Below are 62633 nucleotides of genomic sequence, written 5' to 3'. Positions count from 1 at the left end.
ACGACCGACTGTACACACGGCAGATTTTCGCCCGATAATTGGCCGATACCGATTATCGGGCGAGAAAAATTTGCCGTGTGTACGCAGCTTTACACAGCAGTCGCCAACCTTTCCGACCTCACAGACCACTACATTAATGATTTTAAATCCTGCAGACCATTAATATGAATTTAAAAAAATAAATAAATTTGTAAAATAATGATCTTCCTAATGGTGGTGACGAGGACTGTGGCAGCTCTGATTTATTGATCAGCTCACGGTTAGGTGAAATATTACTATTGTTAAGGTCACAGGTTCACCCATCTCTCCTCTTCCCAGCTATGGATTATCCTAATTGTATGACCATGACACTAAAGAGACGGGGAAGTGCCAAATGTAAATGATCCAAAATACCAATTGCCACTTATGGCACAGACTTACCTGTTTGCAGGTACCATGCAGCAATGACAGGTCCAGGATCTTGTCCAAGCCCTAGGAACCTGCCATCTTTGCTGGAAGCTCCACAGTGGACTTCCAGGTCCTTGGTGATCCTGTTTGGCCCTTGGATGGCCTGCATGTTACATTGTCCCCGGTTGCTGCCTCTGTAGTGATACCAAGCTCTACACTACATGCAAATGGGAAATGATCTGTGCAATGTGGGGCTAACACAAAAGACCACCAGGAGCCAGGGCGTTTTATTTTGACAAAAAGAAAAAACTCTGCACATCTCTTTTGTGAATCATCTCTACCTCCTGGATACTTTGTGTTTGAAGTGTCTGCTTTAAATCTGCAACTTTTAATAAAACTTTACCAGATGGTGATTCTTGTTCAGTCACTTCTTACTTAAGGGTGACAACGCTCTGCAAAATATTCCTGCGTTGTCACCCTGTCACAAGGCCTTTCAGTAGAGACGGTAAATGTTTTTATAAATCAACCAGAAAAAGTCCATTGTTGTCAGAAACCCGGCCTGAGAAATGCCAAGCAACCATCGCTGGAGTGCACATACACCGAAAGCCTGCAAAGGATCATCAGCTTTAAAGTGCAACTAACAAGAATTTTACTTAAAAAGAAAAAATAATTGTTAATGATGCATGGATCTAAAGCAAATTAAATGTCATTCATCTAGGGTTTACCTTTGCTATAAACTGTGCTGAATCAGATCTAATGGAGGCAGATACGGTGAGATTCCTCCGCAGCTGTTTGTGCAGCCGCTCCCCTTAATAATAGGACTGTAATGGTGGTGTCACTCTCTCATACATGAATTATGTGTTTATTCTACATTATGGATAATCCGCCCGAGTAATAGGACACGGCCTTTTGGCTTTGTCATGGCTGTTTCATTGGAGCGGAACTAGGAATTATGGTGAATGTGACAAAGGACTGAAAGAGAGATACAGGAAAGAAGCGGCCAATTCTGGAGGCAGCCATGTAAAACTTTCACCAAATTCATATCTTAGGTATAAGGAGAGACAGAACCTGGCTTCTTATATATCATAGATACTCCAATGGTGACATTATTTCTGGCTTTGTTCATGTCTACATGGATTTTAGGTGTCCCCCACCCACCTTTGTGTTTTTTGGCTCCTCTTGTTAAATTATCCATGATATAGGATATATAATCCAGTAGGGATGGTGGGAGCCCCCTATAAAGAGTACAGCTGGTGTGCAGACCCAGAAACTCAGCAAAGGAATGGTGGCAGCCCCTCATAATGGGTACAGCTGGTGGGCAGACCACAGGAACTTAGTGTAAGGATCAAAGAAACACCCATAATGGGTACAGCTTGTATGAACTGAGCACACGGGTGGCAGAATCTATTCATAATGTTCACAACTGTTGTGCAGACCCTGGAACTCAGCACAAAGGTAGTAAGAGCTCCTCATAATAGGCACAGAAGGTGTATGGATCCTGGAAACTTGGTGCAATAATGGTGGGGGGTCATCAAAATGGGCACAGCTGGTCCATACCCAGGATCTTGGCACAGAGTGGTGGTAACAACTCATAATGGGCACAGCAGGGGTAGGGACCCAGGCAACATAGTGCAAGAATGGCAGGGGACCTTTATCATGTGCGCAGACCCTGGAACTCAGTGCACAGATGGTCGGGACCCCTTTAATGGGCACAGCTGGTGTTCAGACTTAGGTACTTGGCACAGGGGTAGGGAACCCCCTCATATTGGGCACAGTAAATATACAGTCCCCAGGAACTTATTGCAAGTATGGTGAGAGTCGCTCATATTAGGGCCAACAGGTGTATGGACCCCTGGGAACTTGGTGTAAGGAGGGAGAGGGCCTCTCACAATGGGCGCTACTGGTGTGCAGACCCAGGAACTCCGTACAGGGATGGTGGAGGCTCCTCATATTAGGCACAGCAGGTGCGTGGACCTGGGAACTCTTTATAGAAATCCTCCCAATAGATCCTAAGAGAAACAGAAAGAATTGTTTCAGCCACCATTCAAAATCAACATTTTATTTTGAGTGTACTGACCCATGAAATCCTCTTTGTTTTCCTTGAAACACTAAACCAGTTGCTTTTGTGTGTTCTCTGGAACAGCATTCACACCAACATAGTCAGAGCCAAGAGAAGGGTGAATGAGGTTGCACGCTCATTCATTCTGGAGGTAAGCACTTGCTTCTAGGGCTATGGTGGCTATTAATTGAGCGTTTCAACCCCCAGCCAAGTGAACAAAGCTCCATCTCTTCAGCAGCTTCCAAACACTGAAATATAATTTTGGTTGGACTGGACCTGAAATGGTCAGCACTGTGTGCTTTGTTCATAATAAAATGTTAACATAATAAAAATCTACATACATAAGTCAATGGACTTGGTTTGCAAGGATTTGCTTCTGAAATGACTCTGCAAACAAAGCCAAGCATAAGTTACGTTTTCTTCTTGCAGACAAATCTAATATTACCCCTGGTGGTAAGTCTGGCACATTTTGCCTTTGCAAAGCTAAATACAGGGAGTGCATCATATGTAAATGATGCAATAATTAGCCTTGTGTTGCATTGTCTGAACTTGCAAAAAGTCTGCTATGACAGCCTAAAAACACAAGTAAACTCCAAGGGAATTACATCTTGTTTTGGTAACACATTGTCTGCCTTAAACTTCAATATTTTCATAAATAAATAATTTTACCCTTCCCGTTCTTTGTGGCATTTCTGTACTGCTGATGTCCTGCAGCTTATAGTTGCATTTCTCGGGATGTGTTTACTGATGGTGACAACCTTGAACCATATTTGTGTAATGTCCATCAGCACAACCAATGGCAGTCTGCATTAGGAGCCCATGTTACTTGGCGACATAGCAGGAGAACATTTGGGAAACCGGACTCAAGCGTTGTCTCAATTGTATGGCAGTGGCACTGAAGAGACGGGGTAAGGGCAAAATGTAAATGATCCAGTAGAATTATTGCCAACTTTGGCACTGACTTAAGCTACGTACACAAGTCTGATGATTCTCATCTAATATTTGGCTCAGGGCTGATACCGGATTGGAGTCTGGCGTGTGTACAGCGCTCATCGTCCAAACGATCATTCTGGCGGATCCACGGATAAGGAATTATAATGAAAATGAAGGGAAGAGTGCACAGCGGGGTGCCACTACGTTGTTCTCCCCCTCCCCTCTACATAGAGCAGAAGGGTGCTGTTCATTCACTCATTCATGCATCGTGCAGTTGTTTGTCATTGGAAAGGATTGTGAAAGATCCTTTCCAATGGAAATGATTGCACATGTGTACTCAGCCAGGCACCCTGCAGCAATGATAGATCCAAGATCTTGCCCATGCCCTAGAAAGCTGCTATCTTTGCTGGGAACTCCACAGTGGACTTGGGCCATCCCCTTCGGCCCTTGGATGGCCACTGATAATGCATCTCCTGCATGGTACATTGTTCCAGTAACTGGCTCTGTATGTGGTGGTGCCAAACTCTACACTACATGGTGAATGATCTGTGCAACGTGGGGCAAATGCAAAAGGCCACCAGGTGCCAGGGCTTTTTTTGACAAAAGAGATTTTGCACATCTCTTTCGTGAATTACCTTTACCTCCTGAAAACTTTTTGTGTTTGCAGTGTCCGCTTTAAATCTGCAACTTTTGATGAAACAATAGCAGATGGTGGTAATTCAGCAATGCTATACAAAATATATCTGCATTGTCACACTCTCACAAGATCTTCTAGTGCAGGCTACAGGTGGCTGTTTTCATACGCATCAACCAGAAAAAGTCCACTTTGTCAGAAACTCAGCTTGAGAAATGCCAAATAGCCACCACTGGAATACACAGGAATTTGCCACCAAAAGCCTGCAAAGGATCATTACTGATGGTGAGAAAATTGAACCATATTTGTGTAATGTCCATCAGCACAACCAATGGCAATCTGCATTAGGAGCCCATGTTACTGGGAGAACAATTGGCAGACAGAACTAAAGCGTTGTCACCCTATAACAAGAAGAAAAAGCATCTTCATGGCCAAATCACCGGATGTTTTTATTATGCAAACTGCTGATTTAAAAATACTGAAAATATATTTAATATTACATGAACATGTAAAAGCTTATATGAGATTCTTGTGTATGGTTTACTGTATAGTATGCTGTACGCTGCCTCTGCAGAATGTATGATGATATAACCCAGAATAGATCTGAAAATGTGAACATTTCTTCTTGCATGAGCCGTGCACATGTGATTGCTGTCTATGTGAACATTGTGTGAGAAATAATGGAGAACATACAGGTAACTGTACAGCTAGGGACAGAGGACTGCTCAGGTGCCGGTGCATTTGTAAACGTGCACAATGACAGCACAGATAGAACTGAAATGTTTGGATGAGGGATACAGATATCATAAATGCAGCACAAGGCTAGGCTGCTGCCTTTAAAGCAGAATTAAACTTTAAAAACAAAAATTTGCTACCAAGTAAGGTTTTGCAATTTATCTGTATATTACAGTGCCCCATCATCTTAAAGCCAAGACCTAAATGCAGTTCAAATGAGTTCCATTTTCACTGCTTGCTCAATGAACGAACCCAGAAGAAGAAGAAAACATGGCAGAGTATGTGTGTGTGTGTGTGTGGTGAGGGGAGTGATGAAGTGGATGTGGATAGCTCAAATCTAACACTACAGGAAGAGAGGACACTCAGGAAAGTATGCCCTAGTAGGCTATAATTGTGCAAACTGGCACATTATTTTATTAATATTATTAAACAGGATTTATATAGCGCCAACATATTACACAGCGCTGTACATTATTAGGGGTTGCAAATGACAGACTAATACAGACAGTGATACAGGAGGAAAGGACCCTGCCCAAAGAGCTTTTAATCTAGTAGGCACATTATGGCAAATGCCAGCCTTGCCAAATGGGGGGATCAAACCCAACACTGTAGGAGGGGAGCGCACCCAGGAAAATGTTCCCTAATAGGCCTCTATTGTGCAAACTGGCACATTATAGCAAATGCCAGGCTTGCAAAATGCCAAATAGGGAGCTCAAACCTAACACTGCAGGAAGAGAGTATGCCCAGTAAAGTGCACCATAATAGCCATTATTGCACAAATTGGCACATTACGGCAAATGCCAGCCTTGCCAAATGAGGAGCTCAAACCTAAAACTGCAGGAAGGGGTCAAGCTTATAAAAGTATGCCCTAATAATCTAATATTGTGCAAAACAGCACATTATGGTTAATTCCAGTCTTTCACACTGACGTTTAATTCCATTCTAAAGGGTCTAAATCCTAAAGATCAGTTTTCCCCATTTGGCCCATTTTTGTTCTGCTAAATATAAATAGGCATTTTGTTATATTTGTTCTGTAAGTACAACAATTACCTTTTGATACCATCAACAGAAATATTGTAAGCTAACAGTGTTCTGTGCTCTCTTCTTGTGTTGATGGATATCATTTTGTCTCCAATATTTCAGTTTATTTTTTCTGCTACTGCTAAACTACCCTGGTAATGTTATATTGAAGGAGAAGAGGGTCTAAGGTTCCAACCAAACCCCTTGTACACGCTCTTATCTCTTGTCTGGACTACTGTAACCTCCTCCTCTCTAGTATTCCACTAACCGGACTCTCTCCTCTACAATCTAATATGAATGCTGCAGCCAGACTCATCCATCCTTCCCACCACTAAAAAATAAAGCCAGTGCAGCCACCGCATACAAAACATGCAATATATAAAATGTTTGTTCTTTAGATGCATTAAAACATGTTTAAACTCACAAGCCAAAGTTTCAATTTGGGCAGATCCAAGCTGTGACATTGATCAATACTTTCTATGCAGAAGGAGGTGAACATTAACCATGCTCATGGCTTCCAATTGGCAGACTTGTGAATGATCATTTATGCACAAAATACACATCAACTCTTTTATCTTCTAAACAAAAATTCCAAAATTAGATGGTGATGATATTTTTTGATGGGAAATGATCATGAGATCAGATTGTGCTCCTAAAAGAACTATAAAAATTGTATTCTACAAATGTAATTTTCTGGTGATCTTTTTTTGGATGATTTAATGTTTGCTACAAATTCTGACCTTTTTTGAGCACTGTTTTTTGGGTGTTAGATATTATAGATACTTGAGCCATTTGTATAACAGGAAAATTATCATATCATAAGATTTATTATCATTTTCTGTGCATAGGAATAACTAAGAGCAGAGACCAGAATATAGATATCCATTTCCTATTAACGTTTTATGAGCCATGATGGGTATATCGATGACATACATTGGACACTAGATATGATAGATGAGGAAGATTGTCTTCATGTGATTGTGTCCCTTTCTTTGGACAAGGTTACATTTTTCGAAAAGACTTTAATAAGTACAAAAGCCTGTCCTTGCTATAGTTGACAACATCCAATGCACAGTTTTGTATGCAGTGTACGTTTTGTATGTTATCAGTGTTCTAGCATAGAAAAAAACTTCATGATATATAAGGGTATGGAAAGGTGCTTGGACTATTCTATTGCATTTGTATTTGGATGCATTAGACTTAAGTAGAATTAGAGATATACCATAGATCATAAGATTTATAGACACCTGGCCAGCACTCCTATTAAATGGTTGCCCCATAACTTGAGGGTGAGCAGCCTCTCGTACTGTTCCAGTCCAAACAACCCAGGTATGAGGGTAGAGAGTGCAGAGACAAAGAAATGGCATTATAATGACACTGAGACTAATCAGGTGAACCATTGTCAGGTGACTGAATTGACTTTAAGTCCAGATAACTGGTGAGAAAGAGTCAGGAACATGCAAAGGTCCACAACAGCTGGCCAAGGCAGTGCCAATACAGCAGGCAAAGATGTAGTTGGGTACAGACCAGGCCAGCAACTTGAGGGCAGTGCAGTACCAGAGCAGCAGAAATGAACTATAGTCAGGGAACACATTGAGGTCAACACAGGAACGGATGAGCAGATAAAGAAGAAGCCATAGAGGAGTCAGGCCAAGCCGGGCCGGTAATGTGAGTGAGGATCAGGTGCAGAATCAAGGTTACCAGGAGTACAGCTGAAGATAAGCTCAGGTACACGTGAGAATCCAAATTTCTGAGCTGGCATTTTCCTCTTGACAACAGCTAAAAGTATGTGGGCTCCTTCTGATGATCAGTTGTCCTGCATTGTGATAAACAGTACATTGCCATACCTTACATCAGGGAAGTCCATTTATTTGAGTGTGCTGCCCAATGCACAACATATCATATGAGCATAGTACTTGCTGCAACGTAAGTGTAACTCAAGGCTATGCATTGTGTTTTTGTGCATTAGTAGGGTGCATGTGGAATGCTAATAACAATAAATGGCAGCCCAGTGCATCAACGCATGTTCTGTGTGTGACGGCATCTTCTATCAATGCATGAGTTTCCACATGGAATGCAATACACTAGTGTGAAGGGGCCCTACAAGCAGAAGTCATGCTGAAAGAAGAAAAAGGTGATAACCCATAGTCCAAACTATTAATTTCACTTATACACTCTAAATTAAAGAAACCTCCAATATTATTGAGCAAGAAGAGAACACATGTGACCCCATTTCGAGGGTACCCCGTTTCTCAAACTATTTGTGCCTCTTTCTAACACTTTAAAGCATTTTGTTCTGTTGCTGTGTTGGTGATTTGCTGTCTATGAGCTGTATTAAAAACAGGGAATCTGACATTCCCTGGTGGGAATCAGTTACTGCTATTGAAACACATGGACCTGGAAGATTCTTAAAAGGGAATGTTTGAGGGAATGTCTGATTCCCTGGTTTATAAATGGAGCCCTATACTTGTATGATGCAGATATGTATAATCTTTATTATATTTGTATTGCATATTGTAAATGCCATGTAAAGTACTGATTCTTACATAAAAAAATAATGCAGCAGCAATCTTGATATTTACACAGTCTGTCTACTTTTGGCTTGTTCTATAGACTCCATAAGAAGTACAGGAAAATCTCCCTAAATCAAGGGAAACCCCTTCTTATGTATCACCGGAAGAATTTTGCCTCTGTCCCGGTAACAACAAACTTTAGATTTTCCCTCATTTTGAATCCCAATGACAATGGGTACCAAGACAAAGGGAGAGTAAATCCCCCAACAGGAGACAAAGACAGCAATAAAGTCCTGACAATGGTTGTGGCCCTTCTCTATGCTATGCAAAACCTAAAAGAAAATTATGTCCAATGTTTAATTATGCTTGTCACATATTATCCACAAAGGGAAATCCCAACTGATGTATTCAATGCATCACATACAAATACTGTATTAAATAATGTGTATTACTTGTAACAGACATTTAGTATATTATATGTGTATATATTGTCCTCTCCTCCTGTGTCACTGTCTGTATCTGTCTGTCATTTGCTACCCCTATTTAATGTACAGCGCTGCAAAATATGTTGGTGCTATAAAGTTACAGTTTATTAATAATAAATCAATTGCATATTGAAATTTAAAATACTTGTAAATGAAACTTGTAAGATATTTTTCATCCAATTGATCTCCTGCAGCCTCTTCTGCAGCCTCTTACAATCGTAAATATATTGAAACAGATCCATCAGAAGCCCATGTGACAGGGTGACCATACAGTAGCACAAATGGAGGACAGGGACAGAATGTTGTCACCCTAAAACAGGAAAAGCCTACACAAGGATCTCAGTGGCAGGAGTATTGTTTTGAATGATGCATTTGTAATACAAAAGAATACAATTTTGAAACTATAATCCTAAACCAAAAGTTTTATTTTGCTTTAGCAAGATTGGAAAATGTAGGATCCCTGTATTTTTCCTGTTATCTAAGGCTCCATTAAAAAAAATAATGCATTTATTGTCACATTAACCATGTAAATGAAAACTGGGCATCAGTATCTGATTAGGGGTTCTAATGTTCTCGTTTTGCTAAGAATAACATTTTAATTGTTGTCCGTGTGGCAATTGGAAATTTGATTTTGGTTCCTTTCTAGTGCAGCCATTGTCATGGAGGAACTTAAGGAAGAGAGGGTCCATCTGTCTAAGAAGACCCCAGATAGCAGTAAAACACAACAGAGATTCTGATCCTTTCCAGGAGTAGGTTAAACATACCCCATAAAGAGGACCTCTCACCTAAACCTTGATTTTTTAAAACACTTTTTACTTTGAAAAAGTCTTTTTACAATTTACTTACCTTTTAATCTTCTTCCGCATACTTCCAGGCAAAGATGAACAGCCGGTGAATCCCACAAGCTCCTGCAACACACACATCATACATGCCAATTGTCTGCAGGATTCAATGTTATTATCATAATAATAAACAGGATTTATATAACGCCAACATATTACGCAGCGCTGTACATTAAATAAGGGTTGCAAATGACAGAGAGATACAGACAGTGACACAGGAGGAGGAGAGGACCCTGCCCCAAAGAGCTTACAATCTAGGAGGTGTGTCATCAATTCCCATCTAACTCTGCTCATCCATGAGATTGGACTCATCATCAGTGGACCTTTCATACAATGAAATGAACTTCAGCATACATAGAACAATATCTGTCATGAGTTATTTCATGGTGGCCCTTGTAATGATTGGGCTTGTGATATTACAAATGCACAAAGCCAGATCAGGGCCTGGCAACATGGAGGAACCTTGGAAGGGTAACCTTGGCTTTTGAATGGATGGGGAGCAAAAGAAGAAGACAGAAAAAGCAAAAGAATGGGGAGCAAAAGAAGAAGATTTGCAGAAATCGTTGAGATATAAATAACAATATGGGATACTTTGTATCAGAAAATCAGTAAATCAGTAAATCCTTAAGAATGGAGGGAGGAACAGCCATATCTATGAAGCTCTTGTTGTCAGCCACCTTGACTCACTGTTTGAATGCATTTACTGAACAGCTCAGTTACACCTCCTACTTATTCTCCATGGGCAGCCACAGTGAGGCGCAATATACAGCTTCCACATGTCAGTTCAGGATTATGAAAGACAGTAACTGCACCTATAAATAATACCTTATGGATGCACCTTTTGATTTAATTCCAGCATTCAGTCTTCTTGGGTCAGAGTCTATCAGCATGGCACATCTTGATTTGGCAGTATTTGCCCCACTCTTCCTTGCAAAAGCTCCAAAATCATTAGATTGCAAGACATTTCTTGTCCACAGCCCCCTTTAGGTCACCCCTGAATAGATTTTCTATTCTTTTTAGGTCTGGGCTTTGGCTGGGTCATTCCAAAACTTTAACTTTCCTCCAGTGAAGCCATCCTTTTGATGATTGGGATGTATACTTTGGGATGGTGTACATCTGTGTACCAAACATGTAACAATGTGTCTACAAGGTTTACTATATATATATATATATATATATATATATATATATATATATATATATAATACTGTTATCTGCTACACAATATGACTGCTGTGCTGTGTAGACTGTCTATCATTTACTGCAGGGCTGTGTACATTTGGGCTGGATTTACGTTGCAGTAACATACTGTTGCATTGCTGCCGTTTGGCATTGCATGAGACTATAGTTACAGCACAACACACAAACATACAGCCATGTGTTGCTAATAAGGATGCATTGACCTTTTTGTGTGTTTTGCTGCATTGAGCAGCCATAGTTCAATGCCCAGATATAATGCAAGTTAGGGTCAATAGGTTTGGAAAAGTCAATCTTTAAATGGATAGAGAACTGGCTTAAAGACTGCATCCAGAGAGTTGTAATTAATAATTCATACTCTGAATGGTCTAAGGTTATTAGTGGTGTACCCCAGGGTTCAGTGTTGGGGCCTTTACTGTTTAACATCTTTATAAATGATATAGAGTTTGGGAATAAAAGTACAATTTATCTGTTTGCAGATGACACCAAACTATGTAAATCCATACAGGATGTCTATAATCTACAAGCAGACCTGGATGTACTGTTTGATTGGGCAGCCAAGTGGCAAATGACATTTAATATAGATAAATGTAAAGTTATGCACTTGAGAGTAACAACATGCATGCTTCATACTGTCTAGGGGGAATACATTTGGGGACTCAGAAATGGAAAAGGATCTGGGGGTTCTGGTAGATCATAGACTTAAAAACAGCATGCAATGCCAAGCTGCAATATCGAAAGTTTTTTAAAGTACTTTCTTGTATTAAAAGAGGAATAGACTGCAGAGATGGAGACATAATCCTGCCCCTGTACAAAGCATTGGTCAGACCGCATCTGGAATATGCAGTCCAGTTTTGGGCGCCAGTTCACAAAAGGGACATTGTGGAATTGGAGAGATTGCAGGACAACTAAACTAATAAAAGGAATGGAGGAGCTCAGCTATGAGGAGAGATTAGCTGAACTGAATCTATTCTCCCTTGAGAAGAGACATATAAGGGGGGATATGATCACCCGGTATAAATATATAAATGGTCCATATAGAGAACTCTCTTCCCCATTATTCACTTTGAGATCATTACAAAGCACAAGAGGGTGCTCTTTGTGTCTGGAGGAAAAGAAAGTTAATCTCCGGATAAGGAAGGGATTCTTCACTGTAAGGTCTGTGAAAAAGTGGAATTGGTTCCCTCAGGAAGTAATTTCAGCAACTACTATAGATTGCTTTAAGAAAAAGCTGGATGATTTCTAGAAGCACAGAATATAACTGGGTATTAAGGATTTAAAGTAAAAATAACAGTGACTTCTGATCCAGGGAACACCCGATTGCCTCATGGGATCAGGAAGGAATTTCTTTCCCCTGTTAAAGCAATTTGTACTAGGGGATTTTTCCCTTCCTCTGGACCAACTATGTCCATAGGGTTTTATATCTGGGATATGTTTACTTCCCTAGTGGTTGAACTTGATGGACTTATTCAACCTGACTTACTATGTAACTATGTAAGTCCGCCCTGATTTGCTCATTTCTTGCATTTGCAGGCTTCTCTTTACACTGCCATACTCTTCAGGCCTGCACCAGACCAGAATGGCAGCAGCGTAAGGTTGTCACCCTTTCTGAGAAGAAATGCCGGCCGTATGATCTGTTTCCTATTAATAACATTGGCAACAGGCCTAAATTTACTGGTCATGCCTGTAACATACAGGACAGGTGACGGCCCTTCACATGTGCCAGAAAGGTCTAAAATAAACCTTTCTGAGGAGAATCTGCTCTGTGTGGGCACTTTCAGTGTTGTGCACAGGGGGAATTGTGTTTTGCTGTTGGCATGTTGGCATGAGCTCTGCCATTTTGACCTTGTCCCACCTCCACTTGTGCTTGTCACATAATGTCATGAACAGAGGTAAATCTATTTATTGGTGAGGAAGGGGAGGGGGTTGTTGCTGCTGCCTGGCTTCCCCCCACCCCCATGTGTTTCCTTCTGCTCTCTCTCATGTCACTGACAAGCAGCACAACATACACAGCACAATGCGGCCGCGGTGCACGCCGGGAATTGTAGTTCGGCGCGACTTCTGCAGCTGCTGCGCTTTCCTAGTCTCCTCCTACAACTCCCATCGCCCCCTGCGCGCCTATGTCCCGGATGTCCCTCGCGCCGGAAGAGAAGGCAACCTCTTTCCCGGCCATCTTTCAAGCGAGCTGCGCGCTCCGGGCCCTCGTTGAATCCGAGGACATCCTCCAGGACAGGGGCCACAATGCCCGGGCATCTGCAAGAAGGCTTCGGCTGTGTCGTCACCAATCGTTTCGACCAGCTATTCGATGATGAGTCGGACCCGTTCGAGGTGCTGAAGGCAGCCGAGAACAAGAAGAAGGAGGCGGGGGGAGCTCAGGCCAAGACCGCCGCCCAGGCCGCCAAGCAGCCTAAGAAGGAGTCTCAGAAGGACCGCAGGAACCCCCTGCCGGAGAAGAAGGAGGAGGCCGCGCCGCCTGTGGCCCTCAAGAAGGAAGGTGAGGAAGGGAATTGGTTGCCGGGGGCAACACGCGACGGGAATGGGCCTATCAGAGGCCGCGGGTGCAGGGCTGCATGCTCACTTACACCCTGCCATGGCAGGGGCCCTATCGCTGTCTGGGGCACCTTTCTCTGTAGCATGTGTGACCTCTCAGCTAGAAGCACCCCAGTGCCCTGACTCCATGCTGAGGGCCACCACGTGCATTCTGCCCGTGTTTGGGGCCCTTGTAGTGGCTCCTAGAGGATGCCATAGCTGCAGCCCTGCTGATTGGTAAATCCCCTGGAGCAAAGTTGACCACATAGGTCCAGGGCCTGGCCCTGCAGATACTCAATAGCTTCCTAGGTTAGAGATCACCCAATGCTGGGGCTCCTTGTTGCCCCTTGAAATATCTGCACCTCTATTGCAGGGCCTCTGGTGGGCGCTCCCTAGATTGGAGATCACGTTACCAGCGGGCACGTCTATGGTGGGGGTCCCTTGTAAGCTTAGCACATGTCCTGTGGCCCCTGGTAATCTCGGATCCAGTGCCAGTGTGCCCCTTGAGATAGCTGCACCTCTGGGTGCTTGCTAGCTTGTACCCAGATTGGTTACATTCTACTGTGGGCCCGCATGCTCCACTCTGGTGCTTTCCTGATCTCCTGGTACCAAGGTGCCACCTAAAATAACTGCACCCCAGGCTGCTATTGAAGAGATTGGAGATCACATGGTACCAGCGTGCAGCTCTATGGTCGGGCCCTTGTACGTTCAGCACATGTCCTGTGGTGATTTCAGATCTAGTGCCAGTGTACCTGGTTCTTTGCCAGGGTGAACCTTGCTTGGTATCATTGTACATTCTACAGTGGGCCCGCATGCTCCACGTTTTGATGCTTCCTAGATCTCCAGGTACCAATGTGCCACCTGAAATAGCTGCACCCCTGGGTACTCTCCATGCTGGGGTTCCCTCTGAACATAACTGCAAGGACATGTGCCATCTTCACATTGGAGGGCACTGAGTGCTGGCTACATGGTGGCAGATCGGTGCCAGTGTGCCCCTATACTGGCACTTCACTCCATGTAATAGGTGCTATGGTGAGCTTGTGGGTGAGGGTGGGCATTGGCTTTCTTTCAGGGATGGGTGCCCTGTGTTTGTATATTTTAGGTTAAGGGTGCAACATTCATACAAGTCATGTTTATGGTTCCTTTATTGTGCTCATACATTTGTATAGGGGTGCAGAATGCTTGGGGCCCCACCACCTGTTGTCTACTATGGGGGAGGGGTGTTGTATGTGTGCAGCACTTTTTGGGTGCACAGTCATATGGGTGTAGTTACCATGGGTCCTTGATGTCTGTGTTTGGGATGGGGGAGGGGAGCTGAATAAGTGTTCCAGTCTTAGTGTTGTCATTGAGGTCTTTGTCAGCTGTTTATGGGAGTGGGGGAGGGGTAGGCCTATAATGGCCTCAGTGCTTGAGCCCCATCCCAATACAAGTCCCATGTTAGAACTCCTTGGTATCACAAATCATCACAACACCCAAGCTGCTCTAAAATTTTGGGGTGTTTCCTTAAGTTGTTGGAGCTCATTCATTGCAACGCTGCAGGGTCCATCTTAAAGGTCCCTTCCCCCAAACCATGGCGACAGCAGGGGATACAATACAGAAACCACCATATCCTGAGAGTAGGAAGCCTGCCCTGCTGGAAATGTGAGAACTTTTAGGCCTCACCATGCAGATCCACAAGTCTAGCTAGTCTGAGAGTTGCTGACCCAGAAGTGCAACTCCAAACTTTTTACAGGTCAGCAACTTTCTGATTGGTGAAGCAGTAGTCAGGAAAGGTGGTCTATAGGGACAGGTGCACTTTAATGGGGGTCCCAGGCTGGAAGTGGCCCCTTCTATTAACCATTGGAACATTCCATACCATAAATACCCCAATAAGGTGCCACCTGTCCCATGTTGTCCTCTTGGTGTGCCAGAACGTCAGGCCTGGTGCCAACTCTACCTTCAGGGCCCAAAACAGAGAACTGCTTGTTTTGGGGCCCACTGTGTGCGCATCCAATAGGGAAGAGGGGGCCGAGCATTGTATGTACAGCAGCGGCTGAGACTTTTGGGTTTCCATTGGTCACTCCAGGTTGTGTCTGTGCAGTTTTATTGATTTTGGTGCATTCATAACATTGGTAACAGCTGCACTTTGCCAAATAAAAAGTTTGGCTAAACATGATTGAAATACTTTTTGAAATGCAGAATTATTAGGGGAGTTTTAAGGAAACACCAATGGGGGGGTTCAATATATAGCCAGGAAAAGGGCAACTCCAGATTTATGGCCATCAATGTTCAGAATGGCATTGCTGGAATGGTGTAAGTTTGCGCTAGAAGTAGTAGAGAACATTTTTTAGGACTTGGGATGAATTAATGATTTTATGTCATAAAACCTGATCTCCTCCTCTCATCAGGATACAGCAGGCTGCCATGTGCTCATGTTGTGGGTTGGATGCCAGGTCAGGTGACATTTGAACCCACCAGTAATCCAATAGGATACTTCCTAATGCTCATGGGAAGGATATACATGCGGACTGAAGCTTACTAAGTATGAGCATAATGTTACCCTCCATTCATACACACAATACCTGCATGGGAAGGAATGCTTCATTATATAGTTGGGGACACAAATGCAGAATTAGAGGGGGGGGGTACATGAAGACATGGCCACACCAATGTGTTCTGATTTTTATTGCTGAGATTTAACCCTTAGCTTGACAATTTACATACAAAGAAAACAAAGGGACATCATCCGATGTAGATATAGTTGTATGGTGACCCCCAACACTTCCTGTTGTGTCTATAGGGTAGGGGAATTCGCTGTAAGGGGACACAGCAGCAAAACATCGAGCGCTGTATAAGGAAATTAAAGCATTTCCGGCGTTGGATACATTATCCGGTCCCCTCGCCATGATCTAGACCCCGCTTTTCCCTTCCCCCGCACTATGGCCGCCACTCCGGTGCATTGTGCAGCCGCCTGTCCCCAGCACGTGTTCCCTGCAGATCGCCCTGCGCACCACGCCTAAACCTCGCTGCGCTTCCGGTGTTCTGATAGGGGAGGGCGGAGTGACGCGGGTCCATGCACGTGGTGCTGTCACCGGGAGGGCGGGGAGACGCTTGTGGCGGGAGATCGACCACGTGGTGATGGCGAATAGAGCGCGGCCCGGTTGTCATTGCGTTCCGTGCGCAGAGGGGAGGGGCTTGTTTATGTCGCCCACGTGACTCGTGCAAATGTGCTTCCCCGTCTTGCATCTGATCACGTGACTACGAGCACATTGCTGGCGGTCTATATTAGGTTGTTACTGTATGTGGGGTTTAGCATTGCTGGTAATTGTAGTTCCCAAGAGCATAGCTGTGTACAGAGTGTCAGAGGAGCAGGCAGAGTTAATAATAATAATAAAATGCTGGATGCTCAGTGTGCATTGCTCTATGTTTCAGGAGGAAGTGAGATCTGTTTATAGAAAAGCTGATGCTTCAGATTTGTCACACACTGACCTCCTATAATCATGTTCCTTTTATATTCAAAAACATTGTTATAAAGCACCAACATATTATGTTGTGCTGGACAATAAAAAAAAGTCTGCAAAGGTCAGACAGGAATGACACTGGAGGTGGAGACCCTGGGGGGAGGGGGATCTGCCCCAAGAGCTTACATTCTAAGAGAAAAGATGTAAACCCGAACTAAGCAAGTTTTGGTTTTCTGAAGCATTGCTCTTTAGGTACATAAAAGAAAAATAGAATTATGAATAATTTATTTATAACAAATAGATAGCTTTTCTATTGTATCTTTTTGTATTGCTGATCTGCAGCTTTTTTGCAGTCGCTGTGACCCCAATGCACTCAGTAGCTGCTGCATGTCATTTACATGGCAGCTTTTCTGACAGTGACAATGGTGGAAGGTGCCAGAGCAATGTATCCTTATGGGGGGTTTGTTTCCATCAGAAGCCGGCGTAACAAGGTGACAACAGAGAACAATATGGAGGCAGCAATAGATTGTTGTCACTTTATAAAAGGGAGTGATTACATTGGGTTTTCAATGGCAGGATTAAAATTTCTGGAATTAATGTTTAAATCCTAGGTGCTTTTAGTGATTCAATGTAGATAAAATTTTTATCTAATAGCACAAACCTTTTTGTTTGAGTGGTGAGGGGTTAGAGGGTTTTATTGCTGTGTCCCCAGTAGACGGATTCACACTCTGATTATCAGTGTCACCAGTTGAGTTGCAAGTTAAACTAAAAATAGGGTGGAAATCTTATATTAGGGACCATTATTTTTAGTGCTGAACCTAGAATTGTTTTTTAAACTAGGTGAGAAGAAATTAAAGACGAGTGGTGGCCCCTGTATTGTGGACCAACTCATCAGTAACCACACAGAAACAACCTGGTGATTGCTGGAAAGTGCTTGGCGGTGCGTCCTGCTATAAGGGCCTAGAGGGGAATCAATTGTTTACACGACAGGGATGATGATTAATATTATTAAACAGTATTTATATAACACCAAAATTGCTAGTTTATATATTTTATTTAATGCAAAAATGTCAGGAGAAGGAAAATGTTAGGGGACCGCTTTACACATATTGCTAGGAACAAGCGTGGCATTTCGTCACCTGACATGTAGCTTTGATCTGTTATCTTGTGCTTTTTAATATTACACTTTCATTTCTATAGTGCCAACATATTACGCAGCGCTGTACAAAGTCCATAGTCATGTCACTAGTTGTCCCTCCAAGGGGCTCACAATCTAACGTCCCTACCACTGTCATATGTCATTAACACAGTCTAAGGTTAATTTTGAGGGGAAGCCATTTAACCTAACTGCATGTTTTTGGGAATGTGGGAGGAAACCGGAGTACTCGGAGGAAACCCAAACAAACACGGGAGAACCTGCAGACTCCATGCAGATAGTGTCCTGGCTGAGATTTGAATCTGGGACCTAGCACTGCAAAGGCCAGAGTGCTATCCACTGAGCCGCTGTGTTGCTCGATAGAATGCTTTCTAAGAATGTTGCGCTGTAAGTATAGCCGGTGACGTGTGACTATTTCCTCATGGCAGTAGAAGTTGTGATGGATTTACTATGCAGCTTGTTGGGCTGTCCCGGCGTCTGAAGAAGCCCCTGTCACTGCTCCCATGGGTGTGGTAGCCATTGTTCCCCGGATAGCAAGCCTGATGATTGCCAGCTATTTCACAGGGCCGCACCCAGATATATAAAAAAAAAAAGTGTAAGGTGCTAATTGTGAGCCGAAAAGGATAACGCCTATTAAAGTTTAATTTCTTGTTCACATTAGAGTTTTAAGGCTGTGGATGGAAGTGGTCATTTGAGCTACACTTGGCATGCCCGAGCTAATCTGCGTTTGCCCCACTTTATGGCTCCCAACAGCTGTCGTGGGAGCCAGTTCAGCAGTAGTGGTACCGAGTGTCTATTCTTGGGCTGCTGTGGAAGCCCAGGGTGTGCCGTCAATCACCCTGCACGCTTTTCACTCTTGCAAGATATCGGTGACCTTACTCTGACCAAATGCCGCAGGCGTATCTATAGTAGGTATAGTAGCAATCATTTTCATGGCAGAGAGCTCGGGAAAACCAGCAATTATATTGTTTGGATTGTTGTGTAATTATTATGGGATAAAAACAGATTTATTAATATAAGAAACTAGTTGTGTAACTCCAGTTCTAAAAGTGGAACTAAAGTAAAAATAAAAAAAGCACACTTCCCTTTAGTCCCCCAGATCCCTCGATGGCACTGGACTTTGCCTTGATCCGGTCCCGCGTTGTCCTAGAATTCTTTGAGAGAGCATCGGGTGCATGCTATCTTCAGTCCTTTCTCTTTTTTATTCTGCTTCATACTCTTAGGCTGGTTACACATGTGCAATAATTGTCATTGAAAAGGTTCTGCCACAATACTTTCCAATGTCAAGACTGCACAATGCATGAACAAGCGCTGTACATACAGAGCTTTTCTGCTCTATGGAGGGGGGAGAAAGACAGAGCGGCACCCCGAGGTGCTCTCTCCCCTTCATTTAATTATGATCGTTCCTAGTCTGTGGATTGTTGTTCAGACGATGAGTTCTGTACACACGCAGGGTTCTTGTCCGATATTCGCCCTCAGCCAATTACCAGATGAGAACCATTGCACGTGGTACTGAAGCCATTGGTTGAGTCTGACAGCCAGAAAGGGGTTGTGATGATTTTGTGATTTGCATCCTTTCCCTGTTCCTTATTGATTGAGGTTTGGGACAACATATCAAAGCCCCAGGTGGTGTTGTATTGATAGCTTTTTTAGTTCTATTTTTATACCTATTTGCCCATTTGTAATGCAGCAGCCACTATTACTACTACAGGGCTGTTTTCAGAAGTGTTCCGATGTTTGGTATTTATGGGCAGCGATGTTCCATTATGTCAGCACGTTGCACTTCGTTGATATGTCTGGGCCCCGGCTGCTTGTCGCCATCAGCTTGTTGAGAAGCTCAATGTTTTTTCTCTGTGTGAGTTGGCTGCAGCTTTCTCTTTTTACTGACACGTGCTGTTTTTTTGTGTATGACAGGAATCAGGAGAGTTGGTAGAAGACCCGACCAGCAGCAACAACAACCACCACAACAGCAGCCTTCACAGGCACCCCAGGGTGAGGGGAAGCCCATCGACAGAAGGCAAACAGACAGGCGGCCACCTCGTGAACGTCGTTTCGAGAAGCCAGCAGAAGAGAAGGGTGAAGGAGGAGAATTCTCTGTGGACAGGTAAACATTGTGCTCTCGGACAAATGTCTCAACGTGGTTTCCCCTTAAAATATGCAATACAAATTTTCCAAATCACTATATGTGCCCACCAATCCTTGCTTTTTGATTTGGGTGGCAGGGCTATGGATTTGAACTCCTAGCAATGTGTTCTCCCCAGCCCCTATTAGCTGGGCGCACCACCAGCACTTTTCAGTAACCACCCCACTGTTTTGGGTTGGTTACTGAGAAGTTAGTTCCTAAATTATTGGATGTAAATGATATCCTAAGCAATCAGTCAGGTGCTCTTTTTTTCCTTTTCACACTTGTTACACACATGTAAAACAGATACAAGCTAGTTTACAAAGGGCAATCGTTTTTGTAGCCAGTCCCCAGGCTATGTGTAGAGTTACAGTAGAGAGACCACCACCTATCAACAGATTCTTCCTAGCCGAGTTAAATTTCTGGGGAGGATAATGGTAAATAAAGTAACAACAATTTATTGCAAGAAAATAATTACTGGGGAATAGGGCTGGCGGTTGGGGTAAAGATTAAATAAATAAATTTGGTCGCACAGATTTCAGTTGCATTTGGACCTGCTAAAAGTTTTTGTTTTCTTAAAGATGACAGAGTAGGTTAAACACTTTTATTTTTCCCTTCTCCAGGCCTGCTGGTGAAAGGCCAGCCCGTGGTCGTGGTGGCCCCGGTGGAAGGGGACGCGGCGGCCGTGGACGTGGCATCGGAAGAGGTGATGGCTTTGACTCCCGCGGCAAACGTGAATTTGACAGGCATAGTGGAAGCGACCGAGCGTAAGTGGATTTTTTTTTTTTTTTTTTTTTTTTTTTTTTTTTTTTTTTTTTTTTTTGTAATTTTCCCGATCCTGTTACGCAGACACTGACAATTTAACTCATTTTCGTTAGTTCTTCTTTCAGTGGCCCGAAGCACGAGGACAAGAGGGGAGGCAGTGGATCTCACAACTGGGGCAGTGTTAAGGATGAATTGAGGTTGGTTGGCGCAGCTTGCGGTTGGTTTCCTGTTAGTCATTCTGCTTGTGTGCTCTGTTTTGGTTTAAAAGACACTTTGCAGGTTTGCAGAGGTATAAAACGTTTCACTTTGGGAAATATATTTGAAAAATTCCTGTAGTCTGATAGATTGAATACTTTTTTTTTTAAGTAGATTAGTTATTACTATTAAACAGGATTTATATAGCGCCAACATATTACGTAGCGCTGTACATTAAATAGGGTTTGCAATAGGGGGACAGACAGATGCAGACAGTGACACAGGAGGAGGAGGGGACCCTGCCCATGAAAGCAATCTAGGAGGTGGGGGAAGTATCACACATTCAAAATCTGTTTTAATGATGATGGGGATGTCACTAAAATCTGCAATTTAATTACCAAAAATGAATTTATGAAACGGTTTAGTGTGACCAAACGATCAGTTCTGGTTGGCTAATAACCACCTATTTACTTGAAGCCATAGAGCGGTGGAATGGGTGAAGTGAACCTAGAGCTGAAACCATGTGATGACTCGCCTATCCCTGTTCCATCTCAGGACACCGCTATCTTACTTCTTTTCTACTTCCACCATACAATCTTTGGCCATCCTAATTGGTTGTGCCAATTACAGTGACACAAGAGTTTATTCATTCCAAGAATGCAAGAGAAGCTGGGATTGCTGCATTTTGGTGACAGATTATTGCAGAAAGGACATCACATGTCCCTTTCTGCAATATTATTATCAACTTGTATTTATATAGTGCTGATATATTATGCAGTGATTCTGCAATAACCACATGCTTGTATTTTGCAAAGTGGGAATTGTTTGAAGGATAAGCTTGCCCTAGTCTGATCATCTCCAGACTGACCTGAGAGAGACCCAATATCTGGGACCACATGAGATGAACCACTTCATAAGGGAGGAAGCAATTGGTCTTCTAGAGATTGTCCAGCACATGTGCAAATATTGCTGTGTGATGTGACTGCAAGTTAGCTACTTAACGGGCTCCTTCTTGCATTTGACGTTCTAATATTTTGCAGCACTTGTGTATCACTACCCTGATGTGAATGTGGGGTCTGTATTCCACAGGGTTATATAGAAACGGTTCTATTGTGTTTCAAATTATCCACCATGTAGCTTTTTGTTCTGCCACAGGACAGCAGTCGGATATCGGTGCAAGGCTACGTACACACGTCAGATGATTCTTGTCTGATAATCACCTCAGGGCTAATATCGGACGAGAATCTGGTGTGTGTACAGCGCTTGTCATTCCGTCGTCCTTCCTGGCGAATGAAAGTAAAGGGGAGAGGGCACAGCGGGGTCGTTCTCCCCCCTATAAAGCAGAATGGTGCTGCATGTACAGCACTCCTTCATGCATTGTTCTGTCTTTTATTGTTTGAAAGGAATCTGAAAGATCCTTTCCAATGACAATTATTGGACATGTATACTCCATATTGGGGCCTGCAAAGGCATGGCTAAAAACACAGGATAGAGATAGAAAGTAACAGCACCATGTAATAAATTAAACATAAGCCTTCCATTGCTAATATAGAAGCTATTCTATTAGGTCAATACAGCTGAAGCTTCAGGACTACTTAAAATAGTTTGCTGTGATAACATTTTTTTTTTGTACTTGGTAGTATCCAGTGATTAAATATTTGCATGCTGAGCACAGAATCCTGCTCTCTGTCTGAGCATTGCAATTGGCCAAGTATATTTCAGAGTGGCCATGCTTTTTGTCTGCCCATGCCCTGTATCTGTGTGGTTGTAGTGCCTGCAGTGTGGGACTGATAAGCACTGGGTGTGTGGCATGTGTGCGATAAGCTCAATATTAAGCCTGTTTAAGGGAATCTGTTGTCAGCAACTGTATACAAGTTATCTAATATGAAAATGATGGTGTCATTCTCCTAGTTAAGCATCCATAGGGAAAAGGCTCTGTTAAGTTTAGTGTTCACTATCTGCACAAAATCTACAATTTGCAGTGTGATAGTGCTGACTACATAGCCCTCCACTACCTGTTCTGCATATCGTGCATTTTCCAGCTGTAGCCTTTTGTGCCGCATAAGCACAATTTATGAATTGCGCTGTAATATGCTGCACTTACACCACACCCAGTGTGTCATTCAGAGATAATTTCATGTAAAGCTGTTTAGTGGCTACTTTTGTAGTGTGTTTGCCTAGGTGTGGCCATAAAACTGGTAGTAGGACGTTAAACTTTGTTGGGGTTACCACTTTTTGATATGCCAGATGAGTTATGCTACTAGTACCAGTGTTCAACCAAAAAAATTTATGAAGCCGATTAGGAAGAAATTGTAAGCGGGTGGCAGCCCTTGTACTGTGATCCAACTCATCAGTGACCACCCAACAACAGCCGAGCGGTTACTGAAAAGTGCCGGGTGGTGCACCCAGCTAAGAGGCTGGGGAGAACACTTGTTCTCTTTAGGGTCCATTCACATTTTTTGTAAAAGCACATTCTTTATGGTAGCCATTTATTTTAGGCGGGCTTTTGTAAAATGCGTGCAGATCATTATATTATTGTAGTTTTCTAATTCTAATATATTATACCACAGATGTGATGTGTGGAGTGTTTTCAGTTCATTTTTGCAACTGCAACACAGGTCTGGATATAGATTTATGGAAATATGTAGACTGCCATTGGCAGTGTCCTGAAAAAGCTGGTTGCCTGCCTGATACAGATCCAAAGGCATTAAAAATGTAAGTCTCAGTTAATGAAGGTAGAGAGCCAATCACCCATCATTTTTAAAGGGCTTTAATTACCTTTTTCGCAAAGGTTTGTGTGGTTAGCTATATTTGGTATCTTCAGAGACCTAATACTACAAATCACAAATTTCAGTTTGTTTATTGCAGATGTGAAAACAAAAAATCTAAATTATTTTACTTAATTTTTAGCGAATTGGACCAGTCAGCCGTCACTGAGGAAACACCTGAGACAGAAGATCAGCCCGCCGTCGACTCTGAGAACAAGTAAGTCTTTTCAAGTGATTGTGCAGCTATAATATAAAAAAAAAAATCTGACGACAGGGATGCTAAAGATTTGGTCACATTTCAGTACCTATTTAGAGCCTGTGCAGCATATCCTGCCATTTATTTATTAGATTTTCAAGTCTGGTTGTCTTTTACACAGGCAATGGTATGTTGCCACACTGCCTACATATAATCTGTAGTCTGCAATAAGAAGGTGAAGTGGGGTCAGGTTTTTTTTTTACTATCTAGTACAGGGGTTTTTACCCTTTTGATAACTCCAGACCCCCAATGAATTGTCCAATATGGTCCCATACCCCCTTTACTTGACTGTCGAAATAATGATCACCATTCCTTATCTTAGCTGCCAGTATGACTTCCAAATATGTCAACAGCTTAAATTTACTGTACTTCAGATATGGATAGCTAGGAAGAAAACAAACAGCTACAACTATGTTACGATATAACTTTGATTTACTTGTTACAGATTATAAACCAATAATTTTACTTCTTACAGTTGAGTATTACACAAAAGAAAACAAGTTTTTTTTTTCAATCTCTCCACTACATAAAACAGACTTCATCCTAATCTAGTTAGATATTTGCTGTTGTTTTTTGTGCAATCAAAGCATGGAAGCACGGACAAAGCTACTTGCATGTCATCTGAGACATCAAATTGATTTCTCCACTTTGATTTCGGGTTTAATAATGTACCCAAGTATAAATTAATACATTAAATAAAATACCAGTGCCCAGAGTCCCATACCCCCAGCATTTGGTTCCCGTACCCCCAAGGGGTATGGATACCCCCGGTTAAAAACCCCTGGTCTAGATCAACAGTCAGCATTCTTTACTATGTGAGAAATTAGTATTTGCTTTGAATGCTGTGGTTTTTTGCTGCCAATTTAGTATTCCACCGACATTGTAATTGTAGGTGAAAAATTATCCTCCTGGCTTGTCCTGTAATGGAGTCTGCAGTATAAATTTTGCAATTGCAGTTTCCTGTAGTGCAAGATGCATAAACTTGACTCCCTTCAAAACTAAAACTTCATATCCCAGGAGCCTTTAGCTCATTCATTATGGACGGGTGTTTGGGAATGTAGGAAGAGCTACAGACTCCTTGGGAGAGCTACAACCTCCTTGCATTCAGTGCTCCTCGCATGTCATGCGCTGCCCCATTAGACCCACTGGCGGTGACCAGTCAACACAGGAAACTGTATTGTGAAGATGACCCAAATATCTGTACAGGCGCTCCTTACAGCACCCATGATATGAGGAGATGCATTATCAGCATTTGGGTTGACTGTGCTCTAATTTTTACATTGTTATGTTCCAGGGAAAATGAGGTGGAAGAAGTTAAGGAGGAAGGGCCCAAGGAAATGACCCTTGATGAATGGAAGGCAATGCAAGACAAAGCACGCTCCAAAGTTGAATTCAACATTCGAAAACCAAACGAAGGTGCTGACGGCCAGTGGAAGAAAGGCTTTGTTCTTCACAAGTCCAAGAGCGAGGAGGTAACGAGTTCTGTTCCAGATGTGGAGGTATTTCTTGCTTTGTAACTTACTATTTAGACTCTCTGAAGGCACTGACATTCTTATTGCTTACCACAGTGCTGTAATATGATGCTAAATGAGATTCTAGATAGAGATATCTTGTATCTGGAGGACACAGTAGATTGTGTAAGAGAAGGAGCGAGTCTCCTATTCTCCTATTGATTGGGTTATTGGCCTGTAACTGTTCATATGGTTGCAGAGTCCTAAATGTAGAGTACGTGCAGCCCTTCCTCCTCTTAATTATTAAGGAGACACGAGAGAGAAAAGGTGCTCTGGTGCCAACCTGTTAGGTAGTTCAGCGGCCAAGTGAAGATTTGCACGTGGCAGGTTGACAACATTTGAGGTTGGCAAGTTTATGTAGATGCACAGTTGTGCTTAAAAAAAAAAACTACATGCCATGAAACACATTGCCAAACTTATTAAAAAAATTTTTTTTAGATTTGCTAAAAAAATGTTTTCCTCCACACAGATGGGCAGCATCTGTGTATCAGTGGTTAGCAATCTGCCCTTTGCAGCGCTGGGTCCCAGGTTTGAGTATTGGCCAGGACACTATCTGCATGGAGTTTGCAAGTTTTCCCCTAGTTTCTGTGGGTTTCTTCTAGGTACTCCGGTTTCCTCCTACATTCCAAAAACATGCAGTTAGGTTAATTGGCTTCCCCCTTAAATTGACCTTAGACTGTATTAAGACATATAATTATGATGGGGACATTAGATTGTGAGCACCTATGAGGGACAGCTAGTGACATGACTATGAACTATGCGCTGCATAATAGTGTTGGCACTATATAAATACTGTATAATAATAGATGTGCTGTTGAAATAATTTTGTATTATTTATGGTTGTTTGTCATGAGTCACTGCATGCATAGTCTATGAATATGAACAAAAGATGCTGCTGTTACTGGTGGTGGTTTTATTTGTGAGCAGTGAATGTTTTCTGTAAAAACTGTTGGGTAAAAAAGTGAATTGCCAATGTCTTACAATAATGTCATCTCCAGCTTAGATTCAGTGCGGTGCAGATGAAAATCTTACAGCAAGGATAGGAATGTGGGTAGTTTAATGTCCTGTGCTGTGTCTGTGTTGCTGACCTTACATCCTAAAGCAATGCATATGGAGTAAACATGAAGCCAGTGATTAACATATTTGTTCCAGGCAGTAAAGCTGAGACCAGGCTTCCATTCCCCGGAGGAAAGCCAACAGTAACATAAACAGCCTTGCTTAAACATTGGGCTGCTTTGTTTGCATGAAGTTTGAACTCTTGACAGGACAAATAGACAGATTGAACATCCCTAGCAGGGATTCAGCTGGCAATACAAATCTAACAGGTCTGAATTCTTGCACATTGTATACAGAAACAACACTAAAGAAGCTTTGGCTTGCCTGCCACCATCTAAAAGCTTTTTTAGATTTGTGGGGTGTTAGGAAGTTACTTTGTGTATTTGGCAATCAGAATTTGTGCCCAGTCAGGGTACTAAAATCTTCTGGTAGGTATTGTGCCCTAAATGCATACTTTAAGCTTCATATAGAGCAACTTGTCCAATGCCAGTGATGGGTATTTTGGGTTCTCCTAGTATGCATAGGTTAGTTCACTAAATGGATTTGCTACCAATCTGATCTGAATCAGCAGTGATCATCTTCTGACATCTGTATTGACATAAAAAGTACAATAATCATAATATTAATGCAAATTCTCTTTTCCTTTATTCCAGGTCCATGCAGAATCTGAAGGTTTGGATCACCACTTCCGCAAGCCTGCAAATGACATCACTTCCCAACTTGAGATTAACTTCGGAGATCTTGGCCGCCCTGGCCGTGGACGCGGAGGTGGAAGAGGTGGCCGCGGACGCGGAAGTGCAAGCGGAGGCGGAAGTGGAACTGGTGGTGGAACTGGTGGTGGAAGTGGAAGGCCAAGCCGTGGTGGTAGATCTGACAAGGTAATAGTCTGTTTGTTTGCACATTGACATAAATTTCCCAGTTTTTTGCATTATTTTGAAAGACAAAACTTGGGCAATGTGTGTGTATATGTATGCATATTTTAAAAAGGACCTAATGTTTTTATTTTCTCATCAACCTGGGTCTTTCTGAGGTTCGGAACACATCTGCTTGTTAGAAGCAGGCACATGACGCTCCAACTGTGGTGCCATTGCTGGAGTAATAGTAGATGAGCTTATGAACAACTGCTAACTATGGGATAGAGCTTCAGTGCTAACAAATACTGGTTTGTAAAAATGAATACTATCCTAGCCTTAGTGGCATCCAGCTTTCACTGCTAGAATCATTCACATCCAGCTTCTCCTGCCCTTTGTCCTTTCCAATAACAAGTGCTATGTGCGAGCCTCTGAACGGTTAAATTTATTTTATGAGGGGCATTACCTTGGATTGTGAGATGCTGGAGGTTCTTGCAGCTTTAGTGTTTTCCCCAGCCTCTTTTAGCTGGGTGCACCACTCGGCACTTCTCAGTAATCACCCGGCTGTTTTTGGGTGGTTACTGAAGAGTTGGGACACAATACAGGGGCTGCCACCCGCTTACAGCCTTATCCCACCCAGCTTAGGATCATTTCTGGGGTGAACACTGCAGCTTTGCAAGTGAACACCAGAGGGTTCATATACATGTATTTTACAAGGCAGTAATAGGAAATTGCACATATCATTGTGCAGGTGGTTGGTTGTTGATGGAGGTTATAGATGAAGTCACAGAAACTAATAAGGTTGTTGTCAGTTGATTTAAAGACAGTGACATTCCATATGCTTGAGGTATCGTTCCAGGGGATGGACGGCATACATTCCTGTGTCTAAAATTGGCATTACTGGTTCCTACAAAACCCTGATATGTAATGCAAATGCTGAGTTTTGTCACTGTGTCTGCCATTTGCAATCTCTAATTATTGTACAGCACTACGTAATATGTTAGCATGTTATGAATCCTGTTTACTAGTAATATTAAAAATAATTCTCATTTCTTTTTGTCCCTGCAGTCAAGCGCCTCTGCTCCTGACGTAGACGACCCCGAGGCTTTCCCAGCCCTGTCGTAAACTGGATGGCTAAAAGTCCACCCCTGGTGCCCTCGAGGCCCCCCTTTCTACGAGGCTTGCATGCTTATGGATCCTAAACAACTACAAATTAAAAAAAAAAAAAAAATAAGACTGTCGATCATACCATTCACACCTATGGACTGAATTTTATCTGTTTTAAACAATGGACTTCTCTCGCTACACAGGAGCAACCATACGGTAGTTGAGTTTTGTATTTAGATACGTACTGGTAGCAGGGACGTTTTCATAATTTTTTCCAGAGATTCAGCATTCTTCATGGATACTTTTTTTTGTATGGCTGCTTGAAAATATGCGTTTTCCGAACTTGAAATATAGGTGTGGACAGTGTGTACCAGTTAAAAGTTTTCACTTCATCTGTGTTTTTATTCTTAAACTTTTATTTTTTTTCCCAGGCTTTAGTTTCTTGCTAACATTAGAAATTTGATTTAATTTTTTTTTTTTTTAATTGGTTTCGTTTTGAAGTCTTGTCACCTGCCCTGCTTATTTTATTACCAACCAAAAACAAGTTACTGGCATTGTTAACTGATATACCTAATTTCAATTTGGAAAGGTCATTTCTTAGCATTTAGCGGTGGTACTGGGTTTCCTTTAATATCCCTTTAAACCAGGGGTGGACAGAATCCCGTAGCATACTAAAGCACCAACCATTACCGGGTTTTCACCGTCACCAACGGAAGGCCCCCCGGTTGTAATCTGTAGGCGTTTCGGCGGCTTGGCTTTCCTAGGATTTGTCCAGCTCTGCTCTGAGGTACACAAGAACTGCTGGCTTCTGTGCTTGTTTTCGTGTTATGCAGTCCTGCAGCTTGTTTTTTTATTACTTATTTCAGCCGCCAATAGCTGTAAAAATACAAATCGTAACAATATTGAGCAGGACATTTTAAATTTTTGCAAACAACGATTCATAACTTTGGCAGCCTGCAGGCAATTTTTGCTGTTTATATAAAAAAAAATGCTGCAGCCCTTGTGTTAGGATTTGGGTTGTATGAGGAGCACTGGGGTGGGACATTATTGGCAGATACGGGGCGACACCTTACTACAAATTCCAGCATGCCCTGGTAGGATGTGCGGTTCCTTCTTAAGAGCCTGAAGGGGGGGACACACTATTGCCCGGAGTGCTTGAAAGCCCTCTTGTGAAATGGAATAACTTATATCATGTTGTTTGAGGGGAGGGGGGGATTGTTTTTTGACTAAAACACCTCTCCTCTACTTCATTTTCAAATAAAACAATCTGATTTTCAGTTTTTTTTTTTTTTTTTTTTTCGGTTTCACTGGTTGACAACTGAATGTTCCCTTTTTGCAAGGGGGATATTACACAAGTCTCGCTCCCCTTGGGGTTTATTTTTTTATAGATTATTTAAATTACGATTTAAACAGGTAAAAAAAAAAGTGACCACTTTAAAAGGAAAAACAAAAACCGCGTCAGGAATATCTTAAAGTTAAAAAAAAAAAAAGAATAAAAAGGAAAAGCATAAAAAAAAGTTGTCTACAGTGTTTGTTAGGATAAGATTTGTCATTTTATTTAAGATTCTTTTTACACTTTTTAGCAGGACATTTGTAGGTTCTTATCTAAGTAGGTGAATTGAAAAAAAATATTATCGCCCTATTTTTATAAACATTGTACAGTTGACGAAGTATCAAACTGGCATGTTCCGAGAATAGGATTTGGGGAGGGGGGGGGGGGGGGGGGCGCTCTCGGTGTACCTGCGGCCGGGGTCGGTGGGCTATCTCTGCTAGTTGTACATGGTCTTTCCAGCTTTGGCTTGTCGGTAGCAATCTGTTTTATTAGACAGACCAGCTGCGTTGAAATTATTTTGTATCAGATATAATTTACTTTGAATCTACAAACCAGATGTATTATAAACCTCTGCACATTAACCTTACAGATGAAATAAGCCTTCACGTAAAGGGAGGCAAGTTTCCAGAAGTGTATGTCTTGTTTAAGGTTGGGTATGTTTGATTCCCCTCGGGACAATCAGGTGCCCTCCTTAGTAAGAAATTCCAAAAATTGTAACCAATGCAACTGCTCACTTTACTTCTTTATTCAATAGACCAGATTTATTTAAGCCCCCAAAGACTGGAGAAGATGGACTATCATGGGACAACCTAGGGGATCCTGCAAACCTGAGGAATCAAATCCATTTCAGGTTTGCTTTATAACCCAGGTTCTCCCATGATAGTCTATCGTCTCTAGAGCTTTAACAAATAAAGCCCATTGTGTGTACTGGGTGAAATGACCAAGAGAAGGCAAAAATTAATAAGGAGATTGTAATATCCAAATACATGTTAGAATTTCTGTAGAGGGTAAAATTTGGGAGGTTTAAATTTGCCAGGAAATATTTGAGCAGCTTATTTTAGGCTACGACAGGGCCACAGATATTTGTAATGTCCTTGGCCATTGTGTTTGGTGTATGTAATTTCCCCCCAAGTTTCTGTCCTGGAGATCCTGTCAGTAGTTGCAGATTCTGTTGTTGATTTTGCTTTAATTGGAGCACACAGGGGTGGCGGACCATGTTGCCGTTTTCAGTAGGGATCTGTTAGACCTAATTGGCATTCCATTGGTCAAGTGAAGGAGTGCACATGGCAGGTAACACTACTGGTATAGCAGTGGCTTGGTGTTCCTACAACAGGAAATGTGATTACCAGCAGAATGATGGGAAACCCAGCAACAGATTTAAAAAACTATTTTGCTTACAAAAAGAAGATTTTTGGCTTCCATTCAGTTTAACAGAAGGGTAGCAGCAGCTCAGTTGGATAGCAGTGTTTAAGCATTTTTTTAAGCCGAGTTGGGAGAAACTGTAGGCGGCTGGTGGCCCCTATATTGTGACCCAACTCTGCAGTAACCACCCAAAAACAGCCGGGAGTTTCGGCTAAAAGAAGCCAGGGAGATAATGAATAGGAATTGAGTGGATCGTCTTGGGGAAGGGAGCCTTTGACACTTTGAGTTAATAAACCTAAAGAAGATTATGGATTGTACAGTCAACTGAATGGCAAAACTTTAGGGTGGCTATACAGAGCTGAGACTTTAAGGATTCACCTTGGTGGGTGGTTTAAGATTCACAATCAGACACACAAGTTTGCTGTCTCGACGGAAAAAGTTTGCCTCTTTGAGTCAGGCAGAACAAGCGAGAAGTGTCACCTCTCCAGTTGTAATTTTTGATGACGGCTGTGTATGGCCACCCTGAAGAAGTTTCCTAAAATCCAATCATAGGACTGGAAGATAATTGTGTGCAGGAAGAGATTGTATCCCTCTTTTTATTAGATTCTTCTGAGCAGCTGAAACTTGTGTGTATTTGTTTTCGTTTAGTTTTATGGCCCTATTGTAAAGCACTGATGTCCCTGGGTCTTGGCCAAAAGCTACAACAAATCCACGTGTAAAATTTTTTTTCCCCCCTCCTACCATTCTAAACCTGACAGCCCTTGTGATGAAAAGGGAAGCCCGCTCTGCAAATTTATCTGGAATTGTGGGCTGAACACAAACCCATCCGGCTCAGTCTGTGTTTCATAGTTGTAAATTTGCCTCTAGTCCATTATATGTGTGAACTGAAACTGTGAAGCCAATCTGTCTTTGGTGGATGCTTATTGAATTAAAGGTTAATTTTCATGCTCTCACCGGTTTCCTGAGAGATCCTGTGGCAGCTTTTATTTTTATTTTCTTATCGCTCCAAACAAAAACAAAAAATCACAACTTCAAGAAATGCTAAAAAAAAAAAAGATAAAATGGAAGGAAAAATGCTCAGGTGTTGCAGATTAACCATAGAGGTTCTAGTATATCCCTGCACATGTTTGAGCCCTGTAATTGTAGCCTGGCTGCTGTGCTAAGGAATGTTCCAAGGGCCATGTCACACCGGCAACTCATCTTTTAGGATTACATCACCAAGTGCAGACATGTAGGACAACGGCCTCCAGGTTCTGTATCCTCTCATTTCATTCAGCCTATCACATAAGCTGGCTTCTCTGTTCTGTCATTTCATTCAGCCAATCACACAAGCTGGATTACGTGATCAGCTGATTAAAATGATAGGTCAGAGTGGCACAGCCTATGGTGGGGTGATTGGGGACCGCTGTTGTAGGAGAGTGCTGCTGCACGCTGCAAAATTTCCTTGCCAGTAAGGGATCAATGCTAGGATCAAGCAACCTTTCTCAAACACCAGAGGAATAATAAAATAATGTTCAGGTCTTGGGGAACCTCTACTAAAATGAATTTGTTGGTAACACACCCAAACATTGGTGGTGTGAAGAATGGTACTCTTACCATGACAATCTAAATTCTATCTCGATAGAAAGGTAAAAGAACTTGTCACCCTTCGAAATGGTGTTAGACCCCAACCTATGGCGCCACTATCAGATAGGAACACGGCAGGCCATGGTCAAGCAATTTGGCAAACTTTGGAGGAGCCCCTGGTTGAGTATGGCTGCCAAAGAGAGTAGCAGGAAGCCCCTTCTCTATCCGGAATCCCCAGTGTCAGGATCACCCGTGTGACATGGGCATAAAGGTACAGAAAGCTGTGTTGTCCTGCACATTCCCAGACATATATGCAGCTACCTGCAGCAGCTTTATGTTTGTAGTTTTTTTTTTAAATCTCTTTGACAATCTTTTCAATGATCAGGGCTGTAACTTATTGGTTATCTCTTCTCTCTTTTGAGACATCACAGAAACTATTTGAATTTCAAAGAAGAGGATCGTAAAGTATGTGATTTACTATTCAGACTGGACTGAAATTTATAAAACATTAAAAAAAAAAAAGTTACCTATGTTGTTCAGAAATTGGAAATATATCCACAAGCCCTCATGCCATTATAATGCAAATTATGAAGACTTAAACCTTAAAAAATATCAGCCCAGGATATGCATCTAAATTTTAATTCAGGCCCGTTCTGATCCTTATAGCTGTATGAAAAGCTTTTGCTAAATATAAAAATACATTTTGTGATTGTTCCTAAATCTATTTTTGATTTTTGAACCACATAAAGCAACTTTTTACAGGAAGCTCTGGGACCCATTGGACCTGTGCATAAGTGATTTCTGGCCACAGATTTATTTCCTTCCCATAAGTATGAACGCCACATGCTTTTCCACGGGCTTGTAATTTAGGTTGATTTTTCTTTTTGTCCTTATATATAACACCTAGCTTAAAAAGCATTGATTTCTGCAGAACGAATATTTCATCACACAAATGTGGAGGTGATCTACTTCTGAACATTACACACTATGTGTTTTCTAGAATGGATTTATTACCCAAAACCTGCACAATTCAGCGATAGAAACCGCCATCAATATTTTATAATTAAAAAACCATGGACTTTTTACTTCCTGCAGAACAATGATGCACTATATATATATATATATATTTGAAATCGCATGGAGACATTTCAACCAAAATTGCCATACATATGACAGAGACTCATGTGAGGGCACCTGTCATCGTTTGTACGGCACTGTGCTTTATGTGAGAGCTATATTTGGATTAAACGCCTGGAGACATTTCAACCCAACTTGCTATGTTGCACCATCACTAAGAAACGCATCACCAAACTTGCTAGACATATGACTGAGACTCGTGAGTGCACCGCTGCTCTTTGTACAGCACTGTGCTATATGTCGGAGCTATATTTGGATGTGTGTATGTCGTCACTGTCAAACACATGGAGACATTTTAACCAAACTTGCTAGACATATGACTGAGACTCATATAAGTGTACCTGTCATCTTTGTACGGCACTGTGCTATATTTGGATGAAACGCATGGAGACATTTCAACCAAACTTGCCCTACATATGACTGAGACTCATGTGAGTATACCTGTCATCTCTGTACAACGCTGTGCTATATGTCAGCTATATTTGGATTAAATGCATGGAGACATTTCAACCCAACTTGCAATGTTGAACCATCAATAGGAAACGCATCACCAAACTTGCTAGACATATGACTGGAGACTCGTGAGTGCACCGCTAATCTTCGTACAGCGTTGCGGTATATGTCAGAGGTATATATTTGCATGTATGTATATATATATATACGATTCAACCAAACGTACTAGACATATGACTGTGACTCGTGAGTGCACCAATCATCTTTGTACAGCGCTTGGCTATATGTCAGAGCTATATTTGGATGTAGATGTTCCACCATCACTCAAACGCATGGAGACATTTAAACGAAACTTTCTATACATATGACTGAGACTCATGTGAGTGCACCAGCTGATCTTTGTACAGCGCTGTGGTATATGTCAGGTATATTTGCATCTATGTATGTATGTGTGTATTTATTGCTCAGCACAGTGTGCCTTTTGCTTATATTTTTACATACTTTTTTTTGACTAATATAAGATTGCATTAAATGAATACCTGGGCAATGCCGGGTAATCAGCTAGTACATATATATATATATGTAATTCTTCATTTACCCACTTGTCCAGTTTAGCTTGGTGTCCTCAAGGAAGCTGGACCTTTTTTGAAGGCCAAATTTGTAATCCTGGAAGTCTTACCAGTCAGCCATTGCTTGTGGATTTTCCTAAGTGTATGGAATATTGACGTGTGATTTCGCTTTACCAGCCCTTCTGTTAGCCCTTTAACATACCCCTATCTGAGCATTTACTACAGAGCTTTTTCCAGGTCCAGGGGTTTGGCTTCCAACACCTTTATTTCTGAAAATTCATTATGCTTCCTGTGTCAGGAACTTTTAAGGCCAAGGGTCAGTAACAGGCCAAGAACTCAGAATCCTTTCTCAGTATGAAGGTTTGCACCCCTGCAATCCAGCACAACGTTCAGCCCTTTATGGTTGTGGAAAAAATTACCTTTGAGCAGAAATAGGGGTCATGCTCCTTGATAACTCATCTCTCCCATCCTTCTTTATTCCCTGCGGTGTTTGATAGACTTTGATTGGTCTATATATGACCGATTTTTTTCCTGGTTGCCTCTGGTTTGATTCCAGAGGGCTTCAATCTTTTTGCAGTTCCTAAAAACTGTTACCTAAAAGTATTAATCATTTTATGATATTCAAAATGGTTAAAGTGGAACTTTGTTGACAAGTGGATGGTGGTCATGATGGATGCAAACATATTGGGGTAAGGTTAAATACTGGGTGCTTTGTTGTTTGTGTGTTGGTCAGTGGAGAAGGCAAACCAATTTATCAATGTTTTGGAGTTATTTACTAACAGCCTCCAACCACACTAGATCTGCTATCTTAGGGTCCAATCCGGCTCCCTATTTCTCTGTTGCAGGCTTTAATGGCTTGGTTGCTGAAGCCCAAGTGCTAAAGTTAGGAGGATCTTAGATTTTGTTATCCAGACCACCACAAATGCCTGGTGGTGTGAGTGTTCGGGTTTAACTCTTCTTAGGTTAGCATGGACCAGATGATGGCTCTGAGCCAGGTACAGGTCAACTGTTCAGTATTGTTGTTCTTTTCCCAACACCATTAGCTGCCTATTTGTTGATTAAGATCTTTGTCCCAGAGTCCTCTTTTATAAAGTCAAAATCTTTATTCTAAAGGCTTCTCTGGCCTTTAGCTTTTCAATATGAATTTTATTGTTTGGGCAATTAAAGAATAAGGTTCTTTTTATGGGCAACATGGTGGCTCAATGGTTAGCACTCTGGCAGCACTAGGTCCCAGGTTCGAATCTCAGGCAAGACTCTATCTGCATGGAGTTTGGAGGTTCTTCCCATGTTTGTGTGGGTTTCCTCTGGGTACAACGGTTTCCTCCCACATTCGAAAAGCATGCAGTTAGGTTAATTGGCTTCCCCACCAATTTGTCCTTAGACTGTATTAAAGCCATATAACTGATGTAGGGACATTAGATTGTGAGCCCCTTTGAGGGACATTTAGTGAAATGACTGGACTATGACTATGGACATGACTATGTACAGCGCTGCGTAATATGTTGGCGCTATATAAATACTTTGTAATAATAATAATATAAGGAGTGAAGGCTCATATGAGTATAATAAGGGCTTCTTGGCCCTTTTGGTACCTGGCCTCTATGACTCAGGTCTGCAAAGCTGCAACTTGGACATCTACTCACACTGTTCACGTTTTATGTAGATATAATAGATGCATCGGATGATGCTGGATTCAGTCTCAAGGTTTTGCCAGCAGCTTTGTTTGCTCCCAGTTCTTCTCCGGCGCTCCGCTGTCCTGATAACTCTTGGGATGTGTCCGCTGTGCACTGTTTTAGTACAGATCATGAATTATGAATAATAATAACAAAAAGAACCAATTTTTACTCATTCTAAAATGCCATTCAGGGACATCTCTCTATTGTCACACCAGAGCAAAATGTAAAGACTACAGAAACCCCTTACCACCACCTCCATAAAATGATAACATTCTTGAGGCGATAATTATTTTTGCACTTATTGAACCTATATAACAAAATACTCTCCATCGTGCATACAGCAGACCGAATGAGAGCAAACAGGAAACATTTACTGTTTGAATTTGCACTTATTTTAAGGATTTTGTAGATGCTTATGAGGTAATCAATAAATAGGAACTGAAAAAATTTTATTGTTCATAGTCAGGAAAAGTCAATCTTTACAGTGTCCAATTTAATTGTCTGAGAAGGCATAACCCATGATGGTAGAAGGAACTGTGGGTGAAAAAGTTCCTCTTCACTCTTATCCTTGTACTCTGTTAGAATGTTTTTTGGCAAATAGTCCATGGTAATGACATGATTGACCAAGTAGTCCGACGTCTGCACCTTTATACCTTCTGTAAGTTTAAAGTCTATTGACCTGTATGGGCTGTGTTCTGCTTGCTGCAGGCTGGGTTGTAGGATCTCTGCATCTTCCTGAAAGCATGAATCTTTCTCCTGTGGACTGACAATCTGTAACGGATTAATGGTGTATGTTGGGCAATAGTGAAACTCCTCTTCGCTGCTGAGCACCTCAATTTCCAGGGTCTCTGCTTCATCGCAGTCAGAGGTGCTGGAGGCACAGCTGGGAAAGCTCTTTATTTTATCCTGAAAGGTGGAAAATACAAATTTTGAGTGCTGGAAGTTTACTTTACTATGTACAGAAATTGTAATACAGCTAGAAGACTAGTGTGGGGTTATATTTGAATCATTCAGAAAAAAAAAAAATCACACCTCGCTGATTCTTCGATCGCATTGGAGCTGTCCTCGATCGAGTCCCGCCTCGTCCTGGAATTCTCCTTCCACTGAGCAGGTATGAGATCCGGTGACGTAGCAGCTGTAAAGGGGGAAGAGAAGAGTGCCGATCTCACTGCCCATGCGTGAGATCGCCATCTCTTTCCCCTCGGTGTAGGAAAATGCCCCTTCTGCCCAATTTTTGGCATGCACAAAAGGAACAGCCAGGAGCCTTCCGGGATGCATAATGAAGCTCTGCGCTCCTATTCAGTTTTGATCGCCGCAGCAATCAAGACAAAAAGAGGAGGGGCTTCACTTAAAAAAAAAACAAAAGGTGTTGCAGTTATAGAGTTATATAAAGAATATTCTACTTTATATAAAAAGGTTGTCTACCCTACCTTTTGAGTTTAGATGCGCTTTAATACTTGCTTTCTGTTCTAGATTAGAATATTTAATTATTTTCAGAGTGTTCCATCTACAGGTCTTGTTAACATCAGATTTAGATCCTGCGCTTGGAGCAGCCTTTCCTGACCTTTTTAACATGGCAGAACCATTGAACTAACTTTCAGGTCTTCAAGGAACACCTTCTATAATTACTACATTCACAGCTCACAGTACAATTGCATGGAAGTCATTGGAAAGAATGCCACTTACATTGCTGGCCAGTGGAACACAGTGAGGCACGTAATGCTCATAGAATCCCCAGTAACCTCTGTATGAACCCCAGGCTTTCACAGAACCTTGGCTGAGAAGCATTGGCTTAGTTCATATAATTTCAACATCTAACTTTGCTGAGTGGGGTTGGAAATACTTTTTCATTATGAAAAGGTTTGCAAAGAGGGCTCCTAGGTCATTAGACCACTGACAAAGGGACCAGGTGGGTGGACTGGTGCACTACAGCAATGTCCAAACTTTCTTCATACTACAGTAAGAATAAAAACCAGCACCAAAAATAACATTAATGGCAGTTCTGTACTGTAGAAGAGATATCATACCATATTCTTGTATTATACTAAATTCCTCCCCTTCTTGGATGCTTGTGTCCCCTGCTACATGCTATGGTTCCATCATCCAATCACTACAAAGCACAGCTCCTATTATTAGGATTTTTGGGGGTGGCTAATGGGGCTGCATTGTTATACAGCCTGGTTACCTACCTATTTCAAATTATGTGCTCGCTAAAACACTACTATACAGTTATAGGGGCTTTTATTCTAAAAAAAAACTAAGGACTCCTTGACAAGAAGAGTGCCAGTTGCTTTAAAACCTGCCAATGTTCTGGGAAATGTGTGGAAAATCCCATGCGAGTAAACAAGCATGTTCTCTGTACTCACCTTATCGGAGATACACTCCTTTGCCCACTCACAATTGGCCGGATCGGGGACCGCCTTCATACGGATTTTTGGTAATATTTTCAACAGAAACCTGTCAAGGAAGAGCATATCATTAACAAACAAACTAGTTGTTTTAGATGTAATAATCTGCGAAAGCAAAAGACCAGATCCTAGCAAACAAAATCCATTCCAACCATTTCACAATAAAGCTGCCATATACACATTTTGTGGAGGAATAGTTAAAGAATAGAAATGTGACCCCCACTTGTAAGGCCAGAATGAAAAAGCCCTAAAGCAGGAGGATCCACACAACCCCTGAAACGTGTTGGCTTTTTTCAGTTGATCACACATACATTTAATTTCGGACTTTTAACAAGTGGAGTGGAGCTTCTGCTTTGTACCTTTCCATAACATCCCTTGGATTAGTAGAGCTGCCTGCTAACCTTCATATAACGTGATAAAATAGACGATTGCACAGTTCTGCACTTCTAACTCTTGAAACAATATATAAAAAAATTTGAAATTAAGCTAAAGTCATTCAGGATTTGATATGGCTTCTTATGTGTAATTGTCCCTGGTGCCATGAGATCAGGTGACCCAAATATAAAAGCTGCTATACAATTATGAAAAATGGAAATTACTTTTTAGCATATTTGACAAAACAAGCATTAGATCTGTGCTTAAATAAAGTTGATTTACCTGAGCATGACATCAAAAATAACATTGTGTAATAACTCTTATAATGTAAATTACAGAAATGCCTGAATCTCCTGAGCCATATCAAAAGGAAGAGACTACCAACATGATTCATGTGAGAGGTCATTAATGTGTGCAAAGAAAGAAGACCAAGGATGCTTTACAAATGTACACAAGTTTCTTCATTCCTTTCCTCACTTCCTATAGTCATAATCTTCTTTACTCTTTTTTTTTTTACTCTCTTCCACTGTACATACTACCCCTGACATGCTTCACTTGCACATATTGTCTACTTGTATAGTCCCTGCACATAATGGTCTGTAATATACTCTCCTCATTCTTCTGCATATACTACCCTGCAGATCAGCCTTTCAGAACCTTTTGCTTTACATGGGTAAACCCTTGAAATGTCTTTCAGGTCTTAGGGAACTCCGGTTATAATTAGTATTTCCACAGCTCTGATGTGGTGTTCAGTAGGAAGAGTTCCTCTTACATTGCTTGTTCATTGGGAAGAATGTCACCCTTAGCCAAAAAAGATCATTGGTGTCACTTAGTCTGACCTGAGAGGCACAAATTCCTCAAGGAACCTCTAGCAACCCCTGGATGAACCCTAGTTGAGAAACTCCTTTTTACCACTCCAATTACCCCCATACTCCTCTTCTGCCCACCCTTATTACCTTTAAATTCTTCTGCTGTACACATCTCATTAGCATACCCTCTCTGCTTCTCTCCTGTACATCCTGCTCACCTTCATACCATGACACTCTTCTTCTTCTCATCACCATACCCTCCACGCTTCTCCCCTGTATTTAATGCTATCTAATATATCCTGCATAATCCTCTTCTGCATTTTCTGTCTACTCTTAAAACCCCCACACCTGTACTTGCTGCTCACTTTTGTACCCTCCACAAATCTCTTACATATACTGCTCACCATCATTACCTCCACACTTCTCACCATTATAACCTACATTCTCATCTCCTCTACTTGCCAACCATTATTATACTTTCTACACATTTAGCTATCTCTCATATCCACACACTCCTTTCCTTGTATGTACTGCCTGCTCACAGTGATACCATGAACACTCAGTATTTATATAACGCCAACATATTATGCAGCGCTGTACAAAGTCCATAGTCATGTCACTAGCTGTCCCTCACAATCTAATGTCTCTACCATAGTCATATGTCATTAATACAGTCTAAGGTCATATTTGGGGGGGAAACCCACATAAATATGGGGAGAATCTGCAAACTCCATGCAGATAGTGTCCTGGCTGAGACCCAGAGCTGCAAAGGCCAGAGTGCTAAGCCACCATGCTGTCTGTGTAAAGGGTTCAAAACACTCACAATTCCTTGATGTATGTGGACCGCTGCTAAGGATCACTGGAAGCTTATTGTGGATTTTTTTGTTGCATTTGTCCAGTACATCTCCCTTACATACTCATATCTGTTGTTGAGAACAGCTTTGGTTTAAAAAAAAAAGCCCTTTTTTTAAAGGTGACTTGAAAGGTGTGCCGACTAAAAATCATCATATCATTATCATTTATTTTCATTTATATTTTTTAAGGGAATACATTTTTTTTCTAGCCAATATTTTTGCACATGATGTAAAACTACCTGTTTGCTGGTAATCTGTTTGTCTTCTTGCATTTTAGGTAATTACTTGGCCCCACAATGACTCACCCAGAACCCAGTACACCCTCTGATTTATTATGAAACTGATTTTACAGGAAACATGTTTTTAGTGAGTGTAAATGTTGCACTATCCCTGTAATGTTTACTTAAAGGTCATCTCTGAGCATTTAACAAATTTCCCTCCCTCCCCCCTCATATCTATCGCTGTCATTTCTGGGTGCAGGGTGCTGCAGATGTCTGCGCTGGATGGTTCCCATCAGGTAAAGAGCAAAAACTCAGGAGCATCACATGACCATGGCTTTAGGTGAGTAAAAAGGCATTAAGGTTTATTTGTAAGGTTTGGGGTGTTTGGAAGAGGCTCAGAGATTAGCTTTAAATTGCATGTATAGCCAATAAACCTTTACTTTTTGTATTAGATAGAGTAGGAAGGATAAAAAGCTTTAGGATTTTTTTTTGGTCCTGTTGGTGATTTTTCTGTTCCTAAAACACGCCAGGAAATGAGACAAAATCACTTCTAAGTGAACAAGATATCCTATCTTAAAGAGTTATCACAGGAACGGGTGTCCCCTCTTAAAGTGTAACTAGTTTTGAAAAAAAAAAATGTGAACAATCAGGTATTATTATTAACTTTGTATTTATAAAGCGACATATTACACTTTACATAGTCCATAGTAATATCACTAACTTTCTTCAAATGGGCTCACAATCTAATATCCCTACCATAGTCATATATTATTAACAGACCAATTTTGAGGGGAACCTGAATAACCTAACTGCATGTTTTTGGAATGTGGGAGGAAAACGGAGTACCTGGAGGAAACCCTCGGAGAACCTACAAACTCCATGCAGATAGTGTCCTGGAGGAGATATAAACCGCGACCCAGCACTGCAAAGGTCAGAGTGCTAACCACTGAGCCACTGTGCTGCCCAGGTGGTTTATAAAATTTACTTACCTTCCTGTTTAAAACTTATTCTGTAAATGGCTGCGTATATGGAGCTCACTACGATGGCAGGTACCCCTGGCATGCCCCAGATGCTACAAATTAATATTATATTGAGTTATGTCATTCCAGCCTGGCCAATGAAGATGGCCAAAAACCTAAACCTGGAAATGGACTCGGTGAAGATGGCAGCTTTGGAGACGGAGCAAGTAGAGGTGAGTGTACCTAATATTTTAGTTTATGTCATTGCGGAAGGTGCATCGCCTGTCCCTTCTGTAATAAAGCTTGCCTCCAATTTTATACTTTTATATTTTAGCTTTTTATACTTTTCTTCTTTAAGGGTTTTAGGTTTTGATCTGACGACTCTTTTTTAATTTCCCATCACTTTCTTGCTAGTGAGAGACAATTCTTTGCGTGGACATACATAAATCTGATAAATGAGTTTGCCTTTCCCTACAAAACTACTACAAAAAATTAAATTAGAATATTTACATTTGCTGTAAAACATTTTCATTTTTGTATTTTAAATATAGGATTTGAAGGCTTTTGCTCCCTCGGTATGTTGCTAAAGCAGCTCAACTAGCCAGGCTTTATTTATAAAACAGGGGATCAGATATTCCCTCGTGGGAATCTTCCAGGTCTATTTGTTTCGATGGCAGTAACTGATTCCCACCAGGGATTGTCAGATTCCCTGTTTTATAAATAGAGAATATAAATGAAAAAGAACTGCACTGTGGGTGAATGGCTGATATGAGGTTCTGTGTACATATGTATAATGAGGATGGAACAAATCCCAACCTAGAGTTTCCCCAAAAGAAGAAGAAAAATACAAAAGAAAAACATTAAAATGCAATTCTTACTGTTGCTTTGCGATTACGATAAAAAACAGAAGAAGCGCTGATACAAGTATAGGAATAATCATGTAAACAATCACATATTCATCTTGTGACCCTGAAAAACAAAATGCAGAAAGCAGAATGTAATCCCTGATACCAGCACAGATACTGAAGATATCATGGTGACAGATTTGGGATGACGAGCCTCATACTTTGGGCCTGTTTTATTAAAGCTCTCCAAGGCTGGGAGGATACACTTTCTTCAGTGAAGCTGGGTGATCCAGCAAACCTGGAATGGATCTGGTCCAGGATTGAAAACACTTGCTAAAAAAAGCAAATTACTTTTGGGAAACCCATTCCAGGTTTGTTGGATCACCCAGGTTCACTGATGGAAAGTGTATCCTCTCCAGCTTTAAGAGAGCTTTAATAAATCAGCCGCTTTATTTCAGGTCTGTTGCAAAAAGGTAGTAAAGTCAATGGATGAGCATGACAGACAGTAATGGGCAAGGAAAATTAGACATTTGACAATGACAACTAGTGCATTTGTATATGAAGTCAGGCAACTATGAAGTTGTCCTTGGAAACTCAGAATAATTTGCAATTTGGTCTTATTTGTGACTGGCTACAATGTTACAATTTTGCAGTCTCTGGACTGAATCCTAAAGCATATTTTTAATAATAAAAGGTGGCAACTAAACTGTTGCTGTATATAATATATAATATATTGTTGCTGTATATTATAGATCTTTCTATCAGCAAGGATGTCAGCTCAACCATCTGCTGAAGCAATCACCACTAGAGGGAACACAAAATTCAAAGGAATTACCGGTAAATTACTTTTCAGTTAACATTTCAATACCGGTAACTGCTTGGAATGGTTACTTGCTGAAAATAGGATAGACATGCTCTTTGAAAAGAAGGCTAGAGTGTAATTTTGGAACATATATTTATTATTTTTACCTGCTTGCTGTTTCATATTTCATTACATTTGTATAATGGAGTGCAGAAATATTTTATTTTAAAGTTTTCTTACCATCCACTGTAAAGTATACTTCCTGTCTGGTGGTAGTCTCTCCTGCTCCATTGGAATAAGTCATCCCCAGCATGTATTTCCCGTTCATATCTCTTGTGTCGATCGCATATTGGTAAGTCTGCGATGGGTTGTACAAAACTGTTAAAATGTTAATAAAGATTTCTTTTTAGTCTTGTTGTCAGTACACCTTTCTAAAAATGTGAAATGTAAAATTCCATCCAATCATCTAATGGTCAAAGATAGAGATTTCTGCAGAGATATTCATGACTAATATGTAATACGGTCACATGACACTGGGTAGAAACATGGGATAGGTTCTCCCAACAGGAACCCTACACCAGTTGATACTTGTGTTTCCAGCAATCCTTTACTGCTTTGCAAAGCTTTTATTCCACAGTAATTGCAAATGCATGTATATGAATCTATAGCTTGACCACAGTTCTACTTTTGTAGGGTTTATTTCCAATGCTTGAAGTTCTCAAGCAATTAGGTTGTTTTCAAATTCCAAACAAATGCAAATTGCTGTGTGTTCTTGTTGGAGAGATTGGCTTAATATTTTGCCTGGAGATCATCATCACTGGATCAGAAAGTTACATGGTTAGATTGAAAAAAGACATAAGTCCATCAAGTTAAACTACTAGGGAAATAAACTTATGTTAGATGAAACCCCATAGACATAGTTGATCCAGAGGAAGGCAAAAAAAACCTTATGAAGCCAGGTTCAATTTGCTCCAACGGGAAACATTCTTTCCTGATCCTGTGAGGCAATCAGATGTTCCAGTCTCTGTTGTCTTTACCTAAAAACTTTAATTCCCAGTTATATTCTGTGCTTCTAGAAAGTATCCAGCTTTTCCTTAAAGCAATCTATAAAAATTCTTCCTGAGGGAGTTTATTCAACATGTTCACAGACCTTTCTGCGAATGTTCCCTTTCAAATGTGGTGATTAATTTTCTTTTCTTCCAGTTGTCAATACAATAGGAGAAATAAATACACAAAGCAACAAAGAACAGCTTTCACCTCTCCATGAAAATTTGCTTTGTAGGTCATAGCCAAGGGGTTATTTAGCCAAACCCTGGCCTGTACTTACGTTTATCCTTTTTGGTCACACTTGTCCTTAGATCTGTCAGGTAGATGTTGTAGTGAAGGATACATCCCATTTGCTTTTGTGGTGGGATCCCCCTCCAGGTAACCAGTACAGAGCTAACTTTCTTATGGATTTTAATATCTAGAGCAGTCTCAGGAGCTGGGGACAGACAGAAGGTGACAGAAGATAAGAGACCACAAAATAAAAGGACATGTATGACAACACAGAATCAGAATAGGAACTTTGTACAAGAGCAAAAGTAAAGTGAGTCTGCAAAACTGAAATATTAGGACAGACTATTTAGTGAGACTGGAATAATTTTAGGCTAGGTTTTGAATTGTATTAAAATCTGTGTGTGTAGCATAACATATAGAAGACAGAATGAGTTGTATCACCTTTCTCTTGTGTTGAGGCCCTTGTCATTCCAGGAACTCCTGCTCTTCCATCCTTCAGGAAGTAGACTCGGAACTGATAACATATGTAAGGCTTATAGTGTTCTGCATAAAGAAAAACACTTGGTAAACAACAGCCTATGCAATTGCTCTATGTTACAATGTGGCATTTATATAACATTTTAGGCTTAAAGTTTCTGTCCACCAAAAGCCAGCCCCCCATTACTCATACTCCGGGGGGCAAATGTCAGAGGCTTACTGAATTCCAATAATCTCAGCCAGGACACGAATAAATTTGTATGTTCACTTTGTGTTTGCATGGGTTTCCTCCAAGCAATCTGTTTTCCTCCCACATCCCAAAAACATGTAGGTAGGTTAAGTGACATCCCCCCAAATTGGTCTTTGACTGTGTTCTTGACTATGGTAGGGGTGTTAGTTGGGAGCCCCTTTGAGGGACAGTTAGTGATATGACTTTGGCCTTTGTGAAGTGCTGGGTAATATGTTGGTGCTATATAAATACTGTGTAAAAATAATATAAGGGATTATATGAATTTTTGATTAAATCAAGACTGAATGAGCTTCCTGAACTATCTGTATGTGTCCTCAATAGGGAGATTGCTCTTGGGGTTGCTCTTTCAGAAGGACCTTACCATTGCAGGTCTGCTACTGTAGACTGAATACTGATGAGCATAATAGAGTTAACTGCACTGTGAATTTACCTATAACACAGCGGAAGTGATGCCTATCTTGTCCCCGTGAGCGGTGATAGGATTCAGGTAGTAAAAGTAAACTTCAGTTCAATTCCTTCTAAGAATGCCAGTTGCCTGGCATCCATCCCGAGTTAGTGTTTTCATTGTAAATATTTTCAATGTAAAAATACACACGGACCTGGAAGATTTTCCACCAGAGATATCAGCTGAATGTTAGATTCACTACTTTATCAATAGATGCCTTTGAGCACTGGTACTTGGAGGTGAACCATTTGTCATTCACCCCCATTTACTGCAAATCTGAACACACTGGACCTGATTTTTAAAGCTTTCCAAGATTGGAGATGATTTACTTTCATCAGTAAGGCTGGGTGATCCAACAAACCTGGAATAGATCTTGTCCAGGACTGAAAACATTTGCTAACAAATAGCAAATTACTTTTTAGAAATCCATTTCAGGTTTGCTGTGTCACCCAGCTTCACAAATAAAAGTGTATCCTCTTCAGTGTTGGATTTTGAAAAGATTTTGAGCTTTGAAAATTCAGGGCCATTATATTGAGATCTCCTGTTTATGTTATGAAAATGGTTAAACCTAATGGGGATAAATAAAATAAATTTACCTGATAATGTAACAGTTCGCTCAAACTTGGGAACCTTCACCCAGTTTGTACGGCTAATCTTGTCTTCTGTAGGATCCTCCCATTCTACAATCTGATCCCAACCCAGATCTTCATATTCTGCAGGCAGATCCCAGGAAAGGGTTATACTGTTACTGGAACCATTAGTTGTGGCAATGACATTTGAAGGCGGTGGTAAACCTTCAGCTAAAAAGAAATAAAGAAAAAGTCAGGTGTTGCTTTTATTACAATTAAAATCAATTATGCTGTCCAAAGAAAGTTATCGGTAACATCAGTGACAACATGTCACATATGTCACAACCTGGGGGTTTGGTTAATAAAGAAATTAAAGGGAACATTGTAAGAAAGTTTCCTTACTTTTTTTTTTGAATTTTGAATTTCCTACCTGCTAATTTGGGGTCACGGCCCTGTGTTCTTTATCATAGCTTCATATTGAAAATACTGACCCTCTGTACTTTGTTTATTAATTGGTTTTCCTCCAAACGGGGCTTACACCATATAAATGTCATATGACTATGGAAGACACATTAGATTGTGAGCTTCTCGGAGGGACAGTTAGTGACATCCCTAATGTATTTACAGGTTTTATTAGTGTTCCCAGACTGGTTTTAGTTTAGGGCAAGGGACCTGGAATGTGGTGCGTTTGGGACCCCAATTTGCAGAGGGTTCCATTTTGTCCAAAACCTCCCTTGTATGTTCCCATCCCAACAATAAACTTTTAACAGTTATTTTTGCACTTATCAATGAGATACACAAACTATTCCAAAAGTATAATAAACAGACCAAATAGCACCAAACAGGAGTAATGTATTTGTAGTATCTTCATACACTTTCAGCCATGCTCCTGCAGGCCAAAGAGGGAATAGCAGAGGTTGCTGGGTCCACACAATGCTGGGAACAGCACTTACCTGAAAGCTCCTGTCGGGTGACTTTTCTATGTGTGGGAGTCGAGTTTCCTTTTGAGTTGTGAACTGACACATCAATGTCGTATTCGTCTGCCTCAATGTCTTTGCTGAACCATGTGTCTGCGGTGTAGTTTATGGATACCTGACTCAGTCGCTTAGTTGTCACTTGATAAAACCAACTGTGACCTCTGACCTCAGATGCATTCATGCTCTGCAATAAAAAAAGGAGCTGTCACATTTTGATGGACTCTATTTAAAGGATGCAACTTCCAATTAGTCACCTACATCCTAATCAGTGTTTTATTATAGGTTTCTATATTATATATTAACCAGCAAAACACTATTTTACAAAATATAATATATCACAGTTTCCTAAGATGTGGCAGCTGCACTAGTTTTGTTTTTTTAAGGGATGGCATTCCATAGATCTATTGCATTGCAGAGAACAATGTTTATAGATGTCTGAAAAAAACGAATGCATCCACCTCATCCAAGAACTGAAAAGCTACAATAGATTTTTTTTTTTTTTACTAGGAGGAATATATTGTAATGGGCCCTACAGACAAGGCTCTCGGCTAAAAGTCCAACTTTTTCTGTTGATAAAAGGAATCTCTAAAGCTGCGTACACACTTCCAATTTTTATCGTTCAAAATGAACGACGAACGAACGATCGATTGGGCAAAAATCGTTCATAAAAAAAGTAACCAACGACGCCGACGAACGAGGAAAGTCGTTGGAAATGAACGACCGGACCGGCGGATCGGATTGGACGACGATCGTTGACCATCGTTCGTGTGTACGATCGTTCGTTGATCGTCCATGGTCTGAGCATGCGTGACGAACGAACGTTCGTTCACTTCCTGTCGTACACGTCACTCCCTCTATCGCTCAAACGATCGTATCTATTGTGTGTACAATATCTACGAACGATCGTGTCGTTATCTGTATGTGCAGGATCGGTGCTATACGATCGTTCGTAGATATCATGCAGGATCGTTCGTCGTTCGTTTAACAACGATAATAATTGGAAGTGTGTACGTAGCTTAACTATAGCCATTCTTGACCAATAAAATAAATACTACCTAACAAGTTCCAGAATAGAAAATTATTTTACTAGCACTTGAGAACTAGTAAAAAGGAAAACAATGCACTTATCAAGTGTCAGCACTGTGTAGTGTGTACAATGGACCAATGATCCTCTTTACCTTCCAGTAAAGTGTGATAGTCCATTTGTTGTCAGGGATGCTGCTCAGTTTGTACCATACATCAAGCTTTCCACGTGGCCCTAGTTTAAAAAAGGAAATTAAAGGGAGAAAATGAAAGATGTCCATGCAGCAGTTTTTGAATAACCTTAGCTTACTTTCATCAGAGTGGACTGTTTCTAAATGAGTTTACCTAAAAGTCACCTAACTTTCACCCAAAGTTTACACATTTTTTACATTCAATTTAATTAGAAAAATGTATGATTCATTAGTAAAAGTTGGGTTACCCCCTACAAGCTCCTATACCAGTATTTACAAAGAACATAGGCCTGGAACATTTCAAAAATGGGCTTTTACACCTGTGAAACGGCTGCACCAAACTTACATGTTTTCTGAGGAACGATGAATAAGAGAGCATGTTGTGATGGTTCAGCTGTAAAAATAGCAAGCATGCATGTACTTTACACCTCGAGAATCTTGCGGTGAGGGATATATGTAAGTGTTGACACACTGTAGCCTCATCCTCTTGTTGTATTCCTATGACAACTGCTCTCTAACAAACAGGTCCACCAAATGAAGCAGCCACTGAATATATATTAAGGTGAGGTCATTTTTGTATCAATATTAATACTGAGTGAAAGCATATTTATAATGATGCACTTACTGCCTTCTGGTGTCTCCCAGGTCACAAGCTGGCTCCAGTCGCTCCATTGTCCCTGATCATACCGGTATTTGTAAGCAGCTTGGAAGTCATATGTGGTAACTGGGTGAAGATGATTAAGGGTGAAGCTTCCATTAATTGAATTTTCTGCCTGGAAGAAAATTTTGGCATGTTATCAGTGGTAACATTCTATTCATGTTCTTTGTTCACCATGGTGGCATTAAAATGTTTCTTGGTAGAATTTGGGCAGGCAGAACCTACTACAAGCAGATCCACAACAAAAATGGCAATTCACCTATTGAGTGCTTAGTTGGACCATGGAATATTAATCAACCATAGCAGGGTCATATCATTATATCAACACTTATACTCAGTTAGTATAACTTCATAGTACTATCATTTCTTAAGGGAATAAATATTCCAATGTATCCTATAAATCTGAGTAAAAATCAAAGAGACAGTATATCTGTTAATTAGTGTTCATACAAGTTGAATTAGTGTGCCATCTAACTATTAGCATTTCCCAAAAATGTATATGCATTGTATCATATAGGTATAGAAAGGACCAAAAAGAAATGGTTGCTAGTTTAAACAGCAAGTATATATCAATGCTTACCAATTGATTCAAGATTCACTCATTAGGTGAATTGCCATTTAAGGAAACATTTCTCAGTATCTATTTATCTATCTATAGGCTCCTCCTTAATTACACCAGTGGCTTCTGCCCTTTTGCTTTTATCATCACTCTCCATTCTTTGTTGTGGGTCCGCTTGTACAACTGGAAAAGTACTCTATTGCATTTTGGCTATCGGTGTTATTCACAGTAGTGAGTATAATGTTAAAATTATTTGTAAAATTGATATTTTATACATTGTCAACAATTAGAAGTATTGTATATTTGTAGGTTCCTATATTTGATTTACCCTGAAGAAGCAACTTCATAGTCGTGAAATGCGTCAATTGTGCAAACTTTTATTGTGGTTTTAAAGTGATTTACTATTAAAGTATTTATTGTTTAGTTTTACTTTATGCCTAAAAAGTCCCAATTTTCACAAATATGAATATTGATTCAATCAATTGGGATGTGGCATTGCATCTTCTAGATGTCAATCTGTTCTGACCAGCTAATCTTTATTGAATTATAAATATACAGTATATACATAAACATGCTTGTCAGTACTAGAGGGGTGCTTCTCAGTTTTAGTGCATTAAAATTAGGGGTCCTCCATTAATCACCCATCTGATGCTATAAGATATGTAGGGGGCTACACATTTGTAGTGATAAAGGAAGGGCAGCCCTAGTAACCAATTAAATCTAACCAAAAATTCTGACAAGGAACATACAAATATGAGAGTGGTCTGATGAGACCATCAGTCTTCTACTGAACTTTAGGATTGAAGGCAGCAGAGAAAAATTGGATTACCAGGTTAGCTAACAGAGAGAAATAGAAATAATAAAAAAATGCATCTATATATGAGTTTTACTATGGACCTTGATGTGTGCCCAGAGTTCCATCTAAAAAACTAATCTATGGTTACAGTCTTGCTATTGTATGTACTGTACAGATGGGATAGAGACTTTCCATATTTAAATACTGATTGATAATTTTTTTTTTTTTTTGGAAACCCCCTAAAAATAAAAAATACCTTTTGCCAGTCTCTCTCATTGCTGACTCGATATCTTAGCCTGGTAAGCTGAATATCCCCGTCTGGGTGAACATTCACAAAGCACTCGTCCACTGTCTGGTGACAGTTGATGGTTAAGTTGGTTGGTGGATGTGGTTTCACTAAAAGAAAAAGAAAAACAACTCTAATGTGGTTCAGAGTCATAGGCGGAAATTTGCTATTTAGGGGGAATTCTAGCGCAATTGTCTTTATTTCTAGGTAACAACAATTCACACTCTGCATCCTGACCAAGCTGTGATGTGAATATTGTGGCTTGAAAAAAAAGACCATAAGGGCTCATTCTCACTAATGTAAAAAACCTGTCCATAACCGCAAGGCTCAATAATGCGCATCATGTGTGTTGCCTTGCTGCATTGCCATTATTTCATAATAGCACCCCAATCACATCTTCCCAGCATGCTGCAATGGAAAATACCATTTGTTGCTGTGCCATGTGCTTTTAAAGCTGCATGATGTGTGTTGTATGGTGTCAGACAATGGTAACACTGCATACCATACAAACTCAAACATGCAAGTCCTGAAACTAGGAATACACCAACATTTTTTTCAGTTTTTGCTTGTAACTCTAGACTAAAGAGTATTGGGCCTGATTTACTAAAGATCTTCAAGGCTTGAAAGGATACGCTTTAATCAGTGAAGCTGGGTGATCAAGCAAACCTGAAATGGATTTCTTAAAAGTCAGTTGTAATTTTTTAGCAAATGTTTTGAATCCTGGACCAGATTCATTCCAGGTTTGCTGGATCACTCAGCTTCACTGATGAAAGTGTATCCTCTCCAGTCTTGGAGGGTTTTAATATACCAGGCCCATTCTATCTAGAAGATATTTACAAAGTATGTAAAGTGCCCCCACTAAGTATTGAAGCCCTCTATATATGATTCAGTTCCAAATACACAGTATAAAATACAGTTCCATATGTTGCAGTGTGCAGGTAAACAATTTAAGGTGTGGTTTTTGTGCACTAAGTCTTTAAATGAATGGGCAACCCAGAGAAGTGCAATATGCATGGTACCACCAAAAAGATTTGTAAGAATGGAATGAGTAGAGGAATGACCAACTTTATATTGAAGGTGTATGTTCTAGAGCCATCATACTCCTCGTTATTCCTTAGCTATATCTTTTGTTGTTTACTGGAATAAAATATGTTTAAACTGACTTTTATGTCCTTTAATGAAGCAGTTCATGAAGACACCTAAAATACCTAAATGCTTCCATCGCCCATCATATCGGACAATCCAATGAACAATCCAGTGCAGGCTCACTCCTTCAAATCAGTGAATGCTCTATGTAATCTACATATCTGTGTATGCACACCATCCTGACATGCATCAGTGTTCTCTTCTATTCCACCCAGGACAGCATGTACACACCAGATTTTTCACATATGATCAGCTTCATAAAGTGGAACCCCTATTCATCCTGTTAAACATTCACTGCCTTTTCCCAGCCCTCTGTTTCTGGGCTTCAGGAAACCCCTTTTGAGTTTCATTTTATCTTAAAAAAAAAAACACACACAGGGCAGACCAGAAAACAGGAAACGTGCACAGGTCTGTCAATGACTTTTCCTGTCTCTGACCACAAAAAGGTCCACAGACAGAAATGAAAGTTAGTGTTAAATACAAGCGACTGAGCAAAAAATTGCAGGGTCCAGATTACCCCTTTTTTCAACATCAGCACCTTCCATAGGCTTAATTTTTTCCCCCAGAACTAAAAAAATAAATGACATTGAAAATAATCATGGATGAGCAGTTCAAGGCTAAATAACTGGATGCAGAGTTCCAACTAGACTGTATATTCCTCCTATAAAAGGCATGCGATGTACAATACTCTATGTATAAACTGAGGTGCAAAGAATCTTGTGATCACTTTCCTCCTATACCTGGCTCTATAGTTTTTCTTTCCTTATAATATCCTTACTCCTTTTATATAATCTGAATATTATATAAATATTATTATGAAATAATATTATTATAAAAAGGAATTTCTAAAAATATTAAATTATCATAAACCCCAAAACGGCCACTAGATGCTCAGTGCACCCCTTTTCCCCCTTTTATTGACAAAAAAATCAACATCCCCCATCTCTTTGATTGTAAGCTCTTCTGGGCAGGGTCCTCTCCTCCTCCTGTGTCATTGTCTGTGTCTGTCTGCTGCGTAATATGTTGACACTAAATAAATACTATTTATTATTATTATTATTAATAATAATAATAATAATAATTATACAAATCTAAAAGGTCATATGACAGCATTCAACCAATTGTCACATACCTATATCATAGAAAGTGAAGTTAAAGAACTTTGAGGTGTTGGTCCCCAGCACATTAGAGCTTATCACCAAAACTGTGTATTCGCGCCCACGATTGACCGTCATAGGCAGGGTCAGCAAATTTGTCCCAGTCCGGCAGTTGTTCAGAACATGCTCCATGACCTTGTTCTGCCTTGTCCTGGAATAAATAATCATTGCACATGGGTAAGATAAAATGAAATGCATGAGGAAAAGGGCACACTGTGCTACCATACCAGTCTTCTGAACAGTTGGGGTATGAGGAAAAGGGGGGAAACACAGTGAGGTTTTATTATTGCAATGGATTTCTCTTTATTAATTTGTTAGGCTGGGTTCACATGCGTCCACCGCAGCACTACATGTGTTACAGCACTGCATGGTAATGCCAGTAGCATGCGTTACTACGCTGGAGGGGGGCATTCATTCTGGCACCCAAATGCAACTTACCTGTTGACCTATATAAATATATACACCAAACATACACAAAAAGATACTCAACTGCAACTGCAAGGTGCATCTATCAGAGATGCCGCTGTTTCTCTCCAGGACCCATGAGCAAGAAATGTTTCCAAATTCTCCTTCCTGTTTACAGGAAATCTTTTTAGGTTGATCTGGAGGGACTGAAAAGGAAAACAAAAAATAAATAATATTCAGCACATCATTCCAATACATCCACATGTATTCATGTTATGCCTCCATGTCTGCTGCTCCTAACTTCCTGTGGTGAGCTGACAACACAATGCTTCTCTTTTGAAATCCCAAGCGTGTGGTCAGCCCTACCTGAATAATATTTCACTCTCCCCTTATCTTTAACTAATATAAATAAACAGGTAAGTAAGGAGCTGACAGGTGCCATATATATGTCAAGATGGCCCTGGTAGGTATGTGGGCACCACAGTAGCTTGTCCTGTGAATATACATTAGGTCCATGTAAATATCATTCAGTGTCTGCCCTGTCTGCAGGTGGCCTGCCTGGGTATTCACCTCACTAGGCCTCATGTATAAAAAATGGCAGAGGTAACTATGGCAATAGAGCTGTAACTAAACACATGGACCTGGAAGATTCCCACCAGGGAATGTTTGAGGGAATGTCAGATTCCCTGTTTTATAAAAACAGTCCATTATGTCCATGTGGATAACACTCAGCGTCTGCCATGTTTGCAGAACGCCTATGCGGTATTTACCTATCTAGGCCTCAGTAGGCCTCCTGGATAAAAATGGTTGAGATAACCACAACAACAGAGCTGTATCTAAACACATGGACCTGGAAGATTACCACTAGGGAATGTCAGATTACCTGTTTTATAAATATATGTCCATGTAAAAAAAAAAAATGTATGCCCTGTCAGCAGGAGGCCTCTGTGGGTATTTACCTCACTAGGCCTTATGCATGAAAATTGTGGTAACCATGGCAACAGAGCTGTAACTACAACACATGTGGCCTGCAGAAAAACATTAATGCCTCCCCTGCTTGTATTACCCCCTGAACCCTCTGTCATCCGGGGTTTAAATAACAAGTGCAGCTATCATAATGCCCGACAAACTAGTACAGTGGCATTGGAGTAAAAGTATATCTCACTTCCATGCAGCTGCCCCCTGTTACTCACCTTTTCTCATAAGCCCTGTTACGTCACATGGCACACAAGAGCAATGGAACTGAAATATGTTACTTGCACGGAGTGCCCCACATTGGGGCAGGTAGTATGATTTTATTACAACGCTGTGCTGCTCCTCATCGGAGGACCAAAGAAGCAGCTCTTACCGGGGAAGCATCAGAGGGGGGCTTTATTGTCTAAGGAAAGGAGGGTAAAAAGTTGCCCACCCCAGCTTTGGGATTACCTGTGACCTCCGTAGATTTAGGCATGAGCTTTAGCGCTGAGTGTCATCCACATAAACATAATGGACTGTTTTATAAAATAAATCTGACATTCCATCAAACATTCTTACCTGACCTAGTCAGTAAAAATGGGGCCTGCTGCTAATGTTATTATTCATATGGCTGAAAAGGTGGCAATATTGGCCATTTCTATGGTGTGGTAGATAACCTCAACATTAAATGGAAATTTGGGTACCAGCTATATATATATATTAAAAGAAATGGGCCCATGATTACCCATTGACAGCCATCTGCCACCTGGGAATACTACCTTACCAATGGCTTCACAACTGTTGGCATCAGTTTGTGTTTATACTGAACCACATGACAACAACCACCAGATATTATTTTCAGTGTCAACCTTTCACAGCAGGCACTTACGTCCAAAATCAACGTATTCTCCACAGAGCAGCACTTCCTTGTCTTTACACAAGTACCGTCTTCTGCCAGGAGTTAAGCTGGTATCGGTAATGGTGACGGAATGCTGATGTGTCTTTTTCGCATTAGGGGTGATGAGTGTGACCTCTTGGATCCTGTTGCTGTTTCGGGTACATGTGATGGTGACCATGGAGCCCACAAGGGTGATGTTGCTGGGTCTGACCTTCATTTTTGCCGCCGGACAGGCCTCTGCAAACACAAGGGGGGGCTTTAATAATTGGAACAGGATTCTCCTTTTTTTCCATCGGTTAGGCCGGGTTTACATATGTCTGCTGCGGCACTACATGTGTTACAGCACTGCATAGTAATGCCTGCAACATGAGTTGCTGCGCTGGAGCGGGGCATTTATTTTGGCATCCAAATGCAACTTACCTGTTGACCCACAGTACTGAATATAGCAAACACATGACCCCACCGCATAGCAAAAATGTAAACCCGGCATTGAAGCTTGTCTAAACCCAAAAACGTAAAGTTCAACCTCTTTTGATCCAGTAACCAAAGCATTAAAGCATTTATATCTGTTCTAAAAATCTGGCAGGATCGCCCGATAAAAATAAAGAAAAGGTGTAGTGGATTTCCATTGTGGCCTATAAATGGCACCTCGCTGGCAGTCATGTGACTGGCAGCTTTATAAGTGGGACTCTAGGAGTTGCTCAACTCATTAAAAACAATGCACTGCTTGTGTGGCCATCATATGGGAAAGCAGAATGATCCAAGGGCTTCCTCTAGTGGCTAAATAACAAACTGCAATAAAAATACAAAAATGTAAAACATGACGTCATAGCTCCTGTATGCACCATGTTTGTGTAAAATTTTGGGTGATATCCTATTTTACTGACCTGAATAGATGGTATTAAGATGACAGAGTAAGATGATGTTGAAGGCTGCCCAGCATATCAATACCCGCCTGTCCATGAATGTAACATTAACAACTCGTTAGTCCTCCGATGGCGCATACTGCAGTTCTGCATAGGGACCCTGGAATAAAAATAATACTACTAGTACATGCAATTTGCTAAAGCACTGCATCTCTTTAACAATTTTATATAGAAAAATTATGATTTCCCTTTTTATTCACCCTTTCTGCATTTGCATTGCTGATCTCCCTCTTTTCTCATTCACTTCCTGTCTACATGCAATTGTGCCAGCGTTGGCAGCCATGGTACCCACTTCCCCACTAATGATGTGCCGTGTCTGTCTGTGTGTGGAGCCCAACCCAGGTGTGCATGTGTCAGGGTGGCAACGCAGACACATAGTTGGGAGGATGTAGTCAGAATTTCGAGAAATCCACCACCTAGACTAGGGCTGTGGCCCAGGCAGGTGCATGACCCACCTCACCAGGAAGTGTATTTCTGGTCAAATATTGTTAGCTGCAACACATCAACATTGCTGTCTTCTAAGGGGAAACAGGGCCAGACTGGTCCACCAGACGACTAGAAAAAACCTCGGTGGATCCAAGTGAGATGCCCCCCAAAATTAGTTTTTAATGGGGGAGACAAAATAGCCACTGAGCCCACAAGTGGGCCCCTGTTGCCTTCCAGGTCAGTAGTGTAACACTGATAGGGATGACAGTCAATGGGGGACCCAGTTCCCCATTCTGACCCTGAGGACAACCCTGAAGGTATCTTATAGTAGGCAGCCCGAGTCAGTTGCTCGGCAAGGATAAGAAAGACAGCCGAAATCTGGCACCTTCGAGTACAACAGCACCTCCGTCTATCCTTCCTTATCCTTTTATGTTTTCAGAGCTGTGAACATTAAGAATGAAAGTCTAGCTGCCTGACCACCATCCCATGTTCAGCCCATATTCCCATATTCATATACAGCTGAATGTAACAGGCAGTATTGCATTGTTTTTTTTTCTACAGCATACATATCTGTGGACATTTTTAGCAGTTTTTATTGCATGTTTACATTGTTTTATTCTATTCTTTTATTTATAAATCACAATACAATAAAATTAATGCAGATCTTCTATTTTTCTCTAGGAATCAATAATAAATAAAGCCATATCAATGTGCCCATAAGTATTTGTTCCAAAGAAGAAAGCTTACACGTTTCAGGGTCTGCACTGGCTTCTCAGGGCTTAGAATGGAAGAGTGAAAGGTCAGGACTTATTCTAATTATTAAATGAATTAACTGCTGAAAAGAAAACAACTCCTGCAGTCACAAGGGTTTTTTTTTTACAGTAATGAATAGATATTTGTTCTTGTAGGGATTGCCAATATGCTTATTTAATGGCACTAATATATACATATATATATATATATATATATATATATATATATATACACAGTATACTGTTTACTAATAATAATATTAAAATAAACAATAATAATTCAGGAAAGGAAAGCCCTTCACCTAAGAAGACATATTGAGATTTATTGTGGATTGTATTTTTTATAAACCACTAATAGATACTTCTATGACCATTCTCACCTCTGCAACATTCATTGCCCCCTCCTCTTGCATTATGTAATAACCTCTTTTGTCTTGTTTTTGGGGGATTTTTTGTTTCTTTTGAATGGTTAAGATATGCCTTAGCATTTCACTAAACCTCTTTAACCATCACTAATACTTGAACCTATCAGCGGAGGGTACACTCCCTGAAAGATTTCACACTTTTGCATTTTGATGTGTTTTTGCATTATATACTTTCCTTTTTAAAATTAAAAAAAAAAAACATCAAAGCATATGCTAACATGCATTGTGCATTGCAGTGTATATAAATATATATGTCATCACACTTTGTATTTCACACCATTGCACCTCAAAACTCAGAGTGCATTGACAGCGCTAATGTGACGTGGATTGATGCACATTTTTACATGCATTACAAAATGCATTGTCTAGTGTTTTGATGCATTTTTTTTTGTATAAATAGAAACTGCATCAGGCAAAGGTGTGAAGTCAGTCTAAGTACAAATTAAAAAAAACACAATGCTAACTGTGCTGTTACAAGTGTATATTCAGCCACAATCATCTAACTAATGCTAGCTTTGTACAGCTTTTGCTTTTCATATGAGTTTCAGGTATTCACATTTCCAGAAAGGATCCTATCTATTATTATAAATCAAACACTGATATTTGTTCATACTGTTCCAATATATACATACTACAGCCATGATGAAGATATATGTATATAGATAATATTTTCAGGGAGCTTATATATATATATATATATATATATATAAGCTCCCTGAAAAGTGTTGGCTTGTTGGCATGATTTATAATAGGAGATAAAAAGCTCAAAATATCTTGCGTTGGTTTATGTTAGGGGCTCTTCTGATCAGGTAAAACAAATCCAGATCCTTTAGGTCTTAAGGCAGGGGTGTCAAACTCAAATACACAGAGGGACGAAATTTTAGTCGGGTGCCAAACTTGAAATTTTTTGAAATAATTGGGGAAGTTTACTACTTCATCCATACCTAACAAAAACAAACCCCTCTACACACACTTTAGGGTTGAAAAGACAAATTTCTATTTATCTATGCAGGCTGTGTGTTGTTCATCTTCTCACATTACAAGTTTGTCTGACATTAAATATTACACTATGCAGTCTCCAATAGATTAAAACAAACACAATGCCTCTGGTAGTCAGGCACCATGTGATCATTGCCTAGGCTTTGTGTCACATGATGGATGTACAGGAATAATGTCAATGTATTGCATGTATTGAAAATGATGATGTGAGGTGGTAACGAGGGCAGGCCAGATGTAGTTCATTTTTAGAATTCTTTGAGGGGGTGCAAAAAAGGACCTTGAGGACCAGATTTGGCCCTCGGGCCAGAGTTTGACACTCCTGCCTTAATGCAATACAACCAAATAACTGTGACTAAAATAGTATAATGACATGCAATAAAACACTTTGAAATCATTTTTTAAATTGTCCCTAGAGAGCACATTCGCCCACATTGTTGAAGTTCCTCTGACATAGCTAAAGCAATTTACAGATGTCATTGGAAATTGTATTTCATGAGCATTTCCAATGACGAATGATCATTCTGTTCTATGGAGAGGGGGTAGGAGAAGGATAGGGGTAGGGGAATGAGTGGAAACCCACTGTGGTCTCTTTACTAATTAATCATTTCAATACTTTATATTTAGGAGGGTGATTTTTACTATATTTTAGTGTCACATCCCAGTCGTCAGCACATACAAAATGGAAGAGGAAGGAGAAAGAGGGACTTTTGTGGCACATTTTTTAAACATTTTTCATTCACAATTAATAATCTAAAATACCAAGTCTTTAATTTATCATGACACGATAAAAACATTTTAAAAGCAACAATAAATAGAGTGATTCCACATATTGTTCCCAATCATTACTCAACACATTTCATAGAACGAAGTCCACTTCATCAGGAGTAGATTGAGATCTATAAATCATATACATATACATAATTTACTTATAAGCATAATTATACAAATCTATTTTCTTCCTTTCTATTTATAAAACAGAGCTTCTCAAACTTTTTAACATGGGGGAACCCTTTGAAATAACTATATCCGCAGCTCACAGTATATTGGTGTGGTAGTTAGTGGGAAGAATTCCTCCTACATTTCTGGCCAGTGTCACCATTACACATAGCCAGCAATATCAATGGTTTCAGATAATTTGACCCAAGGCACATAAATTACTCATTTCTCAAGGAACCCCTAACAACCCCAGTTGAGAAACCCAGCTATAAAATAATATCTCAGCTACTCATTATCTTTCTGATTGCATTTACCAAACAATTAGTAAAACCTGTAAAGGGCTGAAACCAGTGAGGAGTCCCAATATTCTGACTACAGCACTGGGATTCTGTAGATGCAAAACCATAATCTGAATATCTCTATGTATCTGATTGATGAATTCTATGCAAGAAACTGAAACAAATAAAATAAGGCAAATTTATTCCCCAGCACAGCATTTCTTATACAGAAAGTGCAATCCAACATATTTCATATAGGATTCTTGCCGAGGGTGATGTCCCTGGGTAGTTTCACAGTCATGTGTGACATTTAAAAAAGCCTGTTAATAGTACAAGCTCCATGTAGGTTATCATGCTGATCCTTCAGCTTCAGGACATTCTAGGGTCACTGACCCATTGCAGTTAGGCCAAGTGACAGTACACACTTTGCTAAGGCTTTTCTGCAGACAGCCATAATTATTCAGTATTTATATAGCACAGACATACTACACAGCACTGTATAAAGTCCATATTCATGTGACTAGCTGTCCCTCAAAGGGGCTCACAATCTAATGTCCCCACCATAGTCATAAAGTCTAAGGTGAATTTTGGGGGGTAGCCAATTAACTTAACTACATGAATTTTTTTTTTGGAATGTGAGAGGAAACCCACACAAACACAGGGAGAACCTACAAACTCCATTCAGATAGTAAACTCCATGCAGATAGTGTCCTGGCCGAGATTTGAACCTGTGACCTAGAGCTGCAAAGGCCAGAGTGCTAACCACTGAGCCACCATGCAGCTCACCTAAACACATCTGACTGCCAATTGGATGTGGTATGTGAAATACCCATCTGACATTCCCCTATAACTAACCATGCACTTGCCAAAATCTTTGATTGATTAGGCAAATCAACAATTATTTTTTTTGGGGTGGGGGGACAGATTGTTGATCAAAAATTGAATTTTGGAATCAAACCACCCCGATCCTTATTTTAATTTGATATAATAGTAAAAAAAACTTTAACACTGATTAAAAATGGAACAAATGGGCATTGATGGCTTCATTTAAATTGAACATACCTGAGAACGTAGTGCCTGATTTATTAAAGACTGGAGAAGGTAGACTATCATGGGGGAACCTGGTTGATCTAGAAATCCTGGAATGGATCTTATCAAATATTAACAAATAGAAAATTAAAAAAAAAGTAAAAAAACAAATAGTAAATTATTATTTAGAAATGTTTTCCAGGTTTGCTGGATTACCTAGGTCTTCCCATGATAGTCTATCTTTTGCAGTTTTGGAGAGCTTTATTAAATCAGGCCATTGTGTCAATCAAAAATACCATCGAGGAAATTCACCCAATATATGTTTTGTATGTATTATAAGTGGGAGCCAAGAGTTACTTGCCTGCAGATCCTGTTGTTGTAGGGAGATGGTGGTTGTTCCTTTAGCTCGCTGCATCAGACGCACATTGCATGTGAAATGCGTGCATCAGTCAGATCGCCACGCAACAGCCATCCAATGCAGGGACTTGTACAATCCCTTATATAGCTCACCGCTTGCTGCTGTGGAACCGTCGCAGAGCGGAGCTGAAAATCAGCCCAGAAACCACAGACCAAACTCCTCCTCTCTGAATACTCAATCTTTCAACTCACATAGTCATTTCAGGTTTGTTGCTGTTATTTGTGGTTACGCCTCTAACAATAGCAAGGGGCTTCAGCTTCTCACAACAGGCAAAAATCAGGATTCAAAGTTGTTTATTCAGGTTTTGGGTATTGCCTCCTGCAAAGGGTTCATGGTGGGGAGGACACCAAGGTGCATCAGTCTGTCAAGAATTTATGGAGAAAATATTACTATATGTGAAACTTTTCTTCTTTGTGGGAGCTTCCTGTAAAAAAGACCGGTCACT

General features: G+C 40.7%; 2 protein-coding genes across 5 annotated transcripts; one reads left to right on the top strand and one right to left on the bottom strand.

Annotated features, from left to right (window-relative positions):
• Window positions 1–12952: 12952 nt before the first annotated feature.
• On the top strand, window positions 12953–29838 carry SERBP1 (SERPINE1 mRNA binding protein 1). 4 transcript variants are annotated; one of them, XM_072419446.1, is made up of 8 exons: window positions 12953–13299; window positions 19845–20034; window positions 20676–20819; window positions 20943–21014; window positions 23923–23997; window positions 25331–25508; window positions 27257–27481; window positions 28523–29838. In XM_072419446.1, the coding sequence occupies exons 1-8, from the start codon at window positions 13047–13049 to the stop codon at window positions 28577–28579; spliced, it is 1194 nt and encodes a 397-aa protein (XP_072275547.1). In that variant the 5' UTR covers window positions 12953–13046; the 3' UTR covers window positions 28580–29838. The 4 variants fall into 4 exon arrangements, with proteins under 4 accessions (XP_072275547.1, XP_072275545.1, XP_072275546.1 ...); XM_072419444.1 differs by having other exon boundaries at window positions 25331–25535; XM_072419445.1 differs by having other exon boundaries at window positions 20931–21014.
• Window positions 29839–36819: 6981 nt separating this feature from the next.
• On the bottom strand, window positions 36820–62317 carry IL12RB2 (interleukin 12 receptor subunit beta 2). Its single transcript, XM_072419442.1, has 16 exons — window positions 62132–62317; window positions 56887–57025; window positions 55991–56236; window positions 54233–54353; window positions 53718–53893; window positions 51410–51549; window positions 49766–49913; window positions 49105–49184; window positions 47903–48110; window positions 46977–47180; window positions 45650–45751; window positions 45258–45413; window positions 44171–44308; window positions 43162–43252; window positions 39024–39114; window positions 36820–37563 (listed from the first exon to the last, which is right to left on the bottom strand). The coding sequence occupies exons 2-16, from the start codon at window positions 56960–56962 to the stop codon at window positions 37120–37122; spliced, it is 2421 nt and encodes an 806-aa protein (XP_072275543.1). The 5' UTR covers window positions 56963–57025; window positions 62132–62317; the 3' UTR covers window positions 36820–37119.
• Window positions 62318–62633: the final 316 nt, after the last annotated feature.

Source organism: Pyxicephalus adspersus, chromosome 8 (genome assembly GCF_032062135.1).
Source record: "Pyxicephalus adspersus chromosome 8, UCB_Pads_2.0, whole genome shotgun sequence".
Taxonomy (NCBI): Eukaryota; Metazoa; Chordata; class Amphibia; order Anura; family Pyxicephalidae; genus Pyxicephalus; species Pyxicephalus adspersus.
This window is presented reverse-complemented; position numbering and strand designations above follow the sequence as displayed.

Bases quoted from the DNA above. Each gene is read 5' to 3' on its own strand.
- IL12RB2 (XM_072419442.1), bottom strand. From the start codon at position 56,962: ATGGACAGGCGGGTATTGATATGCTGGGCAGCCTTCAACATCATCTTA. The intron at 45,752-46,976 runs GTAAATTTATTT...TTCTTTATGCAG, and splicing joins GCGAACTGTTACATTATCAG to AACACTATAAGCCTTACATA. The intron at 39,115-43,161 runs GTAAGAATTGCA...CTTCCTTGACAG, and splicing joins ATCGTAATCGCAAAGCAACA to GTTTCTGTTGAAAATATTAC.
- SERBP1 (XM_072419443.1), top strand. From the start codon at position 13,047: ATGCCCGGGCATCTGCAAGAAGGCTTCGGCTGTGTCGTCACCAATCGT. The intron at 20,820-20,930 runs GTAAGTGGATTT...CATTTTCGTTAG, and splicing joins CATAGTGGAAGCGACCGAGC to TTCTTCTTTCAGTGGCCCGA. The intron at 23,998-25,330 runs GTAAGTCTTTTC...GTTATGTTCCAG, and splicing joins GCCGTCGACTCTGAGAACAA to GGAAAATGAGGTGGAAGAAG.